Source organism: Bombina bombina, chromosome 1, assembly GCF_027579735.1.
Source record: "Bombina bombina isolate aBomBom1 chromosome 1, aBomBom1.pri, whole genome shotgun sequence".
Classification (NCBI taxonomy): Eukaryota; Metazoa; Chordata; class Amphibia; order Anura; family Bombinatoridae; genus Bombina; species Bombina bombina.
This window is the reverse complement of record NC_069499.1, coordinates 25,838,690-25,910,778: the sequence shown is the minus strand read 5'-3', so window position 1 is coordinate 25,910,778 and position 72,089 is coordinate 25,838,690.

Sequence of the window (72,089 nt, the reverse complement as noted above, 5' to 3'; positions counted from 1 at the left end):
CCCTGTATCATGTGACAGCCATCAGCCAATCACAACTGCATATACGTATATGGTGTGAATTCTTGCACATGCTCAGTAGGAGTTGGTGACTCAAAAAGTGTAAATATAAAAAGACTGTGCACATTTTGTTAATGGAAGTAAATTGGAAAGTTGTTTAAAATTGCTGCTTTATCTGAATCATGAAGTTTAATTTTGACTTGAGTGTCCCTTTAATGCATATTGCACATTTTCTGTTAATTCAATAAACCTAATTTCACTACTGAAATATTACTGTGTTCTTCAGTTATTTGATAGATCAAAATGAAATTGCTGATCCAAACACCCAATTACTTATAAATGAAAATCATGGAATTTGTCAGGGGTGCCTAAACTTTGCATATTACTGTATATGTATATACAGATATTAACACATAAATATATCTGTATATACACATAAATATATATGTATATACACATAATAACACATAACTATATATGTATATACACATAACACATAAATATATATCTATATACACATAGTAACATATAAATATATATGTATATACACATAACACATAAATATATATCTATATACACATAGTAACACATAAATATATATGTATATACACATAGTAACACATAAATATATATGTATATACACATAGTAACACATAAATATATATGTATATACACATATTAACACATAAATATATATGTATATACACATAGTAACACATAAATATATATGTACATACACATAGTAACACATAAATATATAAATATGTACACATAATAACACATAAATATATATGTATATACACATAATAACACATAAATATATATGTACATACACATAGTAACACATAAATATATATGTATATACACATACTAACACATAAATACACTGTGTGCAGAATTATTAGGCAAATGAGTATTTTGACCACATCATCCTCTTTATGCATGTTGTCTTACTCCAAGCTGTATAGGCTCGAAAGCCTACTACCAATTAAGCATATTAGGTGATGTGCATCTCTGTAATGAGAAGGGGTGTGGTCTAATGACATCAACACCCTATATCAGGTGTGCATAATTATTAGGCAACTTCCTTTCCTTTGGCAAAATTGGTCAAAAGAAGGACTTGACAGGCTCAGAAAAGTCAAAAATAGTGAGATATCTTGCAGAGGGATGCAGCACTCTTAAAATTGCAAAGCTTCTGAAGCGTGATCATCGAACAATCAAGCGTTTCATTCAAAATAGTCAACAGGGTCGCAAGAAGCGTGTGGAAAAACCAAGGAGCAAAATAACTGCCCATGAACTGAGAAAAGTCAAGCGTGCAGCTGCCAAGATGCCACTTGCCACCAGTTTGGCCATATTTCAGAGCTGCAACATCACTGGAGTGCCCAAAAGCACAAGGTGTGCAATACTCAGAGACATGGCCAAGGTAAGAAAGGCTGAAAGACGACCACCACTGAACAAGACACACAAGCTGAAACATCAAGACTGGGCCAAGAAATATCTCAAGACTGATTTTTCTAAGGTTTTATGGACTGATGAAATGAGAGTGAGTCTTGATGGGCCAGATGGATGGGCCCGTGGCTGAATTGGTAAAGGGCAGAGAGCTCCAGTCCGACTCAGACGCCAGCAAGGTGGAGGTGGAGTACTGGTTTGGGCTAGTATCATCAAAGATGAGCTTGTGGGGCCTTTTCGGGTTGAGGATGGAGTCAAGCTCAACTCCCAGTCCTACTGCCAGTTTCTGGAAGACACCTTCTTCAAGCAGTGGTACAGGAAGAAGTCTGCATCCTTCAAGAAAAACATGATTTTCATGCAGGACAATGCTCCATCACACGCGTCCAAGTACTCCACAGCGTGGCTGGCAAGAAAGGGTATAAAAGAAGAAAATCTAATGACATGGCCTCCTTGTTCACCTGATCTGAACCCCATTGAGAACCTGTGGTCCATCATCAAATGTGAGATTTACAAGGAGGGAAAACAGTACACCTCTCTGAACAGTGTCTGGGAGGCTGTGGTTGCTGCTGCACACAATGTTGATGGTGAACAGATCAAAACACTGACAGAATCCATGGATGGCAGGCTTTTGAGTGTCCTTGCAAAGAAAGGTGGCTATATTGGTCACTGATTTGTTTTTGTTTTGTTTTTGAATGTCAGAAATGTATATTTGTGAATGTTGAGATGTTATATTGGTTTCAATGGTAAAAATTAATAATTGAAATGGGTATATATTTGTTTTTTGTTAAGTTGCCTAATAATTATGCACAGTAATAGTCACCTGCACACATAGATATCCCCCTAAAATAGCTATAACTAAAAACAAACTAAAAACTACTTCCAAAACTATTCAGCTTTGCTATTAATGAGTTTTTTGGGTTCATTGAGAACATGGTTGTTGTTCAATAATACAATTAATCCTCAAAAATACAACTTGCCTAATAATTCTGCACTCCCTGTATATATGTATATACACATAGTAACACATAAATATATATGTATATACACATAGTAACACATAAATATATATGTATATACACATAGTAACACATAAATATATATGTATATACACATAGTAACACATAAATATATATGTATATACACATAGCAACACATAAATATATCTGTATATACACATAAATATATATGTATATACACATAGTAACACATAAATATATATGTATATACACATAGTAACACATAAATATATATGTATATACACATAGTAACATATAAATATATATGTATATACACATAATAACACATAAATATATATGTATATACACATATTAACACATAAATATATCTGTATATACACATAAATATATATGTATATACACATAGTAACACATAAATATATATGTATATACATAGTAACACATAAATATATACGTATATACACATAGTAACACATAAATATATATGTATATACACATAGTAACACATAAATATATATGTATATACACATAGTAACATATAAATATATATGTATATACACATAATAACACATAAATATATATGTATATACACATAGTAACACATAAATATATATGTATATACACATAGTAACACATAAATATATATGTATATACACATAGTAACACATAAATATATATGTATATACACATAGTAACACATAAATATATATGTATATACACATATTAACACATAAATATATCTGTATATACACATAACACATAAATATATATCTATATACACATAGTAACACATAAATATATCTGTATATACACATAAATATATATGTATATACACATAGTAACACATAAATATATATGTATATACACACACTAACACATAAATATATATGTATATACACATAGTAACACATAAATATATATCTATATACACATAGTAACACATAAATATATATGTATATACACATAGTAACACATAAATATATCTGTATATACACATAAATATATATGTATATACACATAGTAACACATAAATATATATGTATATACACACACTAACACATAAATATATATGTATATACACATGGTAACACATAAATATATATGTATATACACATACTAACACATATATATTTATGTTACTATGTGATTATACATATATATTTATGTATATACACATAATAACACATAAATATATATATGTATATACACACACTAACACATAAATATATATGTATATACACATGGTAACACATAAATATATATGTATATACACATACTAACACATATATATTTATGTTACTATGTGATTATACATATATATTTATGTGTTAGTATGTGTATATACATATATATTTATGTGTTATTATGTGTATATACATATATATTTATGTTACTATGTGATTATACATATATATTTATGTATATACACATAATAACACATAAATATATATATGTATATACACATAGTAACACGTAAATATATTTGTATATACACACAGTAACACATAAATATATATGTATATACACATAGTAACAGATAAATATATATGTATATACAAATAGTAACACATAAATATATATCTATATACACATAGTAACACATAAATATATTTGTATATACACACAGTAACACATAAATATATATGTATATACACATAGTAACAGATAAATATATATGTATATACAAATAGTAACACATAAATATATATCTATATACACATAGTAACACATAAATATATATCTATATACACATAGTAACACATTAATATATATATATATATACACATACTAACACATAAATATATATGTATATACACATAGTAACACATAAATATATATCTATATACACATAGTAACACATAAATATATATCTATATACACATAGTAACAAATAAATATATATGTATATACACATATTAACACATAAATATATATGTATATACACATAATAACACATAAATATATATTTATATACACATACTAACACATAAATATATATGTATATACACATAATAACACATAAATATATATGTATATACACATAATAACACATAAATATATATGTATATACACATACTAACACATAAATATATATGTATATACACATAATAACACATAAATATATATCTATATACACATAATAACACATAAATATATATGTATATACACATAGTAACACATAAATATATATCTATATACACATAATAACACATAAATATATATGTATATACACATAGTAACACATAAATATATATGTATATACACATAGTAACACATAAATATATATGTATATACACATAATAACACATAAATATATATGTATATACACATAGTAACACATAAATATATATGTATATACACAGTAACACATAAATATATATGTATATACGCACATAGTAACACATAAATATATATGTATATACACATAGTAACACATAAATATATATGTATATGCACATAGTAACACATAAATATATCTGTATATACACACAGTAACACATAAATATATATGTTTATACACATAGTAACACATAAATATATATGTATATACACATAGTAACACATAAATATATATGTATATACACACAGTAACACATAAATATATATGTATATAAACATAATAACACATAAATATATATGTATATACACATAATAACACATAAATATATATGTATATACACACATAGTAACACATAAATATATATGTATATACACATAGTAACACATAAATATATATGTATATACACATAATAACACATAAATATATATGTATATACACATAGTAACACATAAATATATATGTATATACACATAATAACACATAAATATAAATGTATATACACATAATAACACATAAATATATATGTATATGCACATAGTAACACATAAATATATCTGTATATACACACAGTAACACATAAATATATATGTAAATACACATAATAACACATAAATATATATGTATATACACATAGTAACACATAAATATATATCTATATACACATAATAACACATAAATATATATGTATATACACATAATAACACATAAATATATATGTATATACACATAATAACACATAAATATATATGTATATACACATAGTAACACATAAATATATATGTATATACACATAATAACACATAAATATATATGTATATACACATAGTAACACATAAATATATATGTATATACACATAGTAACACATAAATATATATGTATATACACACAGTAACACATAAATATATATGTATATACACATACTAACACATAAATATATATGTATATACACATAGTAACACATAAATATATATGTATGTATATACACATAATAACACATAAATATATATGTATATACACATAATAACACATAAATATATATGTATATACACACAGTAACACATAAATATATATGTATATACACATAATAACACATAAATATATATGTATATACACATAGTAACACATAAATATATATGTATATACACATAATAACACATAAATATATATGTATATACACACAATAACACATAAATATATATGTATATACACATAATAACACATAAATATATATGTATATACCCATACTAACACATAAATATATACGTATATACACATAGTAACACATAAATATATATGTATATACACATAGTAACACATAAATATATATGTATATACACATACTAACACATAAATATATATGTATATACACATAATAACACATAAATATATATGTATATACACACATAGTAACACATAAATATATATGTATATACACATATTAACACATAAATATATATGTATATACACATATTAACACATAAATATATATGTATATACACATAGTAACACATAAATATATGTATATACACATAGTAACACATAAATATATATGTATATACACATAATAACACATAAATATATATGTATATACACATAGTAACACATAAATATATATATGTATATACACATACTAACACATAAATATATATGTATATACACATAGTAACACATAAATATATGTATATACACATAATAACACATAAATATATATGTATATAAGCATATACTTATATATTTATAGAGAACACACAGTCCCCATAGACCACAATTTAAAGGCACTTTTCAGTGCTGTGTTTTTTCTAACATATGTGGAATGCAGTTATGTAATGTGTGTGCATGCGCGATGATAGTAAAATTCAAGGGGTGGTAAAAATCGACAGAACACCGGCTGCATGCGCACACACTTACCACCAGCCAGTGAGTGAGGAGACAAACCCTTATGCCTGCATGTGATCACGTGCACCAAAAAGTGACTCTAGCTACGTGCAGACTCAGTCACTGCACTGTTGTTATTTGGAGCTAACATCACATGACATATGTATTTTATTTAAATCCACAGTGCAGCAGCAGGGGGGCCAAGGGAAATGCGGAACATACCTCTCAATTCGGGAGTGTCCCGTGAAAATCGGGACAGTTGGGAGGTATGTTTTATATATATATATATATATGTGTGTGTGTTTATATATTTTTATATATATATATATATATATATATATATATATATACATATATATATACACTGTATATACCAACTGTGCATCAGTTGATTGCTCGGAAGAAGGGGAGCAGTATCCGCGAAACTTTAGTACATTTTTATATTGTTTGGAAAATCCTGAGACTACACTGTTTTTGTTCAGTATCTATATATATATATAAACACACAGAATACCTGGCAGATTCACAATAATGTTTAAAAGCAAACTGGGGGAAGTCAGTTACATTTGGCGCCAAAGGATCAAGCCCAGGACCATAACAAGGTCTCCCCCTTCCTGGGACCCTAAACCAGCACCCACATAATGCGCACTTCCAAACAAACCAACTGGGAACCTCCCAGAGTGGCACAGGCATTTGTAACCTCCCCTAAGTAAATACAAAACACAGGAATGGACCGCACTCACAGACTGGACTAGGTACACATTGTAAGCCACAGCAAACTCCACAGCCCTGAACACTGACAGATAGCTGCAAAGTTCCCTGCAACCCAGGCAGTTAACCCCAGAGCAGCCTGGGTGACAGGCCCGCAGGAAAGCATTACAAACATTCAGCTAGATTACGAGTTTTGAGCGATATAGGGAAATTAACGACCGCAACATTTTCAGCGTTATTTCCCCTCCCTATAGTGCTGCTATTACAGGTTTACAAATAGAAGGCTTGTACGGGCGATATGGTGCGTTGAGCTCCATACCACACCAAAATCAAAAGCTGCTTTGACGTGCTCGTGCACGATTTCCCAATAGACATCAATGGGGAGAGCCAGCAAAAAAAAAAGCCTAACACCTGCGATCGCTGAAACAAAAGCACCGTAACACAGCCCCATTGATGTCTATGGGGAAAGAAAAAGTTATGTTTAAACCTAACACCCTAACATAAACCCCAAGTCTAAACACCCCTAATCTGCTGCCCCCGACATCGCCGCCACCTACATAATGTTATTAACCCCTAATCTGCTGCTCCCGATATCGCTGCCACCTAAATAAAACTATTAACCCCTAATATGCTGCCCTTAACTTCACCGCCACCTACATTACAGTTATTAACTAACCCCATATCCTCCGCCCCCAATGTCGCCGCCACTATACTAAAGTTATTAACCCCTAAAACTCTGGCCTCCAACATCACTAACACTAAATAAATATATTTACCCCTAAACCTAACCCTAAGCATAACCCTAACAATAACGTAACCCTAAGCCTAAATCTAATCCTAACCCTAACACCCCCTAACAAATATAATTAAAATAAATCAAAACTGGGGGAAGTCAGTTACATTTGGCGCCAATGGATATAACTGACTTCCCCCAGTTTTGCTTTCAAACATTACTGTGAATGTGTAATGTGTGTGTGTGTGTGTATGTATATATATATATATATATATATATATATATATATATATATATATATATGTGTGTGTTTGTGTGTGTATTTATATATATATATATGTGTGTGTTTGTGTGTGTATTTATATATATATATATATATATATATATATATATATGTGTGTTTGTGTGTGTATTTATATATATATATATATGTGTGTGTGTGTTTGTGTGTGTATTTTTATTTATATATATATATATATATATATATGTGTGTGTGTTTGTGTGTGTATTTATATATATATATATGTGTGTGTTTGTGTGTGTATTTATATATGTGTGTGTGTGTATATATATATATGTGTGTGTGTATTTATATATATGTGTGTGTGTATATATATATATATATATGTGTGTGTGTATATATGTGTGTGTGTATATATATATATGTGTGTGTGTATTTATATATATGTGTGTGTGTATTTATATATATATATATATATATATATATATATATATATATATATATGTGTGTGTGTTTGTGCGTGTTTAAAATATCAAAAGAAAGATCTCTGATACAAAATTTAGCCTCACTAACAGAAAGGTAAATAGCACTCATTAAAGGAGTACAAACTTTATTGCATAAATCTTTATAAAAACAATGCCAAATGGCTACCAATATCACAATGGAAAGGAGCATACAGTAAGCAAATTAAATAGAACATATACAAAAAACAATATACAGTACACATGAATCTAAAGTCAATGTTCAATAATCCTGCAAAGTTCCTAGTACCTGAGCTTAAAGACAAAGAAGTCTGCAACAGAAACATAGCAGCGTCCTGAGTAAACATCATTTGTATTTCTAGATTTATTTTTCATTTTCAACTTTGACCTGAAGCTCAAAAATACGGACCATGGGCTAGATTACAAATGGACCGCTATTTATCGCTCTGTTTGCGCGTTAACTCCGCTATAAGGGGTCCATTTATCATTGTGCGGACGGACATGATCCGCCATAGCGAACCATGTCCGCCGCACATCGATAAATGCCGACAGCATACGCTGTTGGCTTTTATCATTGCACCAGCAGTTCTAGTGAACTGCTGGTGCAATGCTGCCCCCTGCAGATTCGTGGCCAATCGGCCACCAGCAGGGGGTGATTTCTGTCCGCTGCCTCAGAGCAGGCGGAAATGTTATGGAGCAGCGGTCTTTAGGCTGAAGTCTCGCCGGAAACACGGGGCATCAAGCTCTGTTCGGAGCTTGATAAATAGACCCCTAAGTAAGCTTTGTGTGCCTGTCGGGTAGTGCTTGTATTACATTGAAGTAATTGAGGCCTATTTATCATATGTCTGTCGGACCTGATCTGACAGTGCGGATCAGGTCCGACAGACATCGCTGAATGCGGTGAGCAATACGCTCTCCGTATTCAGCATTGCACCAGCAGCTCTTGTGAGCCGCTGGTGCAACGCCGCCCCCTGCAGATTTGCGGCCAATCAGACGCCAGCAGGGGGTGTCAATCGTACTCGATCGGGTTGAATTGTGGCGATCTCTGTCTGCCTGCTCAGAGCAGGCGGACAAGGTTATGGAGCAGCGGTCTGAAGACTCGCCAGAAACACGGGCCCTCAAGCTCCATTCGGAGCTAGATAAATGGGCCTCATTAAGTTGAAAGTAAAACGTATTTGCTAGCGCACTAAACCAAAGCACGCACAGATTCGAAATTTGAATACTGCGACCACGTTAACGTATTCCCCCCTTCGAAGTCAATGGAGAAAGAAAAGTGGAAAAAACCATTCTACTCAAGCGCCAACCTGTCATGAAAATATGAATATTTCACATTCCAATGTTCTTCACATAACACAATATGTACCATTTATTCAAAAATAGATATTATATATATAATGTTTTTTTGTGCTAAAATATATAAACAAATATGTAAACATTCTAGCGTGAATCGTGATTGTGCTCACATTTACTTTTAACTTGTAATATGATCGCTCCTTCCGACATGTGCAAAAAGCCACGATAAACCCGATATTGCTTGCGTAAAACAGCGTGCCACTCGTAATCTGGCCCCATGTTGCTAAAATACCAACTGGATAATAACCCTATTTATGTGTTACAGTGGTCTGTTTGTCATTATCCACTGCCCGTGTGATCTGAGCTTTGTGTGTGTGTCCTGTAACCCTTGTGAGCCTGTGCTTGGTGACCAGGAGGTATAACCAATGCTGTGAGGTATTTGGAGGGTCAGACCAACCAGTGCCCCCAGGCAAAAATTAGGGAAGGGTCCCCCAACTTACTCTCTATGCCCCACCCTCACCCCACTGCCTGCTTGCCTCGCCCCCACCAAGGCCCCCAATCTCCAGGGAAAAGGCATCCAACATCAATGGCCAGGGACCCCATACACTAGGGCCCCCGAGCCACAATCCCTCCTCCCAGGCCCCTTACCCTTCAGGGCCAGACCCCACACTACAATGCCCCCAGAGCTATAGACCTCATATCTAGACATAAATAAGTGAGGAGAAAGAAAAAAAAAAAGGGACGAGGAGAGAAAAGAGAGGGAGAGATAGAGAGGAGGAGATAGAGACAGAGAAGAAAGGAGGAGGAGAGGAAGATAAGAATGGAGGGGAAAGAGAAGAGAGGTAACACAGAGGGAGTGGAATGGAGGAGGCAGGATAGAAAAGACAGGGCAGAGAGGGAAGAGAGTAAGAGGAGTAGAGACAGGCACAAGGAGAAAGAGAGAAGGAAGAAGTAACAGTGAGGAGAGAGAAAATGAAGAATGAAAATATTGATGGAAGAGAGAAAACGCATAGGGAGAGATGGCAGAGAGGAGAGAGGTAGAAGAGAGAAGCAAGAGGGAAAAGAGAAAACAGTGGGAGTGAGAGAGGAGATAGGACAGAAAAGAGAGTGCAGAGAGAGGGCAGAGAGAGAAGAGGAGAGAGACAGACAGAGACAAGAGAAAAAATAAAGAAAGAAGATAGATGAAAGAGATAGCAAACAAAGAGGAAAATAGAGGACAAAAGAAGAAAGAATGAATAGAAACAAAGGAAAGAGGGAATAGCTAGAACAGATAAAAGAGGGTAGAGAGAAAGAAGAGAGAAAGAAGAGAGGAAGAGGAGAGAGAAGAAATGATGAGACGAGACAGGGCAGGGAGAAGTAACAGACAGGAGAGAGAGAATGAAGAGAAAACACAGGGGAGAGAGGAATGAGACCGGTCAGAGAAAAGAGGAAGAGAGAGAGAGAAGAGAGGAGAAAAGGGAGAGTGAAGACAGCACAAGAGGGAGAGAGAGAAGAGAGGACGAGAGAGAGAGGAGTGGAGGAGAGGGAGAAAGAAGAGGAGGAGAGGGAGAGAGAAGAGGAGGAGAGGGAGAAAGAAGAGGAGGAGAGGGAGAGAGAAGAAAGTACAAGAGGGAGAGAGAGAAGAGAGGACGAGAAAGAGAGAAGAGGAGAAGGAGAGAGAAGAGAGAGAACGAGGGTGAGGAGAGAGACAGAGGGGCATATTTATCCCCGTGTTTCTGGCAAGCCTTCTAAAGGCAGCTACTCCATAACCTGTCCGCCTGTCTGTCTGCCAAAAATCAACCCGATCCAATACGATTGGGTTGATTGACACCTCCTTCTAGCAGCCGATTGGCTGCGAATCTGCAGGGGGCGGCATTGCACCAGCAGTTCACAAGAACTGCTGGTGCAATGATAAATGCTGACTGCGTATGCTGTCGGCATTTATCGATGTGCGGCGAACATGATCCGCTATAACGGATCATGTCCGCTCGCACATTAATAAATAGGCCCCACAGTGAAGAAAGAAGATGGAAGTGAGAGAAAAAAAGAGGGAGAGATAAAGAGGAGAGAGGACTGATACTTGGTTTATTTAAACTTCCTTTAGATCCCCATTCACAAACTAAAATACTGCAGTCTTTTTTTTACTTAATTTCAAAACCAGACAAACCAGTTAATTAGTGTTTATAGTGATTGCCATTGTTTATATACCAAATTACAACCAATAATCTTTATTGCAATCAGAAGCTGTGACAAGTTGAAAAATCTGTATATAATAAATGTCCGGTTAGGAAATGTCCAGAAGAAGACCCAAATGCTAGGGCGAACATAAATAACACCCTTGCACTCTGAGTTTAATCCAGGACGTGACCCCACGACAACCTCCAAAAAACAAAGTACTCACGATATGGAGCAGGGTTAGCCTGTGCCAAAGTAATTCATGATATCAGCCAGATAGACTTCTGAATAAGGAACTGGTTTCAGGAAATGTCTTCCACAGGATCAGTCCACTTATACTCAGACAGAAGAAGGGTAAAACAGGAAACAGTTAATAATGCAGGAGTAGGTAATTTGTTATCAGGCAGTCTGAAGGTTAACACTGTGTAGACAGTCTTTGCAGAGTATGCAACAGGTAATCAGGCAGTTTGAGGGTTAACACTGAGTAGACAGTCTTTGCAGAGTATGCAACAGGTAATCAGGCAGTTTGAGAGTTAACACTGTGTAGACAGTCTTTGCAGAGTATGCAACAGGTAATTAGGCAGTTTGAGGGTAAACACTGTGTAGTCTGAACTTGCAGAATTAACAACATGTAATCAGGAAGTTTGAAGGTTAACACTGTGTTGTCAGAACTTGCAGAGATAGCAACAGGTAAGCTGGTAGTTTGAAGGTTAACACAGATTAATCCGTACTTGTTGAGATTGGCAACAGGATATCAAGCAGTTTGAAGGTTTACACTGAATAATTGTATTTGCAGAGTTTGGAAACAGGTAAACATGCAGATTGAAGGTTTCACAGAAATAACAGTATTTGAATAGTTTGGCAGTACACAGAGTAGTCTGAATATGCAGGGTTTGCAGCAGGTAAACAGGAAGTTTGAAAGTTTCACAAAACAAACAGTACTTGCATTGTTTGGAGACAGGTAATCAGGAGGTTGAAGGTTAATCCAGCATAGTAAATCCTTGAAGAGATTGGCAACAGAAAAGCAGCAGTTAGAGAGATTCCTCAGCGAAATCCTATCAGAAGCCACAAAGTTAACAAACAAACTGGCACTGGAGAAACAGGAAGCCAAGAATAAAAAGCCTGATGTGACATCATCAGGAAGGGGTGGCTCAGACACCTGTCAATCAAGCACACAGAGAGGACTGCAGAGCTTCCCAGCAGCTGAGCGTGATAGTGCCCCCTCCTCAAGGACCCCTCCGGGGGACCCGACCGGGCCTGGCAGGGTATTTCTTGTGAAAAGACTTGACAAGAGCTGGAGCATGAACATGAGAGGCCGGTTCCCAAGATCGTTCAGAGATAGGATAACCCTTCCAATGGACCAGGTAGTACAGCCGATTGCCCCGTAGCTTGGAATCGAGAATCTGGCTGACTTCAAACTCAGAAGTTTCCTCTACGGAAAGTGGAGGAGGTGGTTTACTCTTGATAGAGTAGATGACTGGCTTGAGTAGGGAGACATGAAACACTGGATGGATCTTGAGAGTCTTGGGTAAGGCCAGGCGGTATGCAGAAGAACAAACTCTGGAAACAATTCGAAAAGGTCCAATGTACTTAGGACCCAACTTGGTACAAGGTTGTTTTAGACGTATGAATCTGGTGGATAAAAATACTCTGTCTCCAGTACGAAGTAAAGGAGCCTTGCACCTTCTGCGATCAGCATATTTCTTATGTCTTAAGGAAGAAGAGAGAAGATTTTGACGAATGAGTTGCCAGTGATTACTGAGATTTTTCACTATACGATCTGCTGCAGGGACTTCAGTAGAACTGGTAATCATAGGGAAGGTTCTAGGTTCAAATCCATAAGCTGCCTTAAAGGGAGCAGTCTGTAATGAGGCGTTATAACGTGAGTTGTGAGCTAATTCCGCCAAAGGCAATAACTGAGACCAGTTGGAGTGGTGATGGTCTACATAATGTCTTAGAAAAGATTCCAAGGCTTGATTTACACGCTCAGTCTGTCCGTTGGATTGAGGATGGTGTGCAGTAGAAAGTGATATGTTGATTCCGAAGTGTTTACAAAAAGACCTCCAAAATTTGGAAACAAATTGGACTCCACGATATGAGACTATGTCAGTGGGAAAACCATGTAAACGAGATATATGTAGAACAAAGAGTTCAGAAAGTCTTTGAGCTGAAGGCAAGCCTGGAAAAGGTATGAAGTGAGCAGACTTGGAGAACCGATCCACCACTACCCAAATGGTCGTATTTCCAGCAGAAACAGGAAGATCTGTAACAAAGTCCATGGATAAGTGAGACCAAGGGTAATGAGGAATAGGAAGAGGGTGTAATAGACCAAACGGTCGATGAGAAGATTGTTTGTTCGAAGCACAAGAACTACAAGCAGCAATATAATACTTAACACCCCCCCTCAAAGTGGACCACCAAACATGCTGCTTCAGTTTCCACAATGTATTGGTTATTCCCGGATGACCTGCTGAAATGTTGTCATGAGCCCAACGAAGAAGCTTAAGACGTAATCCTTTGGGTACATACAGGATACCAGAAGGTAGTTTGCAAGAAGATGGTACCCGGACTTGAGCAGCATGTAAAGCCTGTACTGGAAAAGAGGATACTTGAGCCAAAACTTTGACTGGACGTAGTATAGGTTCTGAATCCAATGGAGAAGGTTCAGAAGATTGGAACTGCATAGATAAAGCATCTGCCTTGGAATTTTTTGAACCAGGAACATAGGAAAGTACAAAATTAAACCTGGAGAAGAACAAGGCCCACCGAGCCTGACGAGGATTGAGACGTGTAGCTGTTTAGAGGTATAAAAGATTCTTGTGATCTGTCAGAATGAAAAAAGGTTGACTGGTACCCTCTAACCAATGCCTCCATTCATCCAAAGCTAATTTTATAGCCAAAAGCTCCTTATTGCCCACATCATAATTTAACTCGGCAGGATTGAATTTTTTCGAAAAGAACGCCACAGGATGTATCTTGCTGGTAGTCGGATCACGTTGGGAGAGAACAACTCCAGCTGCTATAGAGGAAGCGTCAACCTCCAAAATAAACTGGAAATCAGGAATTGGATGACTGAGAAGAGGTGCAGAAGAAAATGCTGATTTTAGCGTTTCAAAAGCCTGTACTGCCGAAGAGGACCAGTTCTTATAATTTTGCCCTTTCTTAGTAAGAGAAGTGAGTGGAGACGTGATGTCTGCAAAGTTCTTTATAAACTTTCTATAGTAATTGGCAAAGCCAAGAAACCTCTGCAGGGATTTGAGAGTAGTTGGTCTGGGCCAGTCCTTGATAGCCGACAGTTTAGCAGGATCTATCTCAAAACCTGATTCAGAAATGATATACCCCAAAAAGGGGATGGAACTCTGATGAAAAGAGCATTTCTCCAGTTTAGCGAATAGGGAATTGTCTCGTAACCTCTGAAGAACCAGTCTTACATGATGTACATGTTCCTGTAATGTTTTCGAATAGATTAAAATGTCATCGAGGTAAATGATAACAAATTGATTTAGATAATCTCTGAAGATTTCGTTGACAAAGTGCTGAAATACTGCTGGTGCATTGCACAATCCAAATGGCATTACTAGATACTCGTAGTGACCAAATCTAGTGTTAAATGCCGTCTTCAATTCGTCTCCTTTACGGATTCTGACCAGATTGTAGGCCCCACAAAGATCTAACTTGGAAAAAATAGAAGCGCCTTGAAGACGATCGAATAACTCAGAAATGAGCGGCAGAGGATAGCTGTTTTTGACAGTAATCTGATTCAAGGCTCGATAATCAATACAGGGACGAAGACCTCCATCTTTTTTCCCAATGAAGAAAAAACCTGCACCCACAGGTGAAGAGGAAGGACGAATGAATCCTCTGGCTAAGTTGTCCTTTATGTATTCCTCAAGAGAGACATTTTCTTGACGAGAGAGGGGATAGGTCCTTCCCTTAGGTAGAGGAGCCCCTGAATACAATTCGATAGGACAGTCAAATATCCGGTGTGGAGGTAACGTCTCAGCCTCTTTTTTTGAAAAAACATCACAAAAGGCATGATAGTAATTGGGCAATGATTCAGGAACTTCCACCATAGCTACGACAGGACAGAGGGATTTTGCAGGCAATGTTTGAAACAGGTAGTTCCCCAGGAAATAAGTTCTCCTTTAGACCATGAGAAAACTGGGTCATGAAGCTGCAACCAAAGTAAACCCAGAATCAATGGTATGTGGGGAGAAGAAATGACATCAAAACGAATAATTTCAGAATGAAGTATGCCCACAGTCAAAAGAAGAGGAATGGTAGAATGTTGTATGATACCAGTACCTAGAGGCTGTCCACTGACAGTAGTTACCTTAATTAACTGTTTCTTGGCTTGAAGAGGAATCCTGAGAGAGTCAGCAAAGTTTGAATCAATGAATACTCCAGCAGCTCCAGAATCGATGAGAGCTTGAGCTCGAAACTTGGTGTTTCCAAAAGAGATAGTTACAGGAACAAAAAGTTTAGAATTGAGGGAAGACATGGGATTCTGGCTTAACTCTGTCCCTCTATCAAAAGTTAAGCCTTGGCTTTTACTGGCCGGATAGGACAGTCCTTCAGTAAATGTCCTTTGGTACCACAATACAGACATAACCCAAGAGTACGCCTTCTATGGCGTTCAGCTTCTGACAATTTAATAGCTCCTACTTCCATGGGTTCCACCGACTCAGGAGATTGGGAATTATTATTAGAAAGACTTGAGGTTCGAATAGGAGGACGAAAAGAAGATTTAACAAAGGATCTCCGATTCCTATCTCTCTCCTGAAGACGTTCAGAATGCCGGGCGTCAAGAGTAATACATTAATTGATAAGACCCTCCAATGAATCGGGGAGTTCCCGAAATACAAGTTCATCCTTAAGGCGTTCGCAAAGTCCTTTGCGAAAGGCTGTCCGTAAGGCTCCATGGTTCCAATCAGTTTCTGCGGCTAAAGTCCTGAATTCAATAGCATATTGAGCTACCGAAAGGGATCCCTGTCTCAGATCCAACAATCCTGCCTCAGCAGCTGCAGACCTCCCAGGCTTGTCAAAAACAGAAGAAAAAATGGACACAAATAATTCCACATCCTGTAGTAACGGATCATTCTTCTCTAAAAGAGGGGACACCCAGGCTAGAGCCTTACCCTTCAAGAGAGAAATAATAAAGGTGATTTTGGAAGTAGAATTGGAAAAAACTTGAGGATTGTTTCTGAAGTGTAAACGACACTGATTAGTAGCAGTGGCAGCAGGAGTCACCGTCGCTTGAGAAGGAGCGGAGAGGTTATGTAGCAGAGCAGTAATCTGGTCAAGCTTGGAATCCAAAGATTGCAAATGAGCAGAATGATTTCCTAGAAGTTGCCCTTGTAGAGCCAATGCCCTGGATAACTCGTCAGGGTCCATATTATGGCCAGTTTGTACTGTCCGGTTAGGAAATGTCCAGAAGAAGACCCAAATGCTAGGGCGAACTTAAACAACACCCTTGCACTCTGAGTTTAATCCAGGACGTGACCCCACGACAACCTCCAAAAAACAAAGTACTCACGATATGGAGCAGGGTTAGCCTATGCCAAAGTAATTCATGATATCAGCCAGATAGACTTCTGAATAAGGAACTGGTTTCAGGAAATGTCTTCCACAGGATCAGGAGAGCAGGGATAGTCCACTTATACTCAGACAGAAGAAGGGTAAAACAGGAAACAGTTAAAGGGACACTGTAACCAAAAATGTTCTTTTGTGATTCAGATAGAGCATAACATTTTAAGCAACTTTCTAATTTACTCCTATTATCAAATTTTCTTCATTCTCTTGGTATCTTTATTTGAAATGCAAGAATGTAAGGTTAGATGCCGGCCCATTTTTGGTGAACAACCTGGGTTGTCCTTGCTGATTGGTGGATAAATTCATCCACCAATAAAAAAAGTGCTGTCCAGAGTACTGAAACCAAAACAAAGCTTAGATGCCTTCTTTTTCAAATAATGATAGCAAGAGAACGAAGAAAAATTGAAAATATGAGTAAATTAGAAAGTTGCTTAAAATTGCATGCTCTTTCTGAATTACAAAAGAAAAAATTTGGGTTCAGTGTCCCTTTAATAATGCAGGAGTAGGTCATTTGTTATCAGGCAGTCTGAAGGTTAACACTGTGTAGACAGTCTTTGCAGAGTATGCAACAGGTAATCAGGCAGTTTGAGGGTTAACACTGAGTAGACAGTCTTTGCAGAGTATGCAACAGGTAATCAGGCAGTTTGAGAGTTAACACTGTGTAGACAGTCTTTGCAGAGTATGCAACAGGTAATCAGGCAGTTTGAGGGTAAACACTGTGTAGTCTGAACTTGCAGAATTAACAACATGTAATCAGGTAATTTGAAGGTTAACACTGTGTTGTCAGAACTTGCAGAGATAGCAACAGGTAAGCTGGTAGTTTGAAGGTTAACACAGATTAATCAGTACTTGTTGAGATTGGCAACAGGATATCAAGCAGTTTGAAGGTTTACACTGAATAATTGTATTTGCAGAGTTTGGAAACAGGTAAACATGCAAATTTAAGGTTTCACAGAAATAACAGTATTTGAATAGTTTGGCAGTACACAGAGTAGTCTGAATATGCAGGGTTTGCAGCAGGTAAACAGGAAGTTTGAAAGTTTCACAAAACAAACAGTACTTGCATTGTTTGGAGACAGGTAATCAGGAGGTTGAAGGTTAATCCAGCATAGTAAATCCTTGAAGAGATTGGCAACAGAAAAGCAGCAGTTAGAGAGATTCCTCAGCGAAATCCTATCAGAAGCCACAAAGTTAACAAACAAACTGGCACTGGAGAAACAGGAAGCCAAGAATAAAAAGCCTGGTTGTGACATCATCAGGAAGGGGTGGCTCAGACACCTGTCAATCAAGCACACAGAGAGGACTTCAGAACTTCCCAGCAGCTGAGCGTGACAATAAAGAACCAGACTAGAAAAATATAACAAATATCTCCCTGAAGGGGAGGGATGCAGCCCTTTCCTACAGGGGGTGCTGGATGCAAAGTACATTACATAAAAAAAGAAAGAAAAAGTAGCATCCCAATAGCACTCAGCAAAAATCAATATTCATTAGATATGAACAAAGTCTCACCCCACCACTGTAGACACAAGGGGGCATATATATCAAGCTCCGAATGGAGCTTGATGCCCCGTGTTTCTGGCGAGCCTACAGACTCGCCAGAAACAGCAGTTATGAAGCAGTGGTCACAAAGACCGCTGCTCCATAACCTGTCCGCCTGCTCTGAGCAGGCGGACAGACATCGCCAGAAATCAACCTGATCGAGTACAATCGGATTGACTGACACCCCCTGCTGCTGGCCTATTGGCCGCGAGTCTGCAGGGGGCAGCATTGCACCAGCAGCTCTTGTGAGCTGCTGGTGCAATGCTGAATATGGCGAGCGTATTGCTCGCCGTATTCAGCGAGGTCTGTCGGACCTGATCCGCACTGTCGGATCAGGTCCGCCAGACCTTGATAACTTGGGGCCAAAATATTAAAACTTAGGGGCCTATTTATCAAAGGTCTGGCGGACATGATCCGACAGTGCGGATCAGGTCCGACAGACCTCGCTGAATGCGGAGAGCAATACGCTCGCATTCAGCATTGCACCAGCAGCTCTTGTGAATTGCTGGTGCAACGCCGCCCCCTGCAGATTCGTGGCCAATCGGCCGCTAGCAGGGGGTGTCAATTAACCCGATCATATTCAATCGGGTTGAATTGCGGCGATGTCTGCCTCCTCAGAGCAGGCGGACAGGTTATGGACACTGATAATAGCTATCTCACTAGAGATAACTAAATAGGGGGCGCTCTAAACAACACTCAACAGGTATATAATATGTACTGCTAACAAGTAATCAAAAAGAAATGGATACAAGGTATATAATAGGATATCCCAAGTAACAGTAAGATTGAAGTAATAGTCAATTACTGTACATAGTCCCAAAAAGGTGATCCAAACACAGATAGATCACAAGAAGAGATCCATGGATGGATGGCAGCAGCTGCACTCTCCTCACATCAACTTGGGAAGACATCTGTACAGAGAAAAAGAAAACAAAAAAGAGGCGCTTTGTGTGTACCAGTAGAACAGATAGGGGAGAAGTAGACAAACCCACAACAGGGTACTCACATTTGGTAGGAGCACTCAGACAGTGCTATTAGGTGCGGACTGGGTACTCAACAGCAACGCAGCTTGCTGATACTTCCAGCGTGTCTCCAAGGACAAATCAAGATCTCCCTTCTAGGAATGGAAAGATAGACTGCCCAAATCCGCTACTTCAAAGGTCAGGCAGATAATGCTGGTGGTATCCAAGGCTCCCACATAGAGCAAGAACAGTCCCAATATATATAGTGGGAATAGAGGTGGTTGTATTATATATTTTATGCTTAGTCATATTATGGTTAGTCATATTATGGTGTTTTTATGAAAATAAATATTTTTATATCTATTAAATAATTTTATGCTTTCAATATAAAGCCTCTATAGATTTTTCGCACATCAATTTATTTTTCAAAGAATTTTTTTTTTTTAAAACACTTTTTGGTATCTTTAGCAGTTTGCGCCCTTACTACACCCATTTTTTTCTATTCACCAATTGTTTAGATTGAAGGATCTAATCTTATCTGTAAGGAGTTTGATACCAGCACACTATATCACACACTTTGTTCACAAATCAAGATCTCCCTTCTAGGACTGGAAAGATAGACTGCCCTAATCCGCTACTTCAAAGGTCAGGCAGATAATGCTGGTGGTATCCAAGGCTCCCACATAGAGCAAGAACAGTCCCAATAGATATAGTGGGAATAGAGGTGGTGTGGTTAGTAGAAAAGATCAGTAGCAGTTCCAATATCAGATGTAAAAAGGTAGGATTTATTTAAAAATTAAAAGAGATTAAAAACTGGAACAACAGGATAGGGCAAACATATCCCTCCTGTTAACATGCGACGCATTTCTCAGCTATGGTGCTGTTTCATCAGGCATATATGGCAAACTGATCATAACTCTACTATATATGCACACACACCAAACAAATCAATTAACCAATTAAGCAGTATAACAAGCACCTGGAGTTCTCCACCAAGAGGAGGACCTACAGATTCTTAACCCTTCATCTATGGCATATACTTCACATTATTAGAATCAGCATAAGTGTTATTGATAATGTGCCGACATCTAATGTAAATATAGGAAGTTACAATATAATTTGAAAGTGTAATTAGATGCATATATTTGTAAGGTAGTAAGGGGTTAACAAATAATAAATAATAATAAATAATAATAAGTAGTAGATAATAAATCACAATCCTAACAGGATCAGTATAAAATTAAAATTGATGTCACAGGGGAAGGATATAAAACATCTAAATAAGTGCTGCAAAATGTATCTAAATGTCTCAAATGAATGTCATATACATATGTGTATTGAAAACGGAGTTGAACTTGGCAAGATCGCTCAACCTACCAATAAAAAGCAATAAAGTACCGCCTGCATATAGTAGTCCTTTACGTTGGTCAATCGAATCAAAACCCCTTTCCTCATAAAACAAATAGTAATTATACACATGATCGTCACTGATACATAGTAGAAAAGCATTTCTTAATATGAACAGCCAATCAATGACTACGTGACGATCTTACACCAATCACAGAAGAAGAGGTGTACTTGATAACACCAGGCAATAGGAAATAGCCACGTAAGGGGTGTGTCACATCAATGTCTAACCATTAGTGGAAACTAAACACCTACCATATGTCACGCAGCCTATCAAGACGATGTATAAACAGTAATAAACAACGGGCAATGACAGATAAAAATATATAAAAAAATATATATAAAAATAAATAATAAAATATTACAACAGCGATCCAAACCCATAGTGATGCCGAGACTATAAAACATGAGTAGCCAATCACAGGAAAGAGGCGTGCATGATAACACCAGGCAATGGGAAATAGCCACAAAAGGGGTGTGTAACATCAATGTCTAACTATTGGTAGAAACTATACACCCACCAAATATCATACAGCCTATCATAACAACGTATAAACAATAATAAACAACGAGCGATGGCAGATATAAAAATAAATAAAAATAAATAATCCAATATTACAACAGCGATCAAAACCCAAAATGATGCCGAGACTGTAAAACATGAATATCCAAAACCTAATTCCATTCAAACAGTACAAAAATATATGAATATAAAGTGAACAAAGTGACAAATAATAGATATAAGTATAAGTTGTCAACCCTGCCAAAATTGTAATTTTCTCAGATGGGAGTGTGACTGTACTGAACACTCCCACAGAAGCTAAACAATATTGTATTGAAAGGGATATTGTATTATGACAGGATGCCTAAACGCACTTATTAGCATGAAATGTGTAAATATGCAATATGTGGGTCAGCTATTTTTTTACAGTAAGGGGGACGGGGGGGGGGGGGGGTTGGGGGGTCCCTGTGCTTTTGGGTTTTTTTTTCCCCTCTTCTTCCTCTTTCTCCTTGCATTTTGTATCCCTCTTTATATACTTTTCTTACTGATGTGTGTGGTGGTTTAACAGTTCTTCTTATGTATGTTACAGGTCTGTCTACAAGCGGCCTTGAACACCCGATCCCGTATGATCTCGGAAGTGGAACAGGGCCGAGCCTGGTCAGTACTAGGTCGGGTGTCCACCGGGGAACACCAGGTGTGATAGACAGGTCGGTAATTGATTTGGTGAGAGAACGTGTTACGTCTGGACAAGTAGGTAGAAAGTTACAGGTCACTGTGTGGGGGGTTTTAAAAATAAAAGTTTTCTTTTTAATTGAATGTTAAAGTGTGTATCTTGGAACGTAGGAGGTATCACCTCCCCTAGCAAAAGGAAAAATGTGTTAAGAATGTTAAAACGCCAAAAGCCTGATGTTATCTTTTTGCAAGAGTTGCACTTGAAAGAGGTGGAAATAAATAAGTTGCGAACGAATTGGATGGCTGAAATTATAGCTACCCCTTGCAAAAAGAGGAAGTGTGGAGTGGCGTTAATCTTTAATAAGAATCTAACATATATGATAAGGAACCAATTGCTAGACCCAAATGGGAGATTTATAATTGTACAAGTTGAAATCAATAAAAGATTGTGGACGTTCTGTAATATATACGGCCCAAATGAAACTGAGCCAGAATTTTGGAATAAGATAAGAAACAAAATGACTAATCATCTAGGACAAAATTTAGTGGTGGCGGGTGACTTTAATGCGACAATGTGCCCTGAAATCGATAGACTAAGATCTGGGGCTTTTAGGAAACACAATAGAGAGGCAAGGCTTTTACAAGATTTTGCAAAAGTACTTAAACTGAGAGATATCTGGCGTGTACAACACCCGGATGAGCGCGTTTTTTCGTGCGAATCCAGAGCATTTAACAACTTTTCACTCATAGATATGTTTTTGATAGAAGAAAAGTTACTGTCTCTGAGTATAAAGACACACATAGAGGAGATAATTATATCGGATCACGCAATAATAAGCCTGACGTTTGAAGATCTGACGATTAAATGTAGAAGTAGTAATCTGTTCAGCTTTCCCAAATTCATGTACCTAGATGAACAATTCCGGAATTTCTTATCAGAAAGGTGGAGGGTGTATCTTAGTCAGAATAGCCGGGAGGTGAGTAGCCCTGAAATATTATGGGAAGCTGGGAAAGCAGTGATGCGAGGTGAGGTTAAAAATGATATGGTTACAAGGAAGAGGAGGTTAACCGGCAGGGAGATTCAATTAGCAAACCAACTTAAAAATTCATATAGGAAGTATGTGTCTACCCCCAATAGCTCCTCCTGGAACAGCTATAAAGCAGCTAAATTAGAACGTGAAACATTTTTAAGAGAAAAGTGGGCAGGGGAGGATATGCGAACAAGGGCATTCTGCCAAGGCTTTCAGGGGATAGCCACTAAACATTTGGCCAAGATAATCAATTTTAGGAAAAAAAGTAACCTAATCCCACTTATCAAGGAAGGGTCTAAAGCGATTACCCATCCAACTGAGATTCGAGAGGCCTTCTTTAGATATTATCAGGAATTATACTCTAGGAAGGACAGTGATAAGACAAGAATGTCGAATTTTTGGCAAAAGATCCAGGTTACAACAATAGATACAACAGAATTAAATCAGATAAACTCCCCAATAACGGAGGACGAAATTAAAAAAACAATTGATAGAATTAAAACCAACAAAGCTGCAGGGCCGGACGGGCTTCCGGCAGAGTTTTATAAAATCATTAAGAATGATATCTCGGGTACACTAGCAGATCTCTATAACAGCTATTTTGTACAAGGTAATTTAAAATCTCCTTATTTCACGGAATCAACTGTGACTTTAATCCATAAGAAAGGGAAAGCTACGGAGGAACTGGGGTCTTATCGACCAATTTCACTCCTGAATCAAGACTATAAAATCTTAACAACTATCATTGCAGACAGATTAAAAAAAGTGATTGGCAAATTGATACACAGTGACCAATCAGGTTTTATTCCAGGGAGAAACCCGGTAAGGAATATGCGCAGGGTGTTAGTTATCCTGGATCATTATTTTAATATGGTACTGACGCCTAATAGGAATCCACATCCTGATTTAGCTATGCTTACGATTGACGCAGAGAAAGCGTTTGATTCCATAATTTGGGATTACTTGTTTTTATCTCTTCAGAAATTCGGCTTTGAAGGAAACATATTCCAGATGATCAAAAAAATTTATACTAACCCACGATCCCAACTGCTAGTAAACGGTGAACTATCTCGGTTCATAACTCTGCAAAGGGGCACGAGACAGGGCTGCCCACTGTCGCCCCTACTCTTTGATTTAGCACTTGAGCCACTGGCGGTCCAACTTAGGCAAGAATTAAAGGGAATTGTTTGCGGGGAACATAGCATAGTTACTTCATTGTACGCTGATGATATCATGTTATTCTTACAAAATACCAAAGAAAGTATTCCCAAATGTTTGGCCATTATTAATAATTTTACCTCCTTTTCGGGATATAAGATAAATAAGGATAAGTCAGAGTTGATGTGGATTTACCAGACAAGAACGAGTTTAGTACAACATGGTCTTAAAGTTGTTAAATCGCTGAACTATCTAGGAATTAAGATAAGTAACAATCCCAAAGAATGGTACAATCTTAATTACTCTGAGTTTTTTGACAGTTTAGAGGGAAGGTTAGGAAAGTGGAATATACATTATTTATCGCTTTCCGCAAAAACAGTTGTGATAAAAACGATCATTTTTCCTCGGCTATTGTTCCTAATGCAAAATTTGCCTTTATTGATAAATAGAGGTGATGTTGCTAGGTACAGCAAAGTGTGCGCTCAGTTTTTGTGGAACAGGAAGAAAAGCCGTATAGCCATTGAAAAATTAGCCCAAAGTAAGAGATATGCAGGGTTGGCCCTGCCGGACATTGTCAAATATAATATTATAGCCCTCATAAAATTTGGTATAGACTGGGTAACGGAAGCCAATAATGTGACCTATTTTGATCTAGAATCAAAGCTAGTAAAACCCTTTGACCTTAAGGCAATATTACACCATCCATTTAGGAGACTCCCTAGTAATATCAGCACTATTCTTACCTTTGCCAATGTAGTTCAAGCATGGCAGAAATTCTGCGGATTATTAGGTCAAGATTTTCACATGTCTAAATATTTGCCGCTTAGTGGTACCCCCGATTTTATACCAGGGATTAATAATAATTCGGTCTTCAAAATCTGGGCCCAGAGAGGGTTACGTTATTTCTCGCAGTTAGTTCAGAGTGAAGGGCAAGGGATACAAACATTTACAATATTGGCAGAACAGTTTCAACTACCAACAAATACATTATTTGCCTATCTACAAGCTAGGAGCTATCTCTTGAAAGCTCTGCAAACTCATAGAATTGTATGGGATCCAGGAATTGATTCAGGAGTGAAATTATATGCGGGCGGGAAAAGATCATTAACATACTGGTATAAACTTCTATTAGAGATATCAGGGAAAGAACATATTAACAAAAAGAGAATGTTCCTCATTAAGCATATTAACCCAGTGCAATCCGAAGATATTGAACGTAGTATCAGATTAGCAGACGCCGCTACTAGAATGACAAGCTGGAAAGAATCGCAGGTAAAACTTCTAAACAATTTTTATTTCACCCCAAAAAGGATGAGCAAATGGGCAACGAACGGCGACAAGGGGAAATGTTTTAAATGTCAGAAGGTAGAAGCGGACCTGCTACATTGTATATGGGATTGCCCTAAAATTCGACAGTTTTGGAGTAAAATTCAATTCTGGGTAAATAGGTTTTTACAGGAGAAGTGTGTACTGCAAGTCAGAGATATTTTTCTTCTAAAAGAAATTGGAAGGAATAGAGGCGAGGGACAATTAATCAATATGGTTGTCCTGGCAGCCCGGCATATGATATTTTGCAAATGGGGCGCTCATGAGGTCCCAACGATCAACGAGTTTACTAATATGATTAAGACACATATGACTTTAGAAAGGCAATACCTATTTGGGGGGACAGAAAAGATCATGCGGCTCTTCTTTGATAAGTGGAAAAGGGTAATCTTATCTTGGCCTCAACAAGATCAGATTCAATTTGTCTCTCCTCTGAAGAAGAATACGAATTTTATGATGTTGGTTGCTGGTGAAGTTCTTCCGGTATACTGGCTTTAAGACATTAAGACATTTAGTGAAGGACAGTGACTATATAGACTCAGGGCAGGGTGTAGCCTCACTGTGATTTTTGTGGTGGTGATACGTTCTCTCCTTTTTTTTTTTTTTTTTTCTCTCTCTCTCTTTTCTTTCTTTCCCTCCTCCCCCCGCCAGCCCCCCCCCCCCCTTTCCCTCTGCATAGCTTGCTAAGTGAATAGCTATAATGAAGGAAATTTTATAAATTACTCTATTTTCTGGGTTTTTTTATATTGACTTTAACTATTTTTGTTATGTGTGCAAAGCGGAGGCACAGCTGATTGTTAATGGGTTTTGTGTAGTTGTGTAGTTATGGGTCAAGCTATGTTCTCCTGACAAGTTTGTTTATTTGATTGTAAAACTTAAATTGATGTACCGATTGTTGTGAAGTGTGAAGTTCTCAATAAAAGAAATATATACATAACAAAAAAAAAAAAAAAAAAAAAAAAAAAAAAAAAAGTTGTCAATATTCGTATCAATGAGGAGAATAATAAATAAGAAATATATATTCTGGTGACAATAAAAAAAATAAAAAATTAATGCGTATATACCTTATTAAACCTAACAAAAAGTGAGTGATAATACCTATAAATATACCAAATATATAGGGTCCGTAGGCTGAGTACCATAAAAACCGATCAATCCCTAAGGCTCATAAGAGCTACTGGGATAGTGAAAGTGAGTTAAAAATAAATAACTAGAGGGGAAACCTAAAAAGTGATAAGCCAGATAGGGCATATAATATGTGGTGAACGGAATAGCTGCATACTAAATGTGATACCCAATCTGAGTAATATTATTACCAGACATAATTGACCAATGATGAAAATGAGTGTAATGTGATGATACAAACTATATCTATGTAAATAAAAAGATATATAGGTATGTACTACCTAATATAAAGATATATAAGTATGTACTACCTAATATAAAAAAATCTAAAATATGTATGCGATTATAATGATAATATTACTATAAGGTGTAATAAAGAATATAATTATATACTATAATAACAAGGATTAAAAATGTGAAGAATATACAATCATAAACTCCAGTGTACAAAATAGTAAGTAAAATAAATAGGTGTACTGAAATTAATTAAAAGCAGCACTGAAATTAATTAAAAGCAGCACTGAAATTAATTAAAAGCAGCAGAATCTATAAATATTATTTATAGGTATTCTCACTATCCCAGTAGCTCTTATGAGCCTTAGGGATTGATCGGTTTTTATGGTACTCAGCCTACGGACCCTATATATTTGGTATATTTATAGGTATTATCACTCACTTTTTGTTAGGTTTAATAAGGTATATACGCATTAATTATTTTTTTTTTATTGTCACCAGAATATATATTTATTATTTATTATTCTCCTCATTGATACGAATATTGACAACTTATACTTATATCTATTATTTGTCACTTTGTTCACTTTATATTTGTATATTTTTGTACTGTTTGAATGGAATAAGGTTTTGGATATTCATGTTTTACAGTCTCGGCATCATTTTGGGTTTTGATCGCTGTTGTAATATTGGATTATTTATTTTTATATCTGCCATCGCTCGTTGTTTATTATTGTTTATACATTGTTATGATAGGCTGTATGATATTTGGTGGGTGTATAGTTTCTACCAATAGTTAGACATCGATGTTACACACCCCTTTTGTGGCTATTTCCCATTGCCTGGTGTTATCACGCACGCCTCTTTCCTGTGATTGGCTACTCATGTTTTATAGTCTCTGCATCACTATGGGTTTGGATCGCTGTTGTAATATTGGATTATTTATTTTTATATATATTTTTTTATATATTTTTATCTGTCATTGCCCGTTGTTTATTACTGTTTATACATCGTCTTGATAGGCTGTGTGACATATGGTAGGTGTTTAGTTTCCACTAATGGTTAGACATTGATGTGACACACCCCTTACGTGGCTATTTCCTATTGCCTGGTGTTATCAAGTACGCCTCTTCTTCTGTGATTGGTGTAAGATCGTCACGTAGTCATTGATTGGCTGTTCATATTAAGAAATGCCTTTCTACTATGTATCAGTGACGATCATGTGTATAATTACTATTTGTTTTATGAGGAAAGGGGTTTTGATTCGAGTGACCAACGTAAAGGACTGCTATATGTAGGCGGTACTTTATTGCTTTTTATTGGTAGGTTGAGCGATTGCCAAGTTCAAGTTATATCCTTCCCCTGTGACATCGATTTTAATTTTATACTGATCCCGTTAGGATTGTGATTTATTATCTACTACTTATTATTATTTATTATTATTTTTTATTTGTTAACCCCTTACTACCTTACAAATATATGCATCTAATTACACTTTCAAATTATATTGTAACTTCCTATATTTACATTAGATGTCGGCACATTATCAATAACACTTATGCTGATTCTAATAATGTGAAGTATATGCCATAGATGAAGGGTTAAGAATCTGTAGGTCCTCCTCTTGGTGGAGAACTCCAGGTGCTTGTTATACTGCTTAATTGGTTAATTGATTTGTTTGGTGTGTGTGTGTGTATATATAGTAGAGTTATGATCAGTTTGCCATATATGCCTGATGAAACAGCACCATAGCTGAGAAATGCGTCGCATGTTAACAGGAGGGATATGTTTGCCCTATCCTGTTGTTCCAGTTTTTAATCTCTTTTAATTTTTAAATAAATCCTACCTTTTTACATCTGATATTGGAACTGCTACTGATCATTTCTACTAACCACACCACCTCTATTCCCACTATATCTATTGGGACTGTTCTTGCTCTATGTGGGAGCCTTGGATACCACCAGCATTATCTGCCTGACCTTTGAAGTAGCGGATTAGGGCAGTCTATCTTTCCAGTCCTAGAAGGGAGATCTTGATTTGTGAACAAAGTGTGTGATATAGTGTGCTGGTATCAAACTCCTTACAGATAAGATTAGATCCTTCAATCTAAACAATTGGTGAATAGAAAAAAATGGGTGTAGTAAGGGCGCAAACTGCTAAAGATACCAAAAAGTCTTTTAAAAAAAAAGAATTCTTTGAAAAATAAATTGATGTGCGAAAAATCTATAGAGGCTTTATATTGAAAGCATAAAATTATTTAATAGATATAAAAATATTTATTTTCATAAAAACACCATAATATGACTAAGCATAAAATATATAATACAACATTTAATAGAGACGTCTATAACATAAACCGCTATGATCAATTATTCAGGATATATTTATTTGTTATGGAGTAGACAGAAAATATAGATACTTTTGGCTAGATTTAGAGTTCTGCGGCCAAAGGGGTGCGTTAAATACAGCTGGTATTTAGAGTTCACAGAAGGGTTGCGTTAGGCTCCAAAAAGGGAGTGTAGACCATATTTACCGCCACTGCAACTCTAGATACCAGCGTTGCTTACGGACGCGGCCAGCTTCAAAAACGTGCTTGTGCACGATTCCCCCATAGGAAACAATGGGGCTGTTTGAGCTGAAAAAAAACCTAACACCTGCAAAAAAGCAGCATTCAGCTCCTAACGCAGCTACATTGTTTCCTATGGGGAAACACTTCCTAAGTCTGCACCTAAAATCCTAACATGTACCCCGAGTCTAAACACCCCTAACCTTACACTTATTAAACCCTAATCTGCCGCCCCCGCTATCGCTGACCCCTGCATATTATTATTAACCCCTAATCTGCCGCTCCGTACACAGCCGCCAGCTACGTTATCCCTATGTACCCCTAATCTGCTGCCCCTAACATCGCCAACCACTATGTTATATTTATTAACCCCTAATCTGCCACCCCCGCTATCGCTGACACCTGCATATTATTATTAACCCCTAATCTGCCGCTCCGTACACCGATGCAACCTACATTATACCTAAGTACCCCTAATCTGCTGACCGCCGACCCGCGACCCCTATATTATATTTATTAACCCCTAATCTGCCCCCCACAACGTCGCCTCCACCTACCTACAATAATTAACCCCTACTCTGCCGACCGGATCTCACCGCTACTATAATAAATGTATTAACCCCTAAAGCTAAGTCTAACCCTAACCCTAACACCCCCCTAAATTAAATATAATTTAAATCTAACGAAATAAATTAACTATTATTAAATAACTTATTCCTATTTAAAGCTAAATACTTACCTGTAAAATAAACCCTAATATAGCTACAATATAAATTATAATTATATTGTAGCTATTTTAGGATTTATATTTATTTTACAGGCAACTTTGTAATTATTTTAACCAGGTACAATAGCTATTAAATAGTTAATAACTATTTAATAGTTACCTAGTTAAAATAATTACAAAATTACCTGTAAAATAAATCCTAACCTAAGTTACAATTAAACCTAACACTACACTATCAATAAATTAATTAAATACAATACCTACAATTATCTACAATTAAACCTAACACTACACTATCAATAAATTAATTAAATACAATACCTACAAATAAATAAACTAACTAAAGTATAAAAAATAAAAAAGAACTGTTACAAAAAATAAAAAAATATTTACAAACATTAGAAAAATATTACAACAATTTTAAACTAATTACACCTACTCTAAGCCCCCTAATAAAATAACAAAGCCCCCCAAAATAAAAAAATGCCCTACCCTATTCTAAATTAAAAAAGTTCAAAGCTCTTTTACCTTACCAGCCCTGAAAAGGGCCCTTTGGGGGGGGATTGCCCCAAAGAATTCAGCTCTTTTGCCTGTAAAAAAAACACATACAATACCCCCCACCCAACATTACAACCCACCACCCACATACCCCTAATCTAACCCAAACCCCCCTTAAATAAACCTAACACTAAGCCCCTGAAGATCTTCCTACCTTATCTTCACCTCGCCGGGTATCACACCGATCCGTCCTGGCTCCGATGTCTTGATCCAAGCCCAAGCGGGAGCTGAAGAGGTCGATGATCCGGCTGAAGTCTTCTATCAACGGCATCTTCAATCTTTTTTCTTCCGGATCCATGTTCATCCCGCCGACGCGGAACATCCATCTTCACCGACGACTTCCCGACGAATGACGGTTCCTTTAAGGGACGTTATCCAAGATGTTCCGATCAGCCAATAGAATGCGAGCTCAATCTGATTGGCTGATCGGATCAGCCAATCGGATTGAACTTGATTCTGATTGGCTGATTCCATCAGCCAATTAGAATTTTCCTACCTTAATTCCGATTGGCTGATAGAATCCTATCAGCCAATCGGAATTCGAGGGACGCCATCTTGGATGACGTCCCTTAAAGGAACCGTCATTCATCGGGAAGTCGTCGGTGAAGATGGATGTTCCGCGTCGGCGGGATGAACATGGATCCGGAAGAAAGAAAATTGAAGATGCCATTGATAGAAGACTTCAGCCGGATCATGGACCTCTTCAGCTCCCGCTTGGATTAAGACTTCAGCCGGATCATGGACATCTTCAGCCCCCCGCTTGGGCTTGGATCAAGACATCGGAGCCAGGACGGATCGGTGTGATACCCGGCGTGGTGAAGATAAGGTAGGAAGATCTTCAGGTGCTTAGTGTTAGGTTTATTTAAGGGGGGTTTGGGTTAGATTAGGGGTATGTGGGTGGTGGGTTGTAATGTTGGGGGGGGGATTGTATGTGTTTTTTTTACAGGCAAAAGAGCTGAATTCTTTGGGGCATGCCCCGCAAAGGGCCCTTTTCAGGGCTGGTAAGGTAAAAGAGCTTTGAACTTTTTTAATTTAGAATAGGGTAGGGCATTTTTTTATTTTGGGGGGCTTTGTCATTTTATTAGGGGGCTTAGAGTAGGTGTAATTAGTTTAAAATTGTTGTAATATTTTTCTAATGTTTGTAAATATTTTTTTAATTTTTTGTAACAGTTATTTTTTATTTTTTGTACTTTAGTTAGTTTATTTCATTGTATTTATTTGTAGGTATTGTATTTAATTTATTTATTGATAGTGTAGTGTTAGGTTTAATTGTAGATAATTGTAGGTATTGTATTTAATTAATTTATTGATAGTGTAGTGTTAGGTTTAATTGTAACTTAGGTTAGGATTTATTTTACAGGTAATTTTGTAATTATTTTAACTATTTTAGCTATTAAATAGTTCTTAACTATTTAATAGCTATTGTACCTGGTTAAAATAAATACAAAGTTACCTGTAAAATAAATATTAATCCTAAAATAGCTACAATATAATTATAATTTATATTGTAGCTATATTAGGGTTTATTTTACAGGTAAGTATTTAGCTTTAAATAGGAATAATTTATTTAATAATAGTTAATTTATTTCGTTAGATTTAAATTATATTTAAGTTAGGGGGTGTTAGGGTTAGAGTTAGACTTAGCTTTAGGGGTTAATACATTTATTATAGTAGCGGTGTGGTCCGGTCGGCAGATTAGGGGTTAATTATTGTAGGTAGGTGGAGGCGACGTTGGGGGCGGCAGATTAGGGGTTAATAAATATAATATAGGGGTCGGCGGTGTTAGGGGCAGTAGATTAGGGGTACATAGGGATAACGTAGCTGGCGGCGGTGTACGGAGCGGCAGATTAGGGGTTAAAAATTTTTAATAGAGTGGCAGCGATGTGGGGGGACCTCGGTTTAGGGGTACATAGGTAGTTTATGGGTGTTAGTGTACTTTAGAGCACAGTAGTTAAGAGCTTTATAAACCGGCGTTAGCCCAGAAAGCTCTTAACTACTGACTATTTTCTGCGGCTGGAGTTTTGTTGTTAGATTTCTAACGCTCACTTCAGCCAGGACTCTAAATACCAGCGTTAGAAAGATCCCATTGAAAAGATAGGATACGCAAATGGCGTAGGGGGATCTGCGGTATAGAAAAGTCGCGGCTGCAAAGTGAGCGTTAGACCCTTTCCTGACTGACTCCAAATACCAGCGGGCGGCCAAAACCAGCGTTAGGAGCCTCTAACGCTGGTTTTGACGGCTACCGCCCAACTCTAAATCTAGGCCTTTGTATCTTATCAGAGGCTAAATCTGTTTTTAGTTGTTAGATACAATAGTGCCAATAAACTATTTTCCGTGTTCTCTATACATTTAGTTGTATTCCTTACGAAAAAACACATGAAAAATTTCTTGACAAAACGGTTTTCCTAATTTGTCAATGTTTACATAAAAATTAAAATAATTAGAGAATGTTCATAATAGAGCTCATTTTATGAAAAAGAGTCAGTTTCAGCTGCCAATAAGATATAAAATGTTAGATTAGGTAAGTTCTTAGTAGTGAAGCGGTGCAATATTGGCTAACAGTAAAATTCTTATTAAGGATCGTACCTTTAAAGTTATTTATCCACGACTGCAGGGTATCCAATGCATCCTGCGTCTGCAATCAACAGTGTATCACAGTTGGCAGCTTCTTATCAAGTATCGTACCTTAAAGCTTGTTAAGCCAAGACAACAGGGTATCCAATCCGTCCTGCAGTATATCGCGGTTGGCAAATTCCTTGTGTTCTCGACGTTTTACATCACACCCGGTACTTTGGGTGCTCGACTCGCTCCTGCCAATCAGCGCTTTAGAGGCTTGTCTTGATTCTTGCTTATAAGTTTATTGTCACACAGTTCTTATATTTGTATAAATATCACCAATATTAGTGGATATGGTTTAGGAAAGAGTTTCCTTGTAATGTGAATTTTACCTGCCCTTAGTGCTGTTGCACGCAGGTTTTTCAGCCGCTAAGGAAGTTATAGTTGGTATATGAGCAACCCGGGTTGTTGAAAGATGGTAATAGAAAATATTGTAATCAAAGGTGCACAGTCCCACAATTCAACGCGTTTCGCTCTCTCCTGGAGCTTTATCAAGAATGATTTTAGACCATGAGACACCTTTCTTTTATAGATCCAGCTCTTTCCTTATTGGTTAGTCCATAGACCTTAAAATTAAGGTGGTATTTTATGATTGCAAACCGGCTTCACTACTATCACATCCATAGTTTTTCTTTATTTAGGCTCTTTGTTAATGAACTATCTAGCTTCTGTTTCATTAGTTATTTAATAATATTAAAGTGCTTTAAGTTTACAAAAAACAATTATATATCGTGACATATTCACATTTATTAGTAGTTACAATGTTTCAGTCCAAAAGAAATGGTGATCTTGATTTGTCCTTGGAGACACGCTGGAAGTGTCAGCAAGCTGGGTTGCTGTTGAGTACCCAGTCCGCGCCTAATAGCACTGTCTGAGTGCTCCTACCAAATGTGAGTACCCTGTTGTGGGTTTGTCTACTTCTCCCCTATCTGCTCTACACACAAAGCGCCTCTTTTTTGTTCTCTTTTTCTATGTACGGATAGGTTATGGAGCAGCGGTCTTTAGACCGCTGCTTCATAACTGGTGTTTCTGGCAAGGCTCACTAGAAACACGGGGCTTCAAGCTCCATACGGAGCTTGATAAATAGGTCCCATATCTTTTAATTACACTATAAAATGTACAAACACACTTAAAAAACATCATAACTAGATTAAAAAAACAGAAAAAGTAGGCAGGTATGGTCAAATACAAATAAGTCCTAATATAGCTGCTGGTTAAATCCTGTAAACCTCAGTCCAGTACAAAAAGGGGGTAATTATCCCCATTAACCTTTGTTACACAAATACAAAAAGATCCCTTTCTATGGTCTACCGGTGACTCATAAGCCTTCTATTAGGAGCATAATACGGATGGCAAACTGCTAAACTCACGTGTAACTGCCAAGCTCACGTGTAAGCTTCAGTGCGAAATGTGCGTTAGGCACCTACAGGCAGGGTTTGGTCCTGATTGAGGATATCTGAATACCTTCATTAATTTGGCAATATGGTTTCTTATGTAATAATGGTGTTGTTTTACTCAGGCTAGTACGGGAATACCCAGCTTTGTTAAATGATTGCCCTGACAGTTACACGTGAGCTTAGCAGTTCGCCATCCGTATTATGCTCCTAATAGGATGCTTAGGAGTCACCGGTAGACAATAGAAAGGGATCTTTTTGCATTCGTGTAACACAGGTTAATGGGGATAATTACCCCCTTTGTACTGGACTGAGGTTTACAGGATTTAACCAGCAGCTATATTAGGACTTATTTGTATTTGACCATACCTGCCTACTTTTTCTGTTTTATTTAATCTAGTTATGATGTTTTTTAAGTGTGTTTGTACATTTTATAGTGCAATTCTTTTGATTTAATGTAAGTTGAAAAATCTATAATAACATTCTGATCAAACAACCTAGGACAACAATGTTTTAAACACCTGAAAATTAGAACATAGAGTGACCCCTTATTTAAAATAGGCGAATTCCCTGTTTTACATAAGGGGTCTTATATCCCTCAATTTAAATCATTATCTTCACCTCTCTAGCTTGACCAGCCTTAACTATCCTCACCTCTCCAACTTCATGATCCTATTTAACCTCTCCAGCCTTACCATCCTCATCTCTTCATCTTCACCAACTTTATCCGCCTCTCCAGGCTTACCATCCTCACCTCTCCAGCTTCACCACCCTCACCTCTCCAGCCGCACCAACCTTGCTAGCCTCACCTTTCCTACCATCTTCACCTCTCCAGCTTCATAAGCCTCTCCAGCCTTACCATCCTCATCTCTTCAGCTTCACCAACTTTATCAGCCTCTCCAGGCTTACCATGCTCACCTCTCCAGCTTCATCATCCTCACCTCTCAAGCTTCATAAGCCTCTCCAGCCTTACCATCCTCATCTCTTCAGCTTCACCAACTTTATCAGCCTCTTCAGGCTTACCATCCTCACCTCTCCAGCTTCACCATCCTCACCTCTCCAGCTTCACCATCCTCACCTCTCCAGCTTCACCAAACTTGATAGCCTTACTATCCTCACCTTTCCTACCATCTTCACCTCTTCAGCTTCACAAGCCTCTCCAGTCTTAACAGCCTCACCTCTCCAGCTTCACCAGCCTCTCCAGTCTTACTATCCTAACTTCTCCAGCATCACCAGCCTCTAAGCCTTACCATCCTCACCAGTCTTACCATCCTCACCACTTCAGCATCACCATCCTCACCTCTCCAGCTTCACCATCCTTGCCAGTCTTACCATCCTCACCTCTCCAGCTTCACCATCCTTACCAGTCTTACAATCCTCACCTCTCCAGGTTCACCATCCTCGCCAGTCTTACTATCTTCACCTCTATAGCTTCACCATCCTCGCCAGTCTTACCATCCTCACCTCTATAGCTTCACCATCCTTGCCAGTCTTACCATCCTCACCTCTCCAGCTACATCATCCTCGCCAGTCTTACCATCCTCACTTCTATAGCTCCACCATCCTCGCCAGTCTTACCATCCTCACCTCTATAGCTTCACCATCCTCGTCAGTCTTACATCCTCACCTCTCCAGCTTCACCATCCTTACCAGTCTTACCATGCTCACCTCTCCAGCTTCACCATCCTCGCCAGTCTTACTATCCTCACCTCTATAGCTTCACCATCCTTGCCAGTCTTACCATCCACACCTCTATAGCTTCACCATCCTCGCCAGTCTTAACATCCTCACCTTTATAGCTTCACCATCCTCAGCAGTCTTACCATCCTCACCTCTCCAGCTAAACCATCCTCGCTAGTCTTACCATCCCTTACTTCTCCAGCTAAACCATCCTCGCCAGTCTTACCATCCTCACCTATCCAGCTTCATCCACCCTACCAACCTCACCAGTCCCTTTACTATCCCCTTACTAATCTCCTACAGTTTGTTACTAGAATGAGCTCTTAGACATACAATACAGTTTATTAAATTATTTCAGAAACCATTACTGTTGAAATGTTGCTACTAAATCAGTGCACAACAACACAGCATTCCACGGTTGCTACCGGGAATTTTGTGGCCGCTACAAAATTGAAATTTTTTAAATGTTAAAGGGTCATGAAAATGTTGTCTTTCATAATTTAGATAGAGCATGCAATGTTACACGACTTTCCAATTTACTTCTATGATCTAATTTGTTTGATTCTCTTGGTTTCCTTTGTTAAAAATGATACCTAGCTTGGCACAGGAGCTTCTGATTGGTGGCTGCACATATATGCCTCATGTTATTTGCTGCATCTTCTAATAAAGGATACCAATAGAATGAAGCAAATTAGATAATAAAAGTAGATTGTTTTAAATTGTATTCTCTGTCTGAATCATGAAAGAAAAATTTTAGTTTCTTTCATGTAATTGGCAAGAGTCCATGAGCTAGTGACGTATGGGATATACAATCCTACCAGGAGGGGCAAAGTTTCCCAAACTTCAAAATGCCTATAAATACACCCCTCACCACACCCACAATACAGTTTTACAAACTTTGCCTCCTATGGAGGTGGTGAAGTAAGTTTGTGCTAAGATTTCCACGTTGACATGCGCTTCTCAGCATTTTGAAGCCCGATTCCTCTCAGAGTACAGAGAATGTCAGAGGGACGTGGAGAGTATCACCTACTGAATGCAATGATTTTCCTAACAGGGGTCTATTTCATAGGTTCTCTGTTATCGGTCGTAGAGATTCATCCCCTACCTCCCTTTTCAGATCGACGATATACGCTCATATACCATTACCTCTACTGATAACCATTTCAGTACTGGTTTGGCTATCTGCTATATGTGAATGGGTGTCTTTTTTAATAAGTATGTTCATTATTACTTGACACCCCAGCTATGGTCTGGCACTTTATGCATTTATATAAAGTTCTAAATTTATGTATTGTACTTATATTTGCCATGAGTCAGGTTCATGTATTTCCTTGTGCAGACTGTCAGTTTCATATTTGGGAAATAAACATATTAAGAAATATTTTTCTCTTACCTGGGGTTTAGTCTTTTTTCAAATTGACTACTTTTTTCTTACAAATTGCGGGAAGCATTAGGCCCGCGGGTGCGCCAAATGCTAGACTTTATTGCGTCATTCTTGGCGCGAGAATTTTTTTGGTGCGAAAAGTACGTCCGTTGATGCAAGTTCGTCATTATCGGCGTCGTAGTTTACGCGGAAGCCTTACACACAGTTGCGTCGTTAGTGACGCAAGTGTGTCATTTCCGGATATTGTTGGCGCTAAAATATTTTCTCTTACATTGTGCGTCATACTTGGCGCCAAATTTTCCATTAATTTTATACCCCATTGCTGTTTGCCTCTTGCCTTTCTCTATGTCAGATGGCTATGCTGTTTGCATTTTTTCCCATTCCTGAAACTGTCATATAAGGAAATTGATAATTTTGCTTTATATGTTGTTTTTTCTTTTACATTTTGCAAGATGCCTCAATCTGATCCTGCTCAGAAGTATCTGTTGAAATTTTGCTGCCTGACATCGGTTCTACCAAAGCTAAGTGCATTTGTTGTAAGATTGTGGAAATTATATCTCCGAATGTCATTTGTAATAGTTGTCATGATAAACTTTTACATTCAGAGAATGTATCCACTGACAAATCTACTTATTTGTTTAAAATAGAGTATATTCGTTATTTGTTAAAAGAAGTGTTAATTACTTTGGATATTGAGGAAGCTAGTCCTCTTGACATTAAGATTAGTAAATGTTTAAATGCTGTTTTTAAACCTCCTGTGGTTACTCCAGAGGTTTTTCCTATTCCTGATGCTATCTCTGATATGATTTCTAAGGAATGGAATAAGCCAGGTACTTATTCCTTCTTCAAGGTTTAAAAAATTGTATCCTTTACCAGCAATTTCTATAGAGTTTTGGGAAAAGATCCCCAAAGTTGATGGGGCTATTTCTACTCTTGCTAAACGTACCACTATTCCTATGGAAGATAGTACTTCTTTTAAAGATCCTTTAGATAGGAAACTTGAATCCTATCTAAGGAAAGCCTATTTATATTCAGGTCATCTTCTCAGGCCTGCAATTTCTTTGGCTGATGTTGCGGCTGCATCAACTTTATGGAGAATTTAGCGCAACAAGAATTGTATTCTGACATATCTAGCATTGTTCGCTTACTGCAACATGCTAATCATTTTATTTGTGATGCCCTTTTTGATATTATCAATCAGGGTAAGGGGAACAAAAATCTAATCCTTCCCCCAAGGAATCTGTTTCCAATTGGAAGTCTTCCTCATATTGGAATAAATCCAAGCCTTTTAAAAAACCAAAGTCAGCCCCAAAGTCCGCATGAAGTTGCGGCCCTCATTCCAGCTCAGCTGGTAGGGGGCAGATTAAGGTTTTTCAAGGATTTTTGGATAAATTCTGTCCAAAATCAATGGATTCAGAGCATTGTCTTTCAAGGGTATCGAATAGGATTCAGAGTAAGACCTCCTGGAGAAGATTTTTTCTCTCACGTATCCCAGCAAATCCAGTAAAAGCTCAGGCTTTCCTGAAGTGTGTTTCAGACCTGGAGTCTTCAGGGGTAATCATGCCGTTTCCTTTTCAGGAACAAGGTCTGGGGTTTTATTCAAATCTATTCATTGTCCCAAAGAAGGAAAATTCATTCAGACCAGTTCTGGATCTGAAAATTTTGAATCGTTATGTAAGAGTACCAACTTTCAAGATGGTGACTATAAGGACTATTCTGCCTTTTGTTCAGCAAGGACATTATATGTCTACAATAGCCTTGCAGGATGCATACCTTCATATTCCGATTCATCCAGAACATTATCAGTTCCTGAGATTCTTTTTTCTAGACAAGCATTACCAATTTGTTGCTCTTCCATTTGGCCTAGCAACAGCTCCAAGAATCTTTTCAAAGGTTCTAGGTGCCCTACTCTCTGTAATCAGAGAGCAGGGTATTGCGGTGTTTCCTTATTTGGACAATATCTTGGTACTAGCTCAGTCTTTACGTTCTGCAGAATCTCACACAAATCAACTAGTGTTGATTCTTCAAAAACATGGTTGGAGGATCAATTTACCAAAATGTTTCTTGATTCCTCAGACAAGGGTCACCTTTTTAGGTTTCCAGATAGATTCAGTGTCCATGACTCTGTCTCTAACAGACAAGAGACGTTTGAAATTGGTTGCAGCCTGTCGGCAGCTTCAGTCTCAGTCAATCCCTTCAGTGGCTATGTGCATGGAAGTTTTAGGCCTCATTACTGCAGCATCAGACGCGATTCCTTTTGCTCGTTTTTTATTTAATTTGATTTAATATCCTTAAATCCCAATGTTTGACACTCTCTGACGTGGTGGCTAAATCACCAGTGTTTAGTTCAAGAGGCTTCCTTTGTTCGGCCAACCTGGACTGTGATCACTACAGACGCAAGTCTTTCAGGTTGGGGAGCTGTTTGGGGATCTCTGACAGCACAAGGGGTTTGGAAATCTCAAGAGGCGAGATTACCAATCAATATTTTAGAACTCAGTGCAATTCTCAGAGCTCTTCAGTTTTGGCCTCTGTTGAAGAGAGAACCGTTCATTTGCTTTCAGACAGACAATATCACAACTGTGGCATATGTCAATCATCAGGGTGGGACTCACAGTCCCCAAGCTATGAAAGAAGTATCTCGGATACTTGCTTGGGCGGAATCCAGCTCCTGTCTAATCTATGCGGTGCATATCCCAGGTGTAGACAATTGGCGCCAAATTTTCCATTAATTTTATACCCCATTGCTGTTTGCCTCTTGCCTTTCTCTATGTCAGATGGCTATGCTGTTTGCATTTTTTCCCATTCCTGAAACTGTCATATAAGGAAATTGATAATTTTGCTTTATATGTTGTTTTTTCTTTTACATTTTGCAAGATGCCTCAATCTGATCCTGCTCAGAAGTATCTGTTGGAATTTTGCTGCCTGACATCGGTTCTACCAAAGCTAAGTGCATTTGTTGTAAGATTGTGGAAATTATATCTCCGAATGTCATTTGTAATAGTTGTCATGATAAACTTTTACATGCAGAGAATGTATCCACTGACAAATCTACTTATTTGTTTAAAATAGAGTATATTCGTTCTTTGTTAAAAGAAGTGTTAATTACTTTGGATATTGAGGAAGCTAGTCCTCTTGACATTAAGATTAGTAAATGTTTAAATGCTGTTTTTAAACCTCCTGTGGTTACTCCAGAGGTTTTTCCTATTCCTGATGCTATCTCTGATATGATTTCTAAGGAATGGAATAAGCCAGGTACTTATTCCTTCTTCAAGGTTTAAAAAATTGTATCCTTTACCAGCAATTTCTATAGAGTTTTGGGAAAAGATCCCCAAAGTTGATGGGGCTATTTCTACTCTTGCTAAACGTACCACTATTCCTATGGAAGATAGTACTTCTTTTAAAGATCCTTTAGATAGGAAACTTGAATCCTATCTAAGGAAAGCCTATTTATATTCAGGTCATCTTCTCAGGCCTGCAATTTCTTTGGCTGATGTTACGGCTGCATCAACTTTATGGAGAATTTAGCGCAACAAGAATTAGATTCTGACATATCTAGCATTGTTCGCTTACTGCAACATGCTAATCATTTTATTTGTGATGCCCTTTTTGATATTATCAATCAGGGTAAGGGGAACAAAAATCTAATCCTTCCCCCAAGGAATCTGTTTCCAATTTGAAGTCTTCCTCATATTGGAATAAATCCAAGCCTTTTAAAAAACCAAAGTCAGCCCCAAAGTCCGCATGAAGTTGCGGCCCTCATTCCAGCTCAGCTGGTAGGGGGCAGATTAAGGTTTTTCAAGGATTTTTGGATAAATTCTGTCCAAAATCAATGGATTCAGAGCATTGTCTCTCAAGGGTATCGAATAGGATTCAGAGTAAGACCTCCTGGAGAAGATTTTTTCTCTCACGTATCCCAGCAAATCCAGTAAAAGCTCAGGCTTTCCTGAAGTGTGTTTCAGACCTGGAGTCTTCAGGGGTAATCGTGCCGTTTCCTTTTCAGGAACAATGTCTGGGGTTTTATTCAAATCTATTCATTGTCCCAAAGAAGGAAAATTCATTCAGACCAGTTCTGGATCTGAAAATTTTGAATCGTTATGTAAGAGTACCAACTTTCAAGATGGTGACTATAAGGACTATTCTGCCTTTTGTTCAGCAAGGACATTATATGTCTACAATAGCCTTGCAGGATGCATACCTTCATATTCCGATTCATCCAGAACATTATCAGTTCCTGAGATTCTTTTTTCTAGACAAGCATTACCAATTTGTTGCTCTTCCATTTGGCCTAGCAACAGCTCCAAGAATCTTTTCAAAGGTTCTAGGTGCCCTACTCTCTGTAATCAGAGAGCAGGGTATTGCGGTGTTTCCTTATTTGGACAATATCTTGGTACTAGCTCAGTCTTTACGTTCTGCAGAATCTCACACGAATCAACTAGTGTTGATTCTTAAAAAACATGGTTGGAGGATCAATTTACCAAAATGTTTCTTGATTCCTCAGACAAGGGTCACCTTTTTAGGTTTCCAGATAGATTCAGTGTCCATGACTCTGTCTCTAACAGACAAGAGACGTTTGAAATTGGTTGCAGCCTGTCGGCAGCTTCAGTCTCAGTCAATCCCTTCAGTGGCTATGTGCATGGAAGTTTTAGGCCTCATTACTGCAGCATCGGACGCGATTCCTTTTGCTCGTTTTTTATTTAATTTGATGTAATATCCTTAAATCCCAATGTTTGACACTCTCTGACGTGGTGGCTAAATCACCAGTGTTTAGTTCAAGGGGCTTCCTTTGTTCGGCCAACCTGGACTGTGATCACTACAGACACAAGTCTTTCAGGTTGGGGAGCTGTTTGGGGATCTCTGACAGCACAAGGGGTTTGGAAATCTCAAGAGGCGAGATTACCAATCAATATTTTAGAACTCAGTGCAATTCTCAGAGCTCTTCAGTTTTGGCCTCTGTTGAAGAGAGAACCGTTCATTTGCTTTCAGACAGACAATATCACAACTGTGGCATATGTCAATCATCAGGGTGGGACTCACAGTCCCCAAGCTATGAAAGAAGTATCTCGGATACTTGCTTGGGCGGAATCCAGCTCCTGTCTAATCTATGCGGTGCATATCCCAGGTGTAGACAATTGGGAGGAGGATTATCTCAGCCGTCAGACTTTACATCCAGGGGAGTGGTCGCTCCATCCAGATGTGTTTTCTCAGATTGTTCAGATGTGGGGTCTTCCAGAGCAGTGGTCGCCAACCAGTGGTCCGTGGACCACTGGTGGTCCACGAGATGTTGGTGGTCCTTGACACCATCAAGCAGGAATTCATCTCCTCTGATGGTGTCACCCCCTTCGTGCCGCAACTCCTTACAGTGCCTGGCTGGACATCAGTGAAAACCGACGGAGGAGTTAAATTACAATCTCCCTATGCACACTGCGTAGTACTGCGCAACTTGCGTAGCTAGATTGTATTTTTAACTCCTCCCGCCCAGCGCGCTGCTCAGAGTAAATTGCTTCCATTCTAAAGCCAGCAGAGGTTGGTATAGTCTTGGCTTGAAATAGTGGAATTAAAGTATATTGAAAAAAGAAAATCTTAAAAAAAAAATACTCTCTTATATTTCATTTATTTTCTTCCCTTTACCTGTCTCTTTGTAGTATTTTTCCTAATTCCTTCAGATGGACTTACATCACTGTTGGTCTTCCTCCCCTACATCTTCTTTTTTTAAATTAAATATTAATTACTTTTCATTCTAATATTTGTATTCCACCTGAATTACAGTAATTGACATCCAGCAGATCAGCCATACCCCACCAGTATTATAGTAATTGCCAGAAATATCAGTTGTGGTTAGCTCACATCCATTTTGAGAGCTTTCTGATATAAACTTAATTTATGACTCCGATGTCTGTCCATGATCATAAGTAGTTTTGAATAATTCCTAACTGGGGAGGTAACTTGGAAGTCTTGGGTATTTTTAAACATTATTCTTTTATATATATATATATATATATATATATATATATATATATATATATATATAGAGGTGGCCCTCGTTTTACAACGGTTCAATTTACACCGTTTCAGAATAACAACCTTTTTTTCCAGTCATGTGACTGCTATTGAAAAGCATTGAGAAGCAGTGCATTTATTGAAATAGCCAGTAGGTGGAGCTGTCCGCTTGTGTTGCAGCAAAGCCAAGCAAGCTTAAATTAATCATTTTAACCAGACCTGAGCTATCGAGCAGATTTCAAAGGAACAAGATCTTCCTGTCTATAAATCAGTCCAGATTGGAATGCATAGAAAGAACTGTTTGCAGAAAAATGCAAGTGAAGTCTATGTTGTGTGATTATTTTATTAGGTTTATAATGCTGTTTAGCAAATGTTTTTGTTCATTTAACTTAGTTTAATTATATATTCTGTGTTGTGTGATTATTTTATTAGGTTTATAATGCTGTTTAGCATTTAAAGTCTTCATTTCAAAGCTTTAAAAATAATGTATTAGGTTTTACTTATGACAATTTTGAGAGGGGCCTGGAACCTAACTCCCTGACTTCCCATTGACTTACATTATAAACTGGGTTTCAATTTACAACAGTTTCGATTTACAACCATTCCTTCTGGAACCTAACCCCGGCGTAAACTGTGGGCTACCTGTATATATATATAGTGTTACTAAGGGTAGGGGGCACACAGATATTATATAATAAGGTTATTGTGTTATGTGCAGGCAATCCAAAATGTATATAACCAAATTAGTTAGAAAAGAGCTTTACCAAATCTAAAGAGCTAAAGCGGATACCTGGCCGCACCAAAAACACCCTCGCAGTATAGTTGGAAATGACATCCTAAACAGGTTTGCTGAACATATACATTTTAATAAAAACATAGCCAGAAAGATACATGCTGAGAAAATGGCAATGAACAAATAACAAGTTGCAGGTGTAGTGCACTACTGACGTCTGTTGGCTAGCATATGCAGGGTTTAAACCTACTCATGAGACAGTCAATCTTTAATACCGGGCACTTGAGTGTTAAAAACACGCTCCGGTTACAGATAGACAGAAAACCGTCCTTGATATCTCAATGCCATATATTAGATCCGGTACCGGATTTGAGACAATGATGTGAGAGTCCAAGAAAGGTAATACACTGTTGTAAACTTAATCCCATGTGCAAATGATACACCAAACTTCAAAGTTGCAGGGTGCAAGACTTATTACTGCATGGCTTACCTTCGCTTTCTTCACACACTCTACAGTATTACCTGACAGGATCTCCTCCGTGGTGTGACTCACAGCGATGTATTCTGCCTATGCAGCTCTTCACTTGCTCTGATATTCAAACTTGATATTGCCAGATTCACAGCAATTCCACCATGCCGGCGTCCTCCACACTGTGTCTTGTTCAAAACATTACGCGTTTCGCCCCTCCCCCTTTCCGGGCTGAACTCAGGGCTTCATCAGATGTGTCTAATTAGACACTACAACAGACTTTTAAACACTGGTGCAGATACAAAGTTACATCCCCTTCATGGATTTTAAAGGGGAATGTATAATGCATGTAAATTCAAATGGCTACAATTAGATAACTGCATACATTTTACATACAACTAAACTAAACAATATAGCATATTTACAATTTCCAAGTCCTTGAAAATGCATAATACATAATGATAGACAGCATTAAACTAATGATTACACTTATACACTGAAAGGCACTTATGTAAACATATTAAGATGCTCACTTTTAAGTACATATTAATATTGTTCAAACAGTGTATTATGTAATAAGGAATATTTACAGAAAACAAGAAAATTCAATTTTTTCATTCAAGCCAAGGGGAGAGAGGGTGTTAAGTCTATACATCCAGCGTGACTCATGCTGGAGCAATAGTTGGTCAATATTACCTCCTCTCCTCCTTGGCTTGATATGCTCTATACCCAGTACTCTAAGGAGAGAGAAATCAGAATCATGCATGTTTTGAAAATGTCTGGCAACTGGACTGTCCGAATCTTTGTCCTTAATGCTATCTCTGTGTTCCCTCACCCTTTCTTTTAATTCTCGTGTTGTTTTCCCAATGTAAAATTTGGGACACGAACAGTGTAACATATAAATCACATTTGTGGTGTTGCAGACTATTCTTTCATTTATGTGGTAAGACCTTTCTGAATGTTCAGTGCAAAAATTTGAGGCTTTAACTATGTACTTACAGTACACACATCTGCCACAAGGTTCACAACCCTTCCTAGTTTGTGCCTGTGTTAGCCAATTTTTGGGGGTATCTCTTTGGAACTCACTATGGACTAATTTATCTCTAATGCTAGGTGCTCTTTTGGCTGTGAGCAGTGGATATTCAGAAATGTGTTTAGCAATTGAACTGTCGTTTGACAGAATGTGCCAGTATTTGTTAAGGATGTTGCGTAATTTATTCCAGTGGGAATTGTATTTCGTTATGAGACGAATTTCAGTCTCTCCCTTAGGCTTTTCAGTTGCTCTATATAATAATTCATTTCTGGGTTTCTGCCTAGCCCTAAGCCAGCCTTTTTTTACTTGATTTTTTGAGTATCCTCTCTGAAGAAACCTCTGAGCCATCTCACTGGCCTGCTTTTCAAAATCTGGTTCATTGGAACAGCATCTCTTGAGCCTCAAGAACTGTCCCACTGGAATACCATTTTTTAGCGCTTCAGGATGATGACTAGAGGCATATAACAGATTATTAGTTGCTGTTTCTTTTCGAAACACCTTGGTTTTTAATAATCCATTTTCAATAGTCAATTTGAGATCCAAGAAGGTAGTTTCCTTATTACTTATTTGGTGAGTTAAGAACAAATTCCTGTTGTTTTTGTTCAATATCTCAACAAATTTATTGGCTGAAACTTCATCCCCTTTCCACAAAACCAGGATGTCGTCCACATAGCGCAGCCATAGGGCGACGTGAGCCTCCACCCATATATCTAATTCCTGGAAGACATCAACCGCCTCCCAGACGCCCAGATGAAGACAGGCATAGGTGGGGGCGCACGCCGCACCCATGGCTGTGCCTCTTAACTGTCTGTAAAATTTGCCATCAAACATAAATATGTTTTTAGTTAACACAAATTCCAACAGTTGGAGTACTAGGGTAGTGTTGTCACTGTACTCTTCTCCACGTAGTTTAAGGAAGTATTCTGCTGCTTCCAAGCCTACCTTATGTGGAATAGAAGAGTACAGTGACTCCACATCAAGAGTGAGCAGGAGCATATCTGGCTCCATTTTTATCTTATCCAATTTTCTTAAAACATCCCCCGTGTCTTGCACATAGGAGGACAATTCAGTTAGGAAGGGACGCAGAAAAAAAATCTGCATATCTACTTATCCCTTCTGTGGGTCCCCCAATGCCCGACACTATGGGACGTCCCGGGGGATTTGTAATGCTTTTATGCACCTTGGGGATGAAATAGAAAGTAGGTACTACTGGGTATGTAGGAGTTAGAAATTCAAATTCTTTTTTGGTTATTAGCCCTGATTCTTTTGCTTGCCTCAGGATAATAAATAGATCATCACAAGATTTTTCATAAGTTTGTCTTGTGACAACCTCATATTGTTCCCTTACACCAAGCTGTCTCAAGACTTCTTTTACATAGTCAGTTTGGTTAAGGATGACAATATTACCACCCTTATCGGATGGTTTGATCTGAATTTCTTTTTTACTCATCAATTCTTTTAAAGCTCTTCTCTCTTTTTTGCTTAGATTATCGCTTACTATACCTGATACTCCTATATTACCTACATCTCTTTCCACACATCTTACAAAAGTATGGACACTAGGTGATAAGGACAGTTGGGGCATAAATTTGGAAGTGGGTTTAAAGTTTGATTTTTGGGGTAACTCGTACCCATATTAGTCTCCTCCTGTTCTTCTAATAGGGATACTAAATTTGCAACTGCTTCAGCATCCTCACTTTCATCAGGGCTACTGCTCTGGGATCTATTTCCCCACAATTTTTTGAGTAAGATTTTCCTTGCAAAAAGGTTTAAATCTTTCACAAATTCGAATTTATCTAAACCATTAGAGGGACAGAATGATAATCCTTTTTTTAAAAGGTCAATATGTGCTATACTTAAACTAACTGTAGAGAGGTTAATTACTAACATTTCCTCCTCAATCTTTGTTAGTTTGTATTTTCCCAGAATTGACTCTCCTTCCTCTGATTCCTGGTTGTCATTCGATACTGGGGACCGCTCCTGTATCTCCCTCCTCTGCTCCTTTGTCTCTGCCTGCTGGAATAAGCTCGACCACCTCCCCCTCTTTCGTCTGCCTCCTCTCCGGGTTCTACCCCTAAAGGGATCCTCCCCTGTAGTGCAGTTCTTATATTTTGGGGGGCATTCTCTAATTCATTCTCAGAGTTATCTGTGCCTGAGTCATACGCATATCTGGTGCTGTTGTTATTTATATATATATATATATAGTTCCTTTCTTGAAATCATCCTGATCCCTGACCATTTTGCGCCTTTTCCTAAACTTAATTTCACCTTGCAATCACTCTAAGGTTTTTTGAGCCTCTTTGTTAAGTTTATCAAAGGCCGGGTCATTAGCATAAAGGTTTACCTGTTCATAAATTTTATTTGTCTCAATTTTACTTTCCTCCAATCTTTTTTCATCCTCATCAATCATTAATTGCATCAACTCCAAAGTGCATCGTGTTAATATTGCATTCCATTTTTGAATAAAGTCAGTGTTTGCTTCTACTCCTCTTAAATTTATACCTGGGTCTAGTCTGATCCTCAAACCTCTGGGGATCAATTCTTCTTTAACATACCTCTGTAAGCTAGCTAGCTCCCATTTAATTTTAAGTTCCTTAATTGCTTTTTTCTTATATTCCTTAAATGCTGAAAATACATCATTACTTTTTTCTTCAATATTGGTTTTGTCGATATTGATAGAGGGTTTAAACGCTTCATCAATATCACTAACCCATTTCTCCTCAGTTAATTTAAATGCCATTTTGTTAGTATTCAGTTGTTAATATATGTCCTGAAAAACCCGTTATTGTAATATCATATCACAAACCTACTGTGTAATTTTGAATCTGATGCTCACCTAAAGAAATAAGGTCAAAATGCAACTTATATGTTACGTATTGTGTTACTAAGGGTAGGGGGCACACAGATATTATATAATAAGGTTATTGTGTTATGTGCAGGCAATCCAAAATGTATATAACCAAATTAGTTAGAAAAGAGCTCTACCAAATCTAAAGAGCTAAAGCGGATACCTGGCCGCACCAAAAACACCCTTGCAGTATAGTTGGAAATGACATCCTAAACAGGTTTGCTGAACATATACATTTTAATAAAAACATAGCCAGAAAGATACATGCTGAGAAAATGGCAATGAACAAATAACAAGTTGCAGGTGTAGTGCACTACTGACGTCTGTTGGCTAGCATATGCAGGGTTTAAACCTACTCATGAGACAGTCAATCTTTAATACCGGGCACTTGAGTGGTATTCTTGAAACAGCAACTAATAATCTGCTATATGCCTCTAGTCATCATCCTGAAGCGCTAAAAAATGGTATTCCAGTGGGACAGTTCTTGAGGCTCAAGAGATGCTGTTCCACTGAACCAGATTTTGAAAAGCAGGCCAGTGAGATGGCTCAGAGGTTTCTTCAGAGAGGATACTCAAAAAATCAAGTAAAAAAAGGCTGGCTTAGGGCTAGGCAGAAACCCAGAAATGAATTATTATATAGAGCAACTGAAAAGCCTAAGGGAGAGACTGAAATTCGTCTCATAACAAAATACAATTCCCACTGGAATAAATTACGCAACATCCTTAATAAATACTGGCATATTCTGTCAAACGACAGTTCAATTGCTAAACACATTTCTGAATATCCACTGCTCACAGCCAAAAGAGCACCTAGCATTAGAGATAAATTAGTCCATAGTGAGTTCCAAAGAGATACCCCAAAAATTGGCTAACACAGGCACAAACTAGGAAGGGTTGCGAACCTTGTGGCAGATGTGTGTACTGTAAGTACATAGTTAAAGCCTCAAATTTTTGCACTGAACATTCAGAAAGGTCTTACCACATAAATGAAAGAATAGTCTGCAACACCACAAATGTGATTTATATGTTACACTGTTCGTGTCCCAAATTTTACATTGGGAAAACAACACGAGAATTAAAAGAAAGGGTGAGGGAACACAGAGATAGCATTAAGGACAAAGATTCGGACAGTCCAGTTGCCAGACATTTTCAAAAAATGCATGATTCTGATTTCTCTCTCCTTAGAGTACTGGGTATAGAGCATATCAAGCCAAGGAGGAGAGGAGGTAATATTGACCAACTATTGCTCCAGCATGAGTCACGCTGGATGTATAGACTTAACACCCTCTCTCCCCTTGGCTTGAATGAAAAAATTGAATTTTCTTGTTTTCTGTAAATATTCCTTATTACATAATACACTGTTTGAACAATATTAATATGTACTTAAAAGTGAGCATCTTAATATGTTTACATAAGTGCCTTTCAGTGTATAAGTGTAATCATTAGTTTAATGCTGTCTATCATTATGTATTATGCATTTTCAAGGACTTGGAAATTGTAAATATGCTATATTGTTTAGTTTAGTTGTATGTAAAATGTATGCAGTTATCTAATTGTAGCCATTTGAATTTACATGCATTATACATTCCCCTTTAAAATCCATGAAGGGGATGTAACTTTGTATCTGCACCAGTGTTTAAAAGTCTGTTGTAGTGTCTAATTAGACACATCTGATGAAGCCCTGAGTTCAGCCCGGAAAGGGGGAGGGGCGAAACGCGTAATGTTTTGAACAAGACACAGTGTGGAGGACGCCGGCATGGTGGAATTGCTGTGAATCTGGCAATATCAAGTTTGAATATCAGAGCAAGTGAAGAGCTGCATAGGCAGAATACATCGCTGTGAGTCACACCACGGAGGAGATCCTGTCAGGTAATACCGTAGAGTGTGTGAAGAAAGCGAAGGTAAGCCATGCAGTAATAAGTCTTGCACCCTGCAACTTTGAAGTTTGGTGTATCATTTGCACATGGGATTAAGTTTACAACAGTGTATTACCTTTCTTGGACTCTCACATCATTGTCTCAAATCCGGTACCGGATCTAATATATGGCATTGAGATATCAAGGACGGTTTTCTGTCTATCTGTAACCGGAGCGTGTTTTTAACACTCAAGTGCCCGGTATTAAAGATTGACTGTCTCATGAGTAGGTTTAAACCCTGCATATGCTAGCCAACAGACGTCAGTAGTCCACTACACCTGCAACTTGTTATTTGTTCATTGCCATTTTCTCAGCATGTATCTTTCTGGCTATGTTTTTATTAAAATGTATATGTTCAGCAAACCTGTTTAGGATGTCATTTCCAACTATACTGCAAGGGTGTTTTTGGTGCAGCCAGGTATCCGCTTTAGCTCTTTAGATTTGGTAGAGCTCTTTTCTAACTAATTTGGTTTTATATATATATATATATATATATATATATATATATATATATATACACACACACATTATAGAGGTTTGTGTTGCTGGTGGCTCCAGCATGGCCACACAGGTTTTGGTATGTGGATCTTGTTCGGATGTCCAGTTGCAAACCTTGGCCACTTCCATTGAGGCCGGAGCTACTGTCTCAAGGTCCATTTTTCCATCAGGATCTCAAATCATTAAATTTGAAGGTATGGAAATCGAACACTTAGTACTAAGTCATAGAGGTTTTTCTGACTCAGTGATTAATACTATGTTACCAGCTCTTAAATCTGTCTCTAGAAAGATTTATTATCGAGTTTGAAAGACCTACATTTCCTGGTGTTCTTCTCATAAATTCTCTTGGCATTCTTTTAGAATTCCTAGAATTCTACAGTTTCTTCAGGATGGTTTGGATAAGGGTTTGTCTGCAAGTTCCTTGAAGGGACAAATCTCTGCTCTTTCTGTTTTATTTCACAGAAAGATTGCTAAACTTCCTGATATTCACTGTTTTGTACAGGCTTTAGTTCGTATTAAGCCTGTCATTAAATCAATTTCTCCTCCTTGGAGTCTTAATTTGGTTTTCAAGGCTTTACAGGCACCTCTGTTTGAGCCTATGCATTCTTTGTACATTAAACTACTTTCTTGGAAAGTGTTGTTACTTTTGGCCATCTCTTCTGCTAGAAGAGTTTCTGAGCTATCTGCTCTTTCTTGTGAATTTCCTTTTCTGATTTTTCATCAGGATAAGGAGGTTTTGCGGACTTCATTTAAATTTTTGCCTAAAGTTCTGAATTCTAACAACATTAGTAGAGAAATTGTTGTCCCTTCTTTGTGTCCTAATCCTAAGAATTCTTTGGAAATATCCTTACATTCTTTGGATGTGGTGAGAGCTTTGAAATATTATGTTGAAGCTACTAAAGATTTCAGGAAGACTAGTCTATTTGTTATATTTTCTGGTCCTAGGAAAGGTCAGAAGGCCTCTGCTATTTCCTTGGCTTCTTGGTTAAAGCTTTTGATTCATCAAGCTTATTTGGAATCGGGTCAGGCCCCGCCTCAGAGAATTACAGCTCATTCTACTAGATCAGTCTCCACTTTGTGGGCTTTTAAGAATGAAGCTTCAGTTGATCAGATTTGCAAAGCAGCAACTTGGTCCTCTTTGCATAAATTTACTAAATTCTACCATTTTGATGTATTTGCTTCTTCAGAAGCAGTTTTTGGTAGAAAAGTTCTTCAGGCAGCTGTTTCAGTTTGGTTCTTCTGCTGATGTTTTAAGTTTTTCTTTTCATTATGAGAATAACTTATATTTTGGGTTGCGGATTATTTTTTCAGCGAGAAATGGCTGTTGTTTATTTTTATCCCTCCCTCTCTAGTGACTCTTGAGTGGAGTTCCACATCTTGGGTATTGATATCCCATACGTCACTAGATCATGGACTCTTGTCAATTACATAAAAGAAAACATAATTTATGTAAGAAATCATTCATTTCTTTCATATTGGCAAGAGTCCATGAGGCCCACCCTTTTTATGGTGGTTATGATTTTTTTGTATAAAGCACAATTATTTCCAAATTCCTTTGTTGATGCTTTTTACTCCTTTCTTTATCACCCCACTTCTTGGCTATTCATTAAACTGAATTGTGGGTGTGGTGAGGGGTGTATTTATAGGCATTTTGAGGTTTGGGAAACTTTGCCCCTCCTGGTAGGATTGTATATCCCATACGTCACTAGCTCATGGACTCTTGCCAATATGAAAGAAATGAATTTATCAGGTAAATTCTTACATAAATTATGTTTTTCATGTCCCTTTAAGATTGGCACCAATGTGCAGAGCTGATCTCTAGCAGGTTGATTATTTTTTTTTATCTATTTCTGTGCATATTCACAAGCATATCAGATAAAAAAGGTTGATAACTACTCAAGCGCACACAGTTAAAAATTAAACACCTTGAAATTTTTATACGAAATGTTTAGTGAAACAGTAAAACAACTTTGCAAAATATTTTTATTTTTTGTTTTGTGGCTTTTCTAAACCCTGAACTGAAAAAGCACTAACAGCATAAGGCTAACCCTGCTACATGTCTGTCTCCAATTGGCTTTAGCAGATAAGAAATGCAAATTAACTTTATACTAACATTAGGGCTCTCAAGCTATATTAAAATACAGCGACATGTGAAGCATGAACAATTAATAGATTCATCAAGGCTAACTCTGCTACATATCTGTCCCTAATTGGCTTAATATTGCTAAATTTTCAGAGCTAAATAACATGAAAGAAGGCAAAATAAATAATAAAAATATATTTCATAGTTGTTTAATTACACATAACTAAACCTTTTAAATAAACATCTCAAGGTGTTTACGGTTCCTTTAAGATTTAACGCATTGTTGTTTTGTTCCTAATCTGCTCGTGCTCCACGGATCAGATACACAGGAGATATTTTTCAGTGCTGCAGTGCCCCAGGCTTTGACACAAAAACCCCCAGAACCTGCTCGGGCAGATACAAATGATAAATTGTGTTTAGTCAGCAATAACAGGTAAATGACCCTGCAGCTAAAACCTATAACCTGTACCTAAGGTGCAAAACAGATATTTATTAGTTAGAACAACTTCTATTCTTCTTCAGTTAAAGGGACAGCTGCAGAGCTAGAGCTGTATAAGAGGTAAAATAGGCAGAGATAGGGGCTGAATTATCAAGCTCCGAATGCCCTGTCAAGGTATTTGAAATATTATTAGATGATACACATAGGTATACTTATTATTATTCAATGAATCTGTGGCTGTGCAAATCAAATAATTCATTTAGACCTAGATTTGGAGTTTGGCGTTAGCCGCGAAAACCAGCGTTAGAGGCCCCTAACGCTGGTTTCTTACGGACTCTGGTATTTAGAGTTCAGTTACCGACACTCAAAAATCACCCAACGCTCAAATTTCTACCGACACCTCAGACCCAATAGTAAACATATACCGACAAAATAAACATTCACGAATCACAAAACAAATATTACACAACGTACACTTACACTCATACAAACACTACACTATATTTATTTTTCAGATTTATTAATTTTTCATCAAAATACAAAGGATCAAAGTTGCGAGATCTCGGGTGTTAGAAAAAAAACTACACAAATCCATTTTCCCATTGACTTACATTGACACACGGGCCCTCATATACCTACATCTAACTAAGAAGATTATCACAAATATACACTCATCGATGCATACAAACAATATACACCACATGACATACAAAAAATATTTATTTATTACAAAAAGAACACGATTTAGTTACTTTTTCACACAAGCTCATGACGTCACTCACTTTACGAGGAAAACCAGTCTTTGAAAAAAAATATTACCAAATTTTAGAGCCTCCATTGACTTCTATTGGGAAGACGTGCTCGTGCACGCGAAACCCACATTTCCCTAACGCACGCAAATAGCGTAGACCGAAAAACTCCAAATACCAGCGCTAGAAAATACATGCTTTTATGCGTTAGACCCAGCTATGATAAATAGATCAAGAAATGACTATTTCCCTATGGTGGATTTATGGATTGTACTTATTGAATATTCACAACACCATTAAATTGTTTCAGACTTTTATATTACATCAACTACAAATCAACATCACTAGTAACAAACTTTTTTTTATCAAAATATTACATTTAAACGGACACAAAAATAATGTAAACTTTTCAGGATTCACAAACACTACATAATGGGAAACAATTCTCATTTACCTTTATTATTGCATTTCATTTATTTAACTCATATGCTTGCAGCAACAGCATATCTACATAGGCTTAACACATGATCAGTCATGGATGCACATACATTACTTTTAACATTCACTCATACATGTGCATTCAAATGATGGGGAAAAAACACATTACATTCTCTCTAGGAATCACAAAACAGAACATATGGATTTTACTGTACTTTTAACATCATGATTCCATCACCAGAAACCATTAGGAATTACGTACAACAAGAACATCATTACACCAGATTACAGATGTCACTTTATGGGAAGGAACAACAATGCCAGACCGCTATATAGAAGTCAGCATATGTGGGACACAATCACAATATATACGTACATGTACATAACACGCATCACCCATCACGCAACCACAAAGCACACATTTATATTTTATTCAGCACACAATAACAATGTAGCACAATACAACAACACAATGAGGATTTCAGAACTACATAGGCAGGTTAATAATATCATGACGTCATTAGAAGATTCAACCATACACATCACAGATTCACGACTGTACCGCCCCTTTCTGAACTTTAACACTCAATACTACAATACAACATATACGTAAAGAACAGTTTGGAACAGAATTATTAGGGAGATTTGAATGGGACAATTAATAAATATTGTCAGATCGCAAATCACTTATATATATAATACTACAGATGACAGCCGGAAGTTATTCAGCATTAGTGCGATTTGAAAGGGACGCATACAATATTGACATCTCGGCAATCACTTATATACACAATACTACAGATGACAGCCGGAAGTTATTCAGTATTAGTGCCATTTTAATGGGACGCATACAATATTGACAGCTCGGCAATCACTTATATATATAATACTACAGATGACAGCCGGAAGTTATTCAGTATTAGTGCCATTTTAAATGGACGAGTACAATATTGACAGCTCGGCAATCACTTATATATACAATACTACAGATGGCAGACGGGAAGTTCGGAATTATTATTGCGATTTTAAAGGGACGCATACAATATTGACTGCTCGGCAATCACTTATATATACAATACTACAGATGGCAGACGGCAAGTTCGGAATTATTATCGCGATTTTAAAGGGACGCATACAATATTGACTGCTCGGCAATCACTTATATATACAATACTACAGATGGCAGACGGGAAGTTCGGAATTATTATTGCGATTTTAAAGGGACGCATACAATATTGACTGCTCGGCAATCAATTATATATATACAATACTACAGATGGCAGATGTTAATTTATCGTTTACAAACAATATTGCAGCAACATTGATCGATCACATTCGATGCACATTATACACAACTATGCACTTTCATTCATGTTAGCCTGGACATGTGCTTGTTACTATAAGATCGCGTTTAATAAATATTGATTACGCATATGATCAAACATTACAAACATGCACTGTATGTGTGATATTTGACACTTTCACATTGAGATTCATTGTTGGAAAACAACATTTCAGCAAACAACAAAAAAACGCCCACTGTGAAAGCATTTGCGCCGCTCACATACAAACAAGTGAATACAATCAGCAATCATTACAAACTCACTATCATTGGACTAATTGTACTATAAATCCCCCAAACAACATGGCCAAAGCATCACTTGTGATCCACATCAGATCAAGTGCATACCTTGTTACGCTGTTTTGAAAGATGGATGACAATGACATGGTAGACACTGCTGGTGCTGCTATTGGTGAACTAGCTGTTGATCGAATCAGGCAGCCTCGGCGGCTCAGACTGAGACGAAGGGGTCGTCTGGTTCGAGGTCCTCCTGTCTACAGGGTGAGACCCACCTTGGAAAACATGAGCGACTTTGAGGTTTATGATAAGTATCGGCTCAATCGCGAACAGCTCATTGGCCTTTACGATCTTCTTAAACCTCATTTGGAGCCACGTATAAGAAAAAGGACTGCTGTTCCCGCCATGAGTAAGATGCTAAGTTGTCTATACGTCCTGGCCTCCGGGAGTTTTCAATCCGGAGAAATGTACATGCATGGCCTGGCTCAAGGTACATTCTCTGTGGTGTTTGATAACTTTCTGGACGCCATGGTACGTATCAGTAAGCAATACATAGGATTCCCACAGAATGATGGTGATTGGAGGCGCCTGAAGCGGAAATTCTTTGATATTGCTGAATTGCCCAATGTCTTGGGAGCCATAGATTGTACCCACATTGCGCTGCGTGCTCCAATTGATGACTTGCCCTTCAGAAATCGCAAACATTTTCATATCCTCAACGTGCAGTATGTTTGTGACGCATGGATGAGGATTATGCATGTGTGTGCGAATTTTGGAGGGGCTAGTCATGATGCCCGCATCCTCTCTCTGTCGTCCCTGTGGAGACCGTTTGAGGAAAGACAAATGCCCCCTGGTTATCTCGTTGGTGAGTATTTGTGCACAACATGGTTAATTAGTTTGACAATTGCCACTGTAGTTTTAAAATGTTAGCGTAATGTTCAGCTATCGGATGCAATTTAACCATTTATTTTATTTTCCCGCTAATGTCTACTTTTAGTTCAATGCAGATATGTAGCATGTCTTACCTTAAATGCTCAGATAGAGAATGCAATGTAACCATTTAGTTTGCATTTTACACAAGGTTTGGTTTAGGAGAAATACGCATATGTAGCATGTCTTAGCTGAAATGGGAAGATATTAGCTAATGCAATTTAACCATGTCATTGTCTCTTTCCGCTAATGTCTTTTAGTTCAATGCAGGTATGTAGCATGTCTTACCTTAAATGCTCAGATAGAGAATGCAATGTAACCATGTAGTTTGCATTTTACACAAGTTTTGGTTTAGGAGAAATATGCATATGTAGCATGTCTTAGCTGAAATGGGAAGATATTAGCTAATGCAATTTAACCATGTCATTGTCTCTTTCCGCTAATGTCTTTTAGTTCAATGCAGATATGTAGCATGTCTTACCTTAAATGCTCAGATAGAGAATGCAATGTAACCATGTAGTTTGCATTTTACACAAGGTTTGGTTTAGGAGAAATACGCATATGTAGCATGTCTTAGCTGAAATGGGAAGATAGAGAATAATATTGAACTAGATTATTCTTTTTAAAAATAAACATTTGTTAGTGGATTATCGTGTACAAAACTTTTTATTGGACTCCAAATACTATTTTGAGGATTCTGTTTGAATTATGTTCTGTTCATAATTTATAGGTGATTCTGGGTACATGAGCCGGCCTTGGCTCATTACCCCCTTGCGTAGCCCGACTGATGTGTCTGAGGAGCGCTACAATAGGGCTCATAAGAGAACCAGGGCGGTGGTTGAACGGATGTTCGGGCTCCTGAAGATGAGGTTCAGGTGCCTGGACAGGTCGGGAGGAGCCCTCCAGTACAACCCAAAGAAGGTGGCTAAGATCGTTGTAGCCTGTAGCGTCCTGCATAATATTGCACAGCGGGCTGGGATGCTGCAGGGCGTCCCGGAGCACCGAAACCTCCTCAGAGATGAGGAGGATGATCCTGTTCTAGAGGGGCCATTCCGGGACGAGGGGCTCAATGTCAGAGCAGACATCATCAACCGCCACTTTAGACGGTAAATAATAGAAGTTAGACTGGAGTATTGTCAATAGATGTGAACTCTAGGGAAATGACAAGTAGAGAATTGTGCAAACATGTTAGGATTGTTCATCAAATGCGAAAAATGTGTTTAATTTATTAATATAGGTGATGCTCTGGGCATTGGGTCCTGTAGCGAGTCTTTGCCACCTGGTTTTTAAAGAGGACATCAGATGGTAAGTATAAATGTATGGACTGTTGCTGGCATGAATTGTACACAAATACATCATATGGCATACATTTTCTAAACTAGTATATAGTTTACACATTACTTAAAATGTAAATACTCAGAAAGGGATCCTCTAGCATAACTATCCTCTAGCATGACTATGGTTCAATGTCACACATTAGAGGTTCGTTCTGCTCAATATGACTCATCTTCACACTTGATAGAACATAACACAAGATGCTACACACGCTTAGTAAGCTAGTGACAGAAATTTATTCTGAAATGGGGGATGGTAGAGGGGTACAGAACTGATTCACACACTTGTAGTAATTTTTATTAAACTTTTTATGCCATTAGGGAGCTGACTTAATCTAAAGACTGAAAGGGAAGAATTAGAAGCCTGACAGTGAAGATTGCCCAGACTGACAGTGGAAAAAGGCAAGATTGAAATTGAAGTATACCAATGGGATCATGTCTGGCATTATCTTTCCAATCTGCTGACCTTGAAAACCATACAAAGACATGTTCACATGGTAAGTGCCAACTATTTGATAGAATAAGGCTGTGGAGGCATCCTATTGGAGACACTTAGATTATTTTCTAATTTTTAGATGGTATTTCACAGTCCTCTATTTTTGAAATGATGAATAAGACACCTATTGAAGATCAACTGTTTACCCCTGAATTGACTTTCAAAGACCATGCATTATCCAGGTTGGTGTACCAATGCATGCTAGTTAAGAATCACAGGAAGAATGTTGAATATTAGTAGCTTACATACATTAGTCATATTTAGTTCATAATTAGATATTTAGGGATCACAATCAGACACTTAGATGATTTTACTTTTTTAGATGGTATTTCACAGTCCTCTATTTTATGAACTGATGAATAAGACACCTATTGAAGATCAACTGTTTACCCCTGAATTGACTTTCAAAGACCATGCATTATCCAGGTTGGTGTACCAATGCATGCTAGTTAAGAATCACAGGAAGAATGTTGAATATTAGTAGCTTACATACATTAGTCATATTTAGTTCATAATTAGATATTTAGGGATCACAATCAGACACTTAGATGATTTTACTTTTTTAGATGGTATTTCACAGTCCTCTATTTTATGAACTGATGAATAAGACACCTATTGAAGATCAACTGTTTACCCCTGAATTGACTTTCAAAGACCATGCATTATCCAGGTTGGTGTACCAATGCATGCTAGTTAAGAATCACAGGAAGAATGTTGAATATTGGTAGCTTACATACATTAGTCATACTTATTTCATAATTAGATATTTAGGGATCACAATCAGAAAAAGGAATATATATTATAGTTGATATACAGGTATTTGAATGGACATGAAATATTACATTTATGTTCAGCATACATATATATTATTGAAATGTGATATACATTATTATGTATAATTAGAAATTCAGATATTTAAATTTATTTTTTATTACACAATATAATGGTGTATTTTTTTTTTTTTTAAATTTAATTAATAAATATCTTGATAAAATGTTGAACAAAGTTAGAGCATAGACACAAGATGATTGTAAATGTATTTTATGAATATTTGACAACGTGTGTATTAACTTTGTTAAAATTTTGTTTTTTAATTTCAGATTGTCATCTGATGACTTCCAGGAATATTTTTTTGTTTTTGTTTCAGAAACTTTAAATTTTTTAAATGGTAATAATAAACATTTTATTATTAAATACACTCTTTTGAACAGATTATAATAAATATCCATATAATCTGTCAATAAAAAACAATTTGACTCCCATGACTGGTAGTTGGCTATTTGACAAGCACATGCATAAGATCAAATAATGCATTAATTGTAGAAAATCCACTGATTCAGAGAATATTGCATTAAACTATCTTTTTTTAAATTAATTGGGGAGTGAGATCCATCAATGCTTTTCTTTTGAAATTCTTAGATGTTAAAATAATTTCGGATATGTAGTCAAAATTTGTCATAAATTATTTTGTTTCACTTTTAAGAAGGGGAAGTGGTTCAATTACATTAAAGTGACAGTGTTGTTGAATGTAAAATTAATTTTTATAAGATCTTGTATCTTCCTTAGGTATCTCAAAACATTATTTTCTAAATTCTTTTAATTTTTACATTTATAAATGGTAGGTCATTTAACTTGATATTTTTCACAAGCTAGTTATTGGATGCCAGGTTAATAGATTTAATTTTCTAGTGGAGTCATTTAACTATAGTTATTAATATTATGTAGTTTTTAAAATCTTACCTCTTGGGTTAGACATCACATATATATATATAATTTTCATTCCCCTTTAGTTTATTTTGACAATGTTAAATCAACATTCCAAATGTTTTGGTCCTTAAAGGGACATTCACAAAGTATATTGTGTATTGATTTTTAAATAATTCATAAAAGAATTTAAACATATTTAAAAAGTACTATAGAATTACATTCAGTCTTTAAATATACTTTGAAAAAGATACATCAATGCACATATCTTAGTCAATTACATAAGGCATCTATGTGCAACCAACAATCAGCATCAAAATAGCCTATGTAGATATGTATTTAATCCAAGAATATATATAATTACAATCTAATGATTGAATACCAAAACATATTTAGTTGTTCAAATATTATAATCTTATCCAAAATGCATACATCAATGCACATATCTTAGTCAATTACATAAGGCATCTATGTGCAACCAACAATCAGCATCAAAATAGCCTATGTAGATATGTATTTAATCCAAGAATATATATAATTACAATCTAATGATTGAATACCAAAACATATTAAGTTGTTCAAATATTATAATCTTATCCAAAATGCATACATAACATATAGCTTAATGTCCCTCTAAGCTGAAGACTCCGAAATACCTCCTTTACAATATATATTTCAGTCAGTGTGTAAAACAATCCAGAAGTTAATCTAAATTTGCTTTACTCATATGTTATACTAATTTAGCAAAAGGAAGGTGCTTAGGTTTCTGATTTTTCAAGCATTATTGTGAAATGTTTCTTTAAAGGGACATGAACTCAAAATATACTTAAAGGGAGACAGTTAAAAAATTAATGATTTATACATTCAGAATGAGTATTCTATTTTAAGCAACTTTAAAAATTGTCTCATATTATGAATGCTCCTTGTGATGTTGCTATCATTACTTTAAAAATAAGGCATTAAATAGATAATTTATTTGCTTCAGTACTCTGGACAGAACTTGGCTTTTTTGGTTGGATTAATTTATCCAACAATCATCAAGGACAACCCAGGTTTTTGGAAACAATTGTCCGTAATCTAAAATATCATTATTGATTTGCAAAGAAAGATAACAAGATAATTCTTAACATTTGAGAATCGGATTAAATTATAAAGTTGTTTAACATTTCATGCTCAATCTGAATCACGAACGCTAAATTTGTTTGGACAGTGTCCCTTTAAGAGATTTAAAGAGTGTATTTACTTCTCTTCTTATCTTGACATACTTTGCTTGAAAAGCATATTGAGATAGGCTCAGTAGATGAAGATTGGTGGATGCACAGAGATGCCTTATGTGATTGGCTCAACCATGTGCATTTAAATTTCTTCTGTTGAGGATATCTAAATACTAAGATAAATTGAGTTACATTTTAAAGTCTAAACAATTTTCTATCTCTACAGATCATTTGATACAATTGTTTGTTTGTAATGTCTATTTAAAAATAAAGACGCCATTGCACAATAACATATATGAGCACTTCAGACAAATACAAGCTTGAGGTTTATTTACTAATAACAAACAAACCTGTAGTTTAACATTTATAAACAGATTATCCAAGTTACTGACATTATAACCTGAATTAGAACATTCAGAAATATTGCGTGGGAAACGCATCTTGAAACACCAGATTAGCATCTTTAAACATTAGAGTCTAATGTCACGCAATAGCACACAATCAATGTGCATTATAAATACATTTAATAGAGCAATATCAATACTTCACAATAAGTCAAGAAATGGATTTTATGAACAATAAAGACATACAATATTAAATGTGTATTTGTATTAAAGAAACAGACCGTTATTAAACCGAGAAATGTCTACAACATTTAATAATGTGACAGTATTAGATTTTAAATAGAATTTAATCATTAATATTTAACGGATCACGGATATTAAATCTGCGTCACACATATCCGCATGACAGGCCCATGAGTTACAAATAAGTCTACATGAAAAATGAAGTTACAGCACCACCAGGAGGTATGTGTAAGGAAGTTACTAAGATATGAAACATTAAGGAACGGCCAATCAGAGTTCATCACACAAACACAACTTGAGTCAGGATGGTCTCACAGACATTCTAACAATATTTCAAACTTTTATCCAATCAGATGTACAGATAACTTGTCCCATGGTGCATCTCATGTTTACTTCACCATACAAAAGTCCATTACACCTTGCCATCTTTGTCAGTTCTCTAATGCCTGCAGGCAGTATATATTATTTGTAAAAAATTATATTCTACAACCCAGCAGGCATGTCACCTCCCAGGTTCACCAAGGAGGAGAGCGCTGCACTGGTCCACGCCGTCAAGGACTTTTATCCCCAGCTGTTTGGGAACAAGAGGAGCTCGACAGATGCGCCTGTTAAGAAGGCCCTCTGGGAGTCTATCACCAATGCGGTTAAATTGGTGTGTGACGTCCAGAGGAGCCAGGATCAAATCATGAGGAGATTCGGAGATATGAGGTTGCGCTTAACAAAAAAAGTCAACCTCATAAGGGACTGGGTACAAGCCCGTAAAAGAGAGGGCCAAAGAAAGGCCCCGCGGAAACTATACCTACTCCCTTATGAGGTGACTTTATGCGAGCTCCTCAATCTCCGGGTCTCCAAAAGATTTAGATCCTCGCCATCCTCGGCCTCCTCTTCTTCCCTCCCAGCTGCGGGATCTGAAAGTCCTGACGCGGGGGCCAGGGCAGCTGCTTCTCCGTCCGGTGGCCTGGGAGGAGATGATGGAGAATCTGAACCAGGTAACTATCCAACTTCATATAATATCTTAATATTTGATTTATTTTTTAAAAATGTGTATATAGTCAGATACTAAACCTATACAGATCTCACAACATACACTACATATGATGTTTAGATATCTGATTTTAGATTAGTGACACATGAAATAGGAATGATGTTTCTTGCGCTCTACAGAATATGCGTCACAGAGCGAAAATGGAATAGCGCATACACGTTAACATGGGTTAGCTGTAAGTGGCATTGCTTTATACATGTTGGTCAAATGACGGATGCGTAATTCCGCTTGGAATCATTGCGCAATGATCGCGAAAATGGAATTGCGCATACACGTTAACATGGGTTTGCTGTAAGTGGCATTGCTTTATACATGTTGGTCAAATGACGGATGCGTAATTCCGCTTGGAATCATTGCGCAATGATCGTGAAAATGGAATTGCGCATACACGTTAACATGGGTTTGCTGTAAGTGGCATTGCTTTATACATGTTGGTCAAATGACGAATGCGTAATTCCGCTTGGAATCATTGCGCAATGATCGCGAAAATGGAATTGCGCATACACGTTAACATGGGTTTGCTGTAAGTGGCATTGCTTTATACATGTTGGTCAAATGACGGATGCGTAATTCCGCTTGGAATCATTGCGCAATGATCGCGAAAATGGAATTGCGCATACACGTTAACATGGGTTTGCTGTAAGTGGCATTGCTTTATACATGTTGGTCAAATGACGGATGCGTAATTCCGCTTGGAATCATTGCGCAATGATCGCGAAAATGGAATTGCGCATACACGTTAACATGGGTTTGCTGTAAGTGGCATTGCTTTACACATGTTGGTCAAAATGAAATGTGAATTATTATATATGTGAAGAATACAGTATTCTTATTTTCAATATTATACATAATAAAAAAAGAAGAATCCAAATAAATTATAACATATGCCCATCAATTGATGAGAATGAAATAACACAAAAAAATAATTTAAGCACAGTAAACAACACAACTGATTGAAAATAAGAGTACAGGATATATTTATCATGAATTGAATTGAGGAAACAATTAACTCATGGGACTACCAAAGGATTAATACTTTTTAATTGATTTGCTAATAATGTAAAGATTTTAAACATGGCATGATTTGTATTAATGATATCCAATCCTCATTTAATATATTACAGATCTGGATGTTGGTGCTGGATCCTCAAGGCAGGGCTTGTCACAGTATGGTATGTCTCATTTTAATTGACATTTGTCTTCGAAACATGGACAGAACATTACATACTAAATCCACATTGTTCAATATTTATATGTATCTTCAAAATGGATTTTAAAACTTTTTGCAAATAAGAATAAATAAAACCAAAAAATAGGATTACATTGTAAGACTACTCTGATTTTGTTTGGAATTTAAGATATCCCATCTATTCTGGATGTCTTAAGTTTAATGTAAGATTCTTTGAATGTCCAATTTATATTCTTCCCTTGTGTATTGCTTAATCTTATTTGTATACATTTTTAAAAAATACACACAATTTTGCATATGTTTAGATTTTAAAAATATAGATTCCATTTTTGAAATTGATCACGTCATTTAAGGGACATGCCAACTAAATTTTACATAGAATTATTTTTAAACGTGATTTTATTGTTTTGTTTAAACATTTTATGAGCTACATTGGTTCAGTCTATTGTTTTAGTTCTTAAAAAAATTAATGGATTTTGGTTTAGGTTAAACAATGCATTACTGGTATTATCCGGCTGTTTTTCTATGCATAAATTGGCATTTTTACAAAAGTTAAAATCATGTGTTCAGATAACAGTAGTACATAGTTTAAAAAAGTATACAATTACACATTTAGAGCTTCATGTCCCTTTAATAGATGAAAATTAAATAATTCTTAGGATATCCTTAAATAACATATTAGATTGGAATTGCATGCTCAATCCCCTTCATTACATCAACATATGGAGTAGAGAATTCATTAACACCAACATTGTCAAATCAATATAATTTTATATTAAAGGGATACTGAGCTAAAATTATTAATGTTGTCATTCATATAGAGCATGCAATATTAATCAACATTTAAATATAATACTATAATCATATGTGAAATATTCTATTGCTAAATGTATTTTAAAATCAAGAATGTACGTTTATCTGCAGCTCAATTTTGGTTGACCAACCTGGGTTTTGATTGATGATTGGTGGATACCTTCAACAAACAATATTTATTGAATCCAATATTGCTTATCTGCCTTTAAGATTAAAATGTAGCAACATTCCAATTATAATAGAAGTCAATGTTAAATCATTTGGAACAGTTTGAACAGTGAAATCAATGATTGAAATAAATCATGTCAGTGTCCCTTTAATAAACAATAGATTCATTCATCTTTACATTCTTTGGATTAGACAATATTGATATATAATTCACATATTCACTGTTGGAGTTACTTTATAGATATCAGCATACTCTAACAGCACCATGATTACATATTTGGACTAATCAATTTGGTTTTGTATTGTGATAAATATGTGTTGTGTCCTAAACAAGATTACTGTACATTGCACAAATGGCTCGATGTGCCACATGTCTTTGTTTATATTTGTCAACAGCTGTTATTCAAAATGTGGTTTGTGTGTATTCTTTTAAGAACATTGATCAATGGGTATATTTAGATATGCAATAGCATCGTATGAGATGAGTTTGATGTCTAATATAGTCAGAAATTAAACATATGTTCAATACATCATTTTTAACAGAATCCCCTTGATTCAATCAAGCATTTTTTTAGATGACTGCTTATTCTTCACATTTTCAAGTTGATTATTCTTAAAATTCGCTACAGATGTGATTTAGTGCTATCCCAAATGTGTTCACTAATATATATCTATATCATTCATAGAGAGAGTTGGTGTGGGGAGCCCAGAGGAATCCAGCACTGACACAGAGCCGCCTTTGCGGTCTCCTGGTAAGTCCATTGACTCATTTATATGTCATTGAAGGTGTATTGGTAATCAATATTATGAGCATGATTCTGATGAAGCATAACATTTGAAACAAACATATAATTTACTCCTCTGATTATATATTAATTTTCTTGGAATATTGAAAGATTAATAATTAAAACTTTCTTAGTCTACACCTTTGTTATTCAGAAGATGTATAGCATATGTTTGTTTCCATGTTCATTTTTGACAACAGTCATCAAGTGATACACACATGAGAAATCTTAAATGTTCTATGTACTATGCTTTTATGATTTTAAAATTAATACAAACAATACATCGAAAATCGGAATAATTGAGAATAACAAATCTAATGTCATTTGTATGCTCCATCAAAATGATGTAAATCATAACTTTGGGTGTGTATATCTTTAATGCAACATTGATGTGTGTCTTTGATCAACAGTAATATATGTTATAATATCTGATCTTAACGTGTACACAACATGTTATGTTTTACAGAGATTGATTTAACATGTGTGACGGAGGAGGAAGAGGCTGCCTTGAAGTCTGATGGTATGTGAAATATATCTATCATGTTTCCAACATGTTGTTTTATTGGAAATCATTTTATTGAAGACATTCAAAGCCTACAGCTTTTGCACTTTAAAAAGGAATATTATTTGTCTGTTCAAATACACTACTGCCCCCTTTCTATATCAGGCAGCATGAAAATATGCTTGGATGTTTGTTTTTTTATTTTTATTTATAATTCATGTCATCATTATGTCACATGCATATTCCAGGCCAAACCACAATAATAATGTTATAATTGTACAGACAGTCATTGATATTCATCTGAGTGCCTATATGCATACCATATCTATTTAGAAATTCAAACATACTTCTAAGTATATTGAAAACATAATCAATTTGAAATGCGTTGATTTGATTTCATGATGTATGAGATGTTAATATATTTGTATTATTTATTTCAGATGGATCCTCCACTTCTGGTCATCTGTTTTCCGCCCCTGCCCAGTCACAGACCCCTGCCCAGGCCCAGACTCCTGCCCAGGCCCAGACCCCTGCCGGCCCTTCCCATTTGTCCTTTCCTGTCCCTCCCAAAAAATGCCCCTTCCCTGTCCCTCCCAAAAAACGCCCCTTCACCCCCCTTCGCCGCTCTCCCCGTATTATGGCCCGTACAGCTGCCCAGACCCCAACTCACCACTCCCCAGCTGTACGGCCTACCCCGGAGCAGCAGCTCATCCCTCCCCAACCAAATCCCATCCCTCCCCAACCCCATCCCTCCCCCCTGTCTCAACCTTCATTGTCCTGGGTGTCGGATTGTCCTTCCCAGGCACATCTGTAAGTATCATTCAAAATCCACATTATAAGATACTTAAAGGTACACTGAAGGCAAATTGTTTCTATTTTGATTCAAATAGAGCATGCAATGTTAATCAAATTTATAATTTACTACTCTTATGAATTATTCTTCATTCTCTTGCTATCTTTATTGAAACAAAGAAATGCCTAGAATTAATTTTAAATAGTAAATAATTGTGGACATCATTTCTTTATTGTTGGATGAATGTATCCATCAACCAGCAGGGACAACCAAAGTTGATAAACAAATATGGCCTGCCCTATAAACCTACATTCTTGCATTCAAAATCTAGCTAGAGAATTCTAACATTTAAAGAATATGTGTAATTTTTTCATATTTGTAATGTCATGCTCTATCTGAATCAGTCAATTAAATATTTAGGTTCAGTGTCCCTTTAATTTGATATCACTATATATACCAATCACCACTACTTGGATCCAACAATTTATGTACAAATGTTGATACATTATCTCTTGTCTAACCCAGTGGGAATGTAATTTCTTCAGGTTGCTATGTTTACACAGCTTGTCCTCAACACCAAAATGTTTAAGGATAGGTGTGCCTACCACAGTATAATTAAAATATTTAAATTGCTAATGTAAGTACAATGTAAATCCTTTAACAAGATTTTATACACTCAAGCTGTATAAGTGGATCATTGAAAACCAATTAAAGGGGACAACATGTTTGAGGAAACTGTCCCTTTAATGATTTCGGTCTGTCTGAATAACATATTTAATGTGTAAAGAATCAATTTCAACAAATTGATGTAAAGAATGATTTGTCTTTATGATGACAATGTATCTTTGCTTATTTTTTCGTCTATTGTGTAATTATCCTTAATATTTTATTTATTCTTTATTTTAGGCTGTGACTCAGCATGGCTCATGCTAGAAGGTATAGCACGAGTAGAGCAGGCCGTGTTGAGGAACGCAGCTGTCCTGAGAGGGATGAACGACACCATGCAGGCCCAGCTCCGGGTTCAGGATTTGACTCTGCGGCAGATCATGCTATTAAATTCAAGGCCTGAATCTGGAGCTGGACATGCACAGGACGATGAAGAGGATGACCAGTAAGTGGAGGATCTGGAGATGCTCCAAGGGCGCAGATAAGAATCCTCCGTCCACATATTGATGTTTTTGTTATTGTTGCCATTTGGCCTTTTTTTAAGTTTATTGTTGTGCCTGTTGCACTCTTTTACCTTGTCATATGGCTCCAATGGGGCTATGCTGGCCCTTGGCAACTCTCTTCATGGACTGTGATGCACTCTGTTACCTTGTCATATGTCTCCAATGGGGCTATGCTGGCCCTTGGCAACTCTCTTCATGGACTGTGATGCACTCTGTTACCTTGTCATATGTCTCCAATGGGGCTATGCTGGCCCTTGGCAACTCTCTTCATGGACTGTGATGCACTCTGTTACCTTGTCATATATCTACAATGGGGCTATTCTGGCCCTTGGCAACTCTCTTCATGGACTGTGATGCACTCTGTTACCTTGTCATATGTCTCCAATGGGGCTATGCTGGCCCTTGGCAACTCTCTTCATGGACTGTGATGCACTCTGTTACCTTGTCATATGTCTCCAATGGGGCTATGCTGGCCCTTGGCAACTCTCTTCATGGACAGTGATGCACTCTGTTACCTTGTCATATGGCTCCAATGGGGCTATGGTGGCCCTTGGCAACTCTCTTCATGGACTGTGATGCACTCTGTTACCTTGTCATATATCTACAATGGGGCTATGCTGGCCCTTGGCAACTCTCTTCATGGACTGTGATGCACTCTGTTACCTTGTCATATGTCTCCAATGGGGCTATGCTGGCCCTTGGCAACTCTCTTCATGGACTGTGATGCACTCTGTTACCTTGTCATATGGCTCCAATGGGGCTATGGTGGCCCTTGGCAACTCTCTTCATGGACTGTGATGCACTCTGTTACCTTGTCATATATCTACAATGGGGCTATGCTGGCCCTTGGCAACTCTCTTCATGGACTGTGATGCACTCTGTTACCTTGTCATATGTCTCCAATGGGGCTATGCTGGCCCTTGGCAACTCTCTTCATGGACTGTGATGCACTCTGTTACCTTGTCATATGGCTCCAATGGGGCTATGGTGGCCCTTGGCAACTCTCTTCATGGACTGTGATGCACTCTGTTACCTTGTCATATGGCTCCAATGGGGCTATGGTGGCCCTTGGCAACTCTCTTCATGGACTGTGATGCACTCTGTTACCTTGTCATATGTCTCCAATGGGGCTATGCTGGCCCTTGGCAACTCTCTTCATGGACTGTGATGCACTCTGTTACCTTGTCATATGTCTCCAATGGGGCTATGCTGGCCCTTGGCAACTCTCTTCATGGACTGTGATGCACTCTGTTACCTTGTCATATGTCTCCAATGGGGCTATGGTGGCCCTTGGCAACTCTCTTCATGGACTGTGATGCACTCTGTTACCTTGTCATATGTCTCCAATGGGGCTATGCTGGCCCTTGGCAACTCTCTTCATGGACTGTGATGCACTCTGTTACCTTGTCATATATCTACAATGGGGCTATGCTGGCCCTTGGCAACTCTCTTCATGGACTGTGATGCACTCTGTTACCTTGTCATATGGCTCCAATGGGGCTATGCTGGCCCTTGGCAACTCTCTTCATGGACTGTGATGCACTCTGTTACCTTGTCATATGTCTCCAATGGGGCTATGCTGGCCCTTGGCAACTCTCTTCATGGACTGTGATGCACTCTGTTACCTTGTCATATATCTACAATGGGGCTATGCTGGCCCTTGGCAACTCTCTTCATGGACTGTGATGCCCTCTGTTACCTTGTCATATGTCTCCAATGGGTCTATGCTGGCCCTTGGCAACTCTCTTCATGGACTGTGATGCACTCTGTTACCTTGTCATATGGCTCCAATGGGGCTATTCGCTACCTCAATCATGAAAGTAAAGGTTTGCGTATAGTGTCCCTTGAAATA